At 44.3% G+C, this 72,089-nt stretch overlaps 1 protein-coding gene and 1 long non-coding RNA gene across 5 annotated transcripts; one reads left to right on the top strand and one right to left on the bottom strand.

Moving 5' to 3' along the window:
* Positions 1-31,956: 31,956 nt before the first annotated feature.
* On the bottom strand, positions 31,957-50,468 carry LOC130257712 (uncharacterized). 4 transcript variants are annotated; one of them, XR_008841368.1, is made up of 7 exons: positions 50,246-50,468; positions 49,630-49,685; positions 49,038-49,161; positions 45,338-45,442; positions 44,474-44,638; positions 44,116-44,247; positions 35,227-36,928 (listed from the first exon to the last, which is right to left on the bottom strand). It is a non-coding gene; the product is annotated as an uncharacterized LOC130257712 (long non-coding RNA). The 4 variants fall into 4 exon arrangements; XR_008841370.1 differs by lacking the exon at positions 50,246-50,468 and adding an exon at positions 49,918-50,215; XR_008841369.1 differs by lacking the exon at positions 45,338-45,442 and having other exon boundaries at positions 31,957-36,928.
* A 1,599-nt stretch (positions 50,469-52,067) lies between these two features.
* Positions 52,068-55,838, top strand: IRX5 (iroquois homeobox 5). The gene is made up of 3 exons (XM_056500509.1): positions 52,068-52,509; positions 53,735-54,140; positions 54,366-55,838. The coding sequence occupies exons 1-3, from the start codon at positions 52,261-52,263 to the stop codon at positions 55,109-55,111; spliced, it is 1,401 nt and encodes a 466-aa protein (XP_056356484.1). The 5' UTR covers positions 52,068-52,260; the 3' UTR covers positions 55,112-55,838.
* The last annotated feature ends 16,251 nt before the right edge of the window (positions 55,839-72,089 follow it).

The following is a 72,089-nucleotide window of genomic DNA, read 5'->3' as shown; positions in this document are numbered from 1 at the left end:
TCATATTAGCCCTGGGTATCTTTTTCCCTAAGATTTACACATTTGTATGCTTGCATGAGTTGAAGTGCTTTTTGCATGATATCAGTACTTTTGTAATTTAAATCTATAAAAGGCAATTTCTTTTAAATATACTTCCTAACAGTGGGTGAAAGAAGCACTAAACTTATTTGAGAGCTGTACACATCAGTAAACATGTGCACTGAACTCCAGGCAATGTGCTGTGAGAGAATTAATCTTATACTGTATTAGCTAAACAGAAAGATTCTGGGACTCCAAGTAACAAGCATGGAAAATGTCCAAACGTTTTCCTCCTATTACCTAGAAAATGTATATTTTTTAGGATTATGATTTTAAAAATCCAGCCTTTTTTCAGTGAGTGGTTAATTTGATATTTCCTCACCTAAATTTCAAAATTTACAATAAAGGTAGCTCATAATGAATTTTACAGATCTCTAATTTTGAGTACCTTCCTCTCATCTATCACCTTAATTCTGACCAACAGCACAGGACTACCATTTTATTTAAAAGCCTATCATCTCCTTGCACTTCTTACAAATACATAAACGCCAGAGTCAAGAATATTCTTCTCATTGAAATTATCAGGAATTAGAGGGATTTTTTTTTTCTAAGAGAGATAAAAATCAAGCAATTTGTATGAGAAAGTCTTCAGATACCTGTGAGTAGGACACTACTGCAGTAGCAGGACTTGAAACAGCTAATTCCTTTTTGACTATTTCTTTCATTTTATAATTCAGTACAAAACAACAAAATTCAACCATGGAGGAAGAGACCAATTTTGAAAACCCTTTCTAAAAAGGTCAGTAAAATGAATTTTCAGCCCCTGTTGACATGGCCCCAGAGGCTGGTGAACAATAATTTCTGTCTTCTTTTCTCTAGGTTGAGTCCATCTACTGCCCTCAGTCTCCTTTTTTCTCTTACTCCTTCCTTTCCTCTTCCCAGACCCCAAGCTCTTCTGCCCAAGCACCAGTGTACATTACCCACTTTTCTGTATTTACAGGGAATTCCTGGCATGCCCTCTCTTTCCTCTGACTTTTGGAGCCTCCCTTACATGCCTCTTTCTGCCTTGCCCGTCTTGCTTGTCAGTGCCATTTGGTAACAATGCCTTAAGAACTGTTACTGTGATTATTCATGCATAGAAAGATGTTGGGAACATGTTGAAGACAAGTATTCTCAGATTCCTTGTGCCCTTTCTAAAATAAACAGCCATTTGCAAAAGAAAAGAGGAAGTTGTGAGGATTTATTGCTCCTCTAGCTCTAAATTTTGCCAGCACAACCAGCACTCAAGACAAGCCAGGATATATTTCTCTGACATAATCTGTTGCCACTCACAGATGTGTGTTTGCTTCTATTTCTGTACACTTAAAAAAAAGATCATGCTGCCTAGAAGAGTACAGATGATAAAATTTTAATAAATGAGTGAGTAGTCTAAAAGTAGATGTGATTTTCACATGATATCTCATTATTTTCAAAAGAAAGGACACATACACCATCAGTAGTGGCAAGGACATGGCAAGCAGCTGCAAGTTTTAAAAACTGCATTTAATGCCAGCAGCACTGCATGTCCTCTTTTGCCTCACCCCTAAAGGAGTCAAGATCATGATTTTCAAAAGCAAATCATGCATTAAGGAGGGCTCTTGCAGGTGGAGTGGTCTCTCCCATATGCCACATCCAGAGCTGGTTTAATGTGACTTCCCTCCTACCCACCCTTTAGCAAAGAGCTCTGCAGAGCAGCTCTTTTATTTCAGCCCTGGCATTTCAGACTTGAAAACTGGATGCAAATACTGTTCCAGCGATTCCCCATCCACCCAACAGGATCAACCAGAATTGATCTCTGCTCTTTGAAATTAGCAGGTCTTACACAACCTTCCTTCTGTGTCAGACCTTTTCTTTTTATTTTTTTCTTTTTTTGTTCCTCTTTTTTTGGGTAGGGAGGGAGGTGAAGAGGAGGAGTGATGAAGGGCAAACTGGCAAACAATGGGCAGCAATGGAAAGGACCTGTATTGCTAGTTTTAAGCATCTGGGTTAGCTCCAGCCTGTTTCAAGCACTGATATGGATATGGAGTCAGTGGCAAACTAACATCCTCAACTTTAGTTAAAAGAACTATAAATCTGAAATGAATGTATAAATAATATGCAACTGTCTAGACAGTATAGGTCACTTGCAAAGAGACTGGGTCAGGAAAAGATTGTCCATCAGTCAGACAACCATAACTGATTCTGATGCTAAATAATGGTTTAGATATTCAGTATTCTATATATGCGAAAGGCTTCACTGAGCATTGGATCTTCCCAACTAAAGTAGCCTTCTACTTATACATATCTTTATGCAGCTGTAAGAAAATGCACTTGCTATTTAAACATTAAAATTAATGCCCAAAGAAAAAGCTATTTAGCAAGGGACTGGAACCAGCCTATGTAATTGGCTTTTGGTAAAGCAAAAATAACCATCATACCCTGCCCCTGATAAACAACATGATCTAATCGTAGATGGAATCTTAAAAAGGGAAACAATTAAAACTTCAAGCTGGCAAAGAAACTTATTTCCACTCACAGTCAGTTCACAGATACATTCAGGGAATTGTGTGTTGTATAGCCCTACCTTGCTCTCTGCATTTCAGAGCACTGCCACTTTCAGGTATCACAGATACAACCATGCTGACTACATGTGCTTTTGAAATTATTCTGTGCTTTGTAATGCATTTTTTTGCCATTATTTTAGCAAAATAACTAGGTGGCCTTCAAGGTAACAATGCTGCCATCCTAATGTTTTTGCAGGATTGGAGATGATAGCAGAGACCTATGCAAAATATTTCATTTATTGGCAACTTATAAAGCACATTTTTATATATTTGCTAGAAAGGAAAAGGAAAATACATGGGTAATAAATCTGGCACATGCAGGAGCTGGCACAGCTGAAAAGCAGGTGTTACAGCTGCAAGACACAACTAAGGGCTGGGTGTGATTCCCAATCCAAGGATCGTTTCATCCCAGCATCAGACACTGAGGCAGGGGATGCAGCAGGCACTAACTCCTGCCCGAGGTGGTGTGGTTCCAAGGAGGCTCCACATGGCTGCATCACTGAATGCCTGTGCAACACAGGGCCAAGCACACCTCAGAGCATCTTTGGGAGCTCAGGAACAGCCTTCCATCAACCCAAACTGCACCATCAGTGGTGTAATAGCTCATTACACCAGCAGTATCCCAGTGTGCCTCCTGAACCCTACTGCTGTTTATTCTGACTGGAAACACACAGGTTATCCTGATCATTCTGAAACCTACTAGAATGTAGTGATTATATTTTTCGATGGATGTGGCTTGATTTCCTACATAAAAAGAAATAAAAATCAAACATCTTCCTACTTGTCTATCTATAAATGCTATCAAAAGCTCCTGCACAGAGGCTGCAGATTTGGAGGTTGTTATTTTAAATGCTGCATGCAAAGAGAAAGAACAAAAATCATGGCAATTAAACCCTGAGTTCCATCCTGCAGGGCTGTGGCAGTGGTGGGAGCACTGCCCTGCAGAGGGATTGCATCCAGCAGTGATGACAACAACCAGCCTCACATACCAGGCTCTTGCAGCTGACACCAAGGGGAAGCAACTCAGCACTTCCAAAAATCACACCCACAAGGTCAGGAAGCCCCTCACACACACACTGCACTTTGCAGAGAGAGCAGAAACCCAACCTGCAAATCCAAAGCAGATTCCCCATGTTTGAGGATTCATATGCTGGCAGAAAATACAAAGGCAAGGAGATGGCCAAGTTTCTTCCAGGCCTTCACTGCAAAATCTCTGCCCAGTTCTATCAGTGGAGCACCGTTAGCCCTTTCTCTGTCTTAACTAGACTCCCATAGTTTTTTTACTCTAAATCCAAAGATGCTTAAAAGTCAATATTGCATGCAAGCCTTGAAAATGAAAGATTTGTTTTTAATCAAGGCTAACAAAATGATGAGCACATTGAAGTTATCATTTAAGCCGTCTGGGCTAATCCTGTTCTTAATTAAAAAGACTTTCCATTTGAAGGGGAAAAAAATCAAGATATACACAGTTAAATTAAAGTGTTACATTTTGGGAAGTTTTTTTGCAGGTTTTGGAAGGAAGAGATTTTGTGAGAGATCCTATTAGCTGATACTATTCTTTGTTTCTCCATTAGCAGCCTACAGGCAGAGATTTCAGGCTCGGATACAAACAGATTATGCCAAAATAGCTGTTTCTGAATAACTTCACGTGTGGACACTTTTATTCTGGAATAAAAATACAGTTATTCAGAAATACCTAGCCCTACTTTAAATTCAGACCCTGCATTAATCCAAATTAGCTTTCAAACACAGCCATCCCTTAGGCTATTAGAAGCTTGATTGTGCCTGGTATTACAAACTTGTGTAAGAGCCCTCTCCAGCCATTCCACCTCTAATCAAATTTATTCTGAGTTGCACTGTGGGGAAAGCAAACTGAGGCTTACATTATAAATGATTTTCAGGCTTTGAATCCATGTTTTTCTTGTAGCTTTTTTATAATGATCTCTGTCAGCTGTTCAAAGTGCCTCTGTCACTACCATCAGGTATCCCTACTTCATCTGATTGATTTCATAAAGCAGGGTTCAAACATGCACTGCTGGATCGGAATTAAATGTATTTATTTTGAGTCTGTAAGGCTCTATAAACTCAGAGAATGTTTGGGGGGCAGTAGAGAGTCTTCAGTGCTGCAGTGCTAATGGAAAGGCTTTTCATTTTGAATGTGTCACTATCATTTCACTGTTTTTAAAGTATTGTCCAGCCAGGCACAAACATGGGAGAATTTTTTGTAAAAGTCAAAGTAGAAAAAATATGCAGTTAGGCTGCTTTGGAAAACATTGCCTGTCTCCAAGTGGGTTATTTTCCTCCAGATGCCATAGATACTTTATAAACAGAGTTTAGCAAGCAGCTCCAAGGGCTTGTCTACACTTGAAAATTAATTTGGATCAAGACAGAAATGAGAATTTATAGTACAATATGTCTTTATAAAGTTGTTCTCTTCACATTAAGCCCTCTGGTGCTTTTTCATAAACAGATGATTTTTAAGGTCCTGTCCAACTGAAGCCAGTCTATGATTCTCTGATATTCCTAAATGAAAACTACCTTGTATTACATACGCAGTGCATAAAACAGGGAAGCAGGAAATTTTTACATCTTTTTGCTAAACAAAGAAAACTACTGGAACCAAAGTTACACTTGGGAAAACAAAAAGAAAAAAGAAAAGAGTCTGTGTTAAATAAGTTTTAAGTATGGTCCAACCCTCAAAATACACTGCCCAGCTTCACCAGAACAAGGATCCCTGAGAAGCTCTGGCACAGAAAGCTCAGAGGTGCCCAGCTTCAGGAGACAGATCAGGGCTCTGGACTCAGAAAGGCTTACAAAATGGAGTAAGAATCCTCTTCAGGATTTTGCACCATCAAGGCAGGGGAACATATTTTGCCTGTTTGTGCATTGCCAATTCCTCCCATGCATGCAGGGATGGCCCCAAGCAGATGTGAGCACTGCAGGGGCATCAGTCCTTGTGCTGAAAGGAAGCCTAAGAGGATGCTGTTACTTCTAATAAAGCCATTTTTGGTACCTCCTGACCACATGGCCCAGAGTTCAGTGCACTCTGTGTGTGTCAAGCAGCATTGCAGACCTTCACACAGAATGCCAAACCCTACAGGCATTGATTCACATATTTTATCTGTCCTTCACTCACTCCTGTATGTTAGCACATAACAGCAGCATTGAAATAGTACTCTAGCATAGAATAACAGCAAATACTGTGATGTTATGAGCAGCTGGAGAGCTATTCCCAGTCTGGCTTCAGTTTGCCATCAGCTCAGAGCTGGCTGCACCCTGGAGGCAGGGACAGGAATGGGTGGCTGGGAGCAGGGGACACTGGAAGGCTGGGGCTGTTCTGACACCAGATGCAGTGGTTGCATCACTGCAGCTCTGGCTCCAGGGGGCAGGAGCAGCTTCCCTCTTCATTTGCAGTTCTTTGTGGCTCCATTTCCTCACACGAGGCACTGCTGGTGCCAGAGCCACTCCTGCTGCTGTTGTGTCACCCCAGAAGATTCAGAAAGAGAGCCAGAGCACACAGGGATAAAAACTGAATCCCTAGCAATGCTAATGTCCATTCACATCGCTGGAAACAGCTCTGCTCCCCCAGGAGTGTCAGGGCAGTCACAGATGTGTTTGTATCTGTTCTCTCACTTTGAACAAGGATGGTTATCCCAAGGGAACCTGGAGACGGAGTTTATGGCATGGCTGCTCTCTACTTCCTTTCTGAATGACATCTGATTACTAAACTGTTATGACTTTAGCATAGAAATTTGACAATTGAGAAGCTGGTTTTTGAAAGAAAACATTAATTTAAACAACACTTAGAGTGAGACCAAAGATACAAGGAAGTTGCCTCTGCCAACACAGTTTGGTAGAGTTTGTAGGGTTTTTCCAGATATACTGATGTTTGATATATCTGGGGATCAATCTACCTTTATGATCCAGAATTAGAGTATCCTTAGAGTTACTCTTATCTATGAAAAAGCAGCAAAGCAACTTAAAAAGTGACACTCTTCAATGCTTAGTTAATATTCTACTTTTCTTTCTAACCAGTGAGGAAAAGTACCTTCAGCTTTAATATTTCTTTCTGTATATTTTCTTCCTCCACATTCCTAATATTTGAGGCACATTCTACAATCCTGGGAGACAGTTGCTGATTTTAGCCAAAAAAGGATAACATCTGTTACAAACTGAGTTATGGAGAAGGAGGTGCCAACTTTCCTGCAGGTAAAAAATAAAGGCAGTGACCACAGAAAAAGAGAAGGATTTGAAAGTGACAGAGATCCACAGAACCAGAGGCCTGAGAGGAAACTCTCTGGCAAAGCTGCTTTGAGTTTAGTGAAATATGGAGCATCATGTTGTATGGTCATTCAGACCATGATCTCCAAGGGCTGAGGGTATTTTATGCAGAGTGCCATTGAAAGTCAATGCACAGTATGTAAAATTAAACAAGAATAATCCTTTGCAGAACTGGGGCCATGTTTAGTTAACCTTTTGCAGAAAAAAAGTAAAAATCTTAAGGTTATTTTCTAAGATTCTATTAAGTCCTGCTGTATTTTAATAGAAATGAGATTTTGTTTCATTTTTGCTGCTCAATATTTACATGGTTGAAAGGAAAACAAAATATTAATCCAGTCTAATCTTTTTAGGATCAGAATCCCAAACAACATGTGTGAGAAGTGCTGAGGAACAGATAAGCAAAAGGGAAGGTTTTTTATATACATCCTTGCATAGAGTCAAATCCATTTTAAGAGTCTAATGGGAGCTTTAGAGATTAAAAAAAAAAAAGACAAAAGTATATTTTTTGCATGTAGAACACTTTGAAGAACAAGTTGCCTTCAAATTTCTGTCACTGTCGACAAGTCAAGGATAACATTAGGGAATCATGATCATGGAGATGCCAGAAAAATTAGTCAGAAGGGATCATGCTGCCAGATCGATCTGCTTCCCCAAACCAAGGACGTGGTCTGGACAGTAGAGAAAAGGAGAAATACAAACCACATTTTTAGGGCAAGGAGCCAGGAAAAAAGAAGGTTGTTTTTATTGAGAAAAAAAAATAAGGAAAAAAAAATAATGCTAGCCTAGAAATAAATATCAAAGTTTAAGAAAAGAAATGAGAAATGTGAATTTCACCTCAACTGGCTGTACTGGACCCTTGGAGCAACGACCTCTGTCTACAGCACCTCTGCTTTGGCCACAAAACACAAATCTGATTCCCATCATCTGAGGACATTACTGCTGCTGTTGCCTAAGAAATCAGTCCTTTCAGGATGCAGAGTCCATTTACTCTTCATATTCAATGAACTTCTGAAAATAAAGAAGTTGGTCAACAAATTATCCAGCCCTAAAGCTATAACTATTTTATTTTTCAACTTTTATTCAACTACAAACAATGATGAAAAATACAACAGAAGTGGAATGACAAAGACAGTAGCTTTCCAACCATCTATGGAAATCCCTGACAGACCAACATGAGCTGAAGGAGTCCAATGAGGTCTCTAGGGAGAAAACTAATGGTGTGTAGGTGAAGGGAGACTAAGAGAAAAAACCACCCTTTTCCATTTTTACCTCCATTGTGTTAGTTCAGTAAATGATGCTCAGGGTGAAAACATATCTAGGAAGATCACTGTGCATTAATATTTTTCAAAGTACAGAGAAAGAAACATTACCAGGAAGTCATGAAGAGTGATATCAAGCAGAAGGAATATGTAAAAGTTGATCACTGAAAGGAAATATTAATTAAGGTAGTTTAGACAACAGAATGGAAATGTCCTGAACCCCCATGTTCACACAAAGGAACTGCAAATGATCAAGACAGCAAGAGAATCCTGTCCAGGACAGCCACAGCTGAAGCAGTTCTGTCTCAGCCTGTCCCTGCAGCAGCAATGATTCCACTCTTCACACCAAGGCTTTTGGGGTGACAGATGAGGCCAAATTCATCCCCACCCTTGTCTGTCTCTAAGCCAAAGCAGCTAAAGCAGGTTCAGCCCAAATCTCACTTGTCACATGGGAAAGGATGCACAATTTTAAGTCAGGCATCCCAAGGAAGTGGCAGGAAAATGGATAGGCGCCTTTGTCCCTGCTACCACACTCCCTGTCAGACACTCTTCCTGAAAAGAAGCTTTCAGCAGCTTTCTGACAACGGGTTCTGAAAAGAAATGTGTGATCTAAAGCAAACCAAATGGGGTGCTGTTCTTGGCAGAAAGGGATCAAATCCCATGTCAGTCAGAGCACAGCAAACTCTCTTCCACTCTGTCAGCTACGATTTGCCCATTTCCTTCCAGCCAACTGTCCTCAAAAAATAAACATCACTACACAAAAAGCAATTCAAGCTGCATCACCAAGTCAGATTTAGCTTATTCCCAAATCACCTCTCCCAGATTCACTGGACTAGATCACTGCATGCAGGATAATATAGTGGAAGAGAGCACACACAAATATCACACAGAAGATAATTGCACCCACACAGCCTATTGCAATCAACAAAATTATATATGGCAAGTTTTTAACTCAAGAAATTAGTTGTCTTTATCTTCTGACACAATGAGTTTGACACTGTCTCTGAATTTTCTTCTAAAATAATTAACTTTGCAAATTACATTTCTCAAGTTATCCAAACATGGCTAATTATGTCTATTTCAGAAACACACACTCATAGAATGGCCTCGTAGATTATATGACATTGGTTTTCTAAAACTTCCCTCTTGATTGGAAGATACAAAAGGAAAAGTCATGGGAGCTACTGAAAGCTCTCAGCAAGAAGGAACCAAGATGTGACAAAGGCACAAAGATGTGTTCAGGGCTGTTAAACCTTCTCTTGGACAAGAGTGGGCACACCCAATTCCTGAGACATTCCTTGGACAATTAAGTGGAATTTATACTTTAACTCCTTATTACCTCTATGACAGCACAGTGAGTGTGTGCAGACACAGTTCTGGTTGCAAGGTGTGACATTTCCCCCTGTTCATTTAACTGCAGCCTCGCAGGCAGCAAGGCAGGAGCCTGCAGACTCTGACCCTTCTGTGTCACACAGCATCCCCACAGAGCCCAGCACGGACTGCCCAGGGCAGAGGAGTGCAGGCAGTGCCTGCAGCCCTGGGAACAGAGTTCTCACATGTTCACAAGCACAGCCAAAGCAGAAGCATTCTTAACTTCAGGAGAAAATCCAAGGGGATGTTCATTTATTTGTGCAGAACTCATCCCAGCATCCTGAATTGCTTTTGTTTTCTCATTTTTACCTGCAACACCCCAGCTCTAATCAATGCCACAGAAACATGTACAAATCATGGCTAGCCTATGGTAAATTGCCATGATGAGAACCCACATCAGAGACCACCAAGCTGCTTCTGTGCATCACAAACCAGGAGGTTCCAGTTCCTGTAACATCCCAACACTCACAGAACTGCAAAGCTCAGGCACTGCTTTATTGGCAAACAGAAGCAGCTCCATCCACCCAATATGGTCTTCTCAGAAATCATGGGGTTTATCCAAAGAGAGTTACTTTAGTTTATTAAAACAACAGTAAAAAATCCTCTCTAGGAAAATCCCTGAACAATTCTGGTAGTTTATGATGGGGAAAATGTTATTTATTTGTCATGAGTCAGGACATGTATAATTAACACACTCACACACGTGCCTCAAACAACACAAATGATTAAAATGCTGATTCTTATCAGCAAAATTATCATCCAAGTTTTTTATCTATCACTTTACATGCAAATTGACTCATGGTCAGTAAGAATATATTGCCTGAGAAACAGAACATGGTCCACTTTGACCTCTCCAAAAAATGAGCACTGTCAGTCTATTTTAGATGACCATGTTAATGCTTCTATATAGAAATATATAACAACACAGTGCCAGAGCCTAAGGAGCACTGTTTAATCACATCCTGTAATTCACAGTCCTATTTCATGCATCACTTTTACAATTCAACTAGAAATACATCTTTATGCAACATAAATACATGTATGGTTATTATCTGGATAATATTAGATACTGAGATGCTGAACAGTTCTTTTGTGGAATCTCCACTATGCCCAGGAACTTTGTCCATTCTCTGTAAATAAATGGGCATGAATCTGAGGAGACACCTGTCTTCTTCCACCTGTCCATTTAGCTGGAAAGGTTCACAAAGTCTGCAATCAATCCCTGCATTCAAATTACCACCAACATCAACAAGATGCTGAAAATTTATTTGGAGTGACCAACCTAACTGCTCTATTTTACTTTTTCACTCTCAAATCCCCACTCAAATGACTCACTATTATGCCATGACTCCCATTTGGCAATGTTATGATGGGTACTCAATGGGAGTACACTAATTTTTTTGAAATGTGCACTTGTTATAGGCTGGTAATGTCTCATAGGTATTTGAATAAATATTCTTTTCCCAGATACCAAATATACTCAGCTGTCTTTGAGCAAAGATAATAAGATATCTGAGTAGATCAGCTTTTTACTTTTCCCTGCTACATTAAGGAAAAAAAAAAAAAAATAAAAAGCAACTACAACATATTAAACACTAAAGCAGACTGCAAGGAGTAAGTTCAAAAGTGAAATGTTCCCAAAATCCAGTAGGTATCTGTAACAGCAGGTTTCACTTAAAGTGGCTATCACTTTACTGGTTTTAACAAACTTCAAAGTAAGTGTCCTAATGCTACTCATTTTGTGTGTCTGTTTTACATCAGTCACAATTCTGGATCATGGTTTCACTTCTGCCTGATGCTTATAATGAATTTTTGTAACTGGAAAGCACATTTAGTGTATGGATTAAATTAAGAATGGTTTTACAAAGCAGCATGATAGCAGACATTTATATTATTAACTCACTTTTTTACATATCTGCTGATATGTTGTTGGGGCATGTTAAAATATGGTATGGTAATCCATACCACATCCATCAGCAAGATAAATATACTTAACTGAATTAAAATCAGAGAATCAGAAATCAGCTTCATGGGGCTCCATTTCAAGTCACTGAAATAGAGGAACATTTTTACAATAGAACTATTAATTTTTCATTCATTATACCGCTTCAATTCAATGCAAAATGGCTAATTTTAATAAACCAAAGTGTCAGTGCTGATGGTGAAATCTTATACACATGGAAAGCTATTCTCCTAGGAATGCAGCCTGGGAGCAATATCTTGAATACCAAAAAGGTGTTCCCCAACATGAAATGTTTATGCTAATTGCCAGCACATGGAGTGTGCAGCAGGATTCCACAGCCCTTGGTCTTTCCCACTCTGAGGAGCAGGACCATGAGCTGTGGCAGCACCTGCAGGGCAGTTTAGGGGGTTAAAGTCAGTGAACCCAGGAGCACTGGGCACCACAGCTCCTTCATTCCAGGGGCAGTAGCCAATCCCAAAAGAAATGCTGTGGGTCTACTTTCTGTAAGTAAAACAGCAAATGAGGAAGGAGCTCCTGATTCTCAGTTACAACTCACCATGCCTCAGCCTCCTTCCAAAACCAATGCTGTTGTGTGCCTGCAGTGACCCTGCTGCTTTGGGAGAGGGAATGGCCAGCACAAGTGCAAACTGGAGTTAAGCAGCTCATCAGAGATGAGTGAGTTGGCACATCTGGCCCACAAGGCACTTGGAGCTCAGCCACAGCCCTGGAGGAGTGATAACAGTGAGCAAGGGGAAAAGAAATCCATATGCCCTGCTAAAGGGACAAAAAGTCATCCTATTTTTTCTGTCATGTTCCTTCAGGGGCTAGTGTCCCTCAGTGCACAGATATCCAGTGGCAAGGAGAACTGTGGAGGCACATTTTGCTCCATTTCCTATGCCTTAAACTCAGTCTGGATAGGATATTCATATTGCTGTCATTAAAAAGTTTCTCATTTCACCCCAAAACATGTTTTTTCCAAGGCTAAGGAACATGTCACTCTAAGCAGTTATTCATAAAACTTTTAACCTGGAGGCTTTTTTTCCCAATCACCTCCCAAAATATAGACTCATTAAGAGATGGTGTAATTAAATCTATTTTTAAACCTTCCATTTTACTAGAAATACTGGATTTTGCCTGGGCCAGTTACCCTGTTTCTGACTCCTCTAGGACATGCACACAGTGTACACAGAGCTGCTGGTCACCAAAGATCAGCAGCAGTCATTTGCTGAAGGGAAGGTAAAAACCTTCTTACATATCCCAGGAGCAAATGGCCATATCAGATGCATTCCTAAGGCAAAATTAAACTATTCCTTAAAGCTGTAACAAAAAAAAAACAAAAAAAAACAGCCATTGGAGCTTCTTTTAGAAGCATTTCATTGATCCAAAAGTATGAAAAAGAAAGGCTGAACTCCATTAGCAGGAAGAATTTTATCAGGCACACATGTATTTATGCTGCAGGACTGAAACTTGTATTCCCCTCTCCTCTTCTCCCTCACTACACAGGTCTTGTCCCTGGAAGCAGAGAGAAGTCTTTGAAAGGCTGAGTCCTCTGTCCAAACACACAGATATTTGCCTGCCTTTTATCATAGCAGTTAGGTCTCTAAAGACTTGTGTGGACTTATTTTCTTTAAGGACTTATAATGACTGACAGAATGCACCAAGGCAGCAGAAGTTGACCCCAGGCCAGTCTTCCTCCCTCCTTTGTGCCCAAATGGATGGTGCTGGTGGTGGAAATAAAAAAATATACTTAATCTTTGCAGTCCAAGTGGAACAAGGGGCTTTCACCTTTGATTGCAAAGCTAACAGAATCTTCCAGGCAGCTGTGGCTGCTGTTTGCCTGCACCCAGCCCTCAGCTGAGGCTGCTGCTCCAGCACCAGGAACACAGGTGGCCATGGTGTGAATATGCAGAATGCACAATAGCAGGAATTGTAAATATTTTCCTGTGCCCTCCCCCAGGTACGGGCAAGTATGGTATTCTCTCAGACATCAGCAGTTAGGCATATCCAGATGTCATAGCTGCCACTATCCAGGAGGAATTATGATTTATTGTAATTTTGAGATAACAACAGTTATTTAGTCATTTTAGAGTACAAACAACTACTTTAATAAGCTTACAGATAAGTTATTAGTGTGGTGGAGAACTCCTTTGAAACAGTAATTTAATTACTCCCTCCCTTGGAGGATCTACAACATCTAGCACACATAAAAGGAGGCATCTCATGTACTAACTTGTCCAACAGTTATAAAGATGTAGGAAGGCATGAAAAGAAGATGCTGAAATATGTATAACCACAGAGTTCAACAATAATAGGAGTCAAAATGATAAGATATCAAGAATCTTTGCAGTCTTTAAATACTGCTAGAGGCCACATAAAAAAAACCACCAAAATTATTTCAACTGTCTGTATCAGTACTTGACATTTAATCAGTGTTTTTTGGGGCCAGAATCCTCTGTCTCAGATGCACATGGCTCCACACCCTGATCCTAACCTGCAGCTCTCAGCACACACAAAGAGCAAAGGCAGTACTAGATGAGGAATTTAGCAACCCCCACAAGGTACAGAGAGCTGGTCAATAACAGCAAAGCTACCCAAACATAAAATTACAGAGAAAAGAAAGGAAAGCTATCCCAAGGCACGTATAGCAAATATTTTCATAGCATTTTATATTTCAAGTTTATGGGGATGAAATTGAGACCTTATGCAATTCATTTGGGTTTTGGGCCTTGATTGTCCTAGAGACAAGAGCTCCATTTAGCAGTACCTTGCAAGATTGGGTACTTGCAAAATTATTTCAAAGAAATTCTTGACAAATGTTTTGTCAACATTTCTGAATACAATATTCAGAACCTTCTGTAAAAACTATATACAAACAAAGAAACCTGGTAGGAGGAGGAAACTCATTTTAACACTTAAAAAATAATTAAATGAAGCCATAAATCTTGGCTCTTTTTCAAACAACCAACCATGTTGCAAATATTTTATACTCCAGATGAATTTTACTAGAATTTTTACGAATTTACAGTTTTCAAAAGCCTGCAAAAATGAAAGACTAGTGAAAGCTGAGCATTTGATACATATTTAAGTTCCTCTTTTTTTTTTTTAAACTCAAGTAGGATAGCTCACTGACTGTGTAATAGTTCCTCCCAAGGTAATTTGCTATGATGCTAAAAATGTTCCCATAACATTAGAGCCAAGATTTTGTTTTATGATAAAACTAAAAAGCGTATAAATTATGGGTTGCAAAATAACCAAGGATAACACTAATTTATGTAAATATGTACTGTACAATACAAAGAAATATTCATTTTTGAGCAGCATATAATAAGATTAAAAAATCCTGCTGATTAAACAAATAGCCTTTTTAATGCATTTCGGGTTAGATGGAGAATGTTTCCAACGTGAAATAGAATTTTGCTAAATTCAAAATACAAATAAAAGAAAATTAAAGAATTAATTAGAAACAACAAGCAGTATTTCTGATCACAGCCAAGAATACAAACCAGGTAAGACAAAAGAGAATTTCATAGGAAGTATTGTCTATCACCCACCTCATCTGCCTGTGTGATCACAACCTCTGGGATGCTGTTGTTGGCTTTTCATCTTCATGCCAAGCTTCTTCTGCTCCTCCATGAACTAAGAGATCCAAAAATCCAGTCTAGCACTTCCCCAACACTCTCCTCATCTTCTGGAAGTCAGTGCTGGCTGAAGCCTCAGTGCCCTCTGCAGAGGCTGCCAGGGCCCTTTGCTGGCACCGTGCACACTGGAGAGGTTACCTGAGCTCACCATCACAAACTGTTCCCTGCTGAACAAAGAAAAGACAAGACATGAAGGCCCTTTCAATAGGACACTGACTTCTTTAGCTTTGCCATGAGCTGTATTTGATGCAGAAGGGATCCTAAGCATGTGTGATGCCCCAGACTGTAACATTTTAAAGCCTGTGTAGTAATCTTAGAGAAGGATTCTGCAAAACAAAAATTATCACAGCAACATTCTTCAGCTTCACAGAGAAATCCTTCATGCACACAAAAAGACACCTGCACACATCCTGCATCAAATAAACAAGCAAGTCTCAGCAAGAGGAAGAGTTTTTTTGAATGCACTCACTGCTACCACAACACTCAGACTAGTCTCCCAAGTCAGAGCACTGTGAGGTTTTCTCCCTCTCCCAAACACCTGGTGCAGGCTCCAGCAGCCCACAGAGCTCTGCAGCTCTGGAACCCACCAGGGAGCTGAGCACAGCTCTCCAGGAGGGATGCCAGACTGGTGTTGGCACTTCAGTTAAACTCCTCTTATTAGCAATGTGTTTATATACCAAATACAACACCTTACACAGCCAAGTTATTTAAGCCCAGGGCAGTGTTGTTGAACTCCTTCCTTTCCCACATATGTGATATTCCATCTCCCACTAAATTCCAAGTTTCAGCACTGGGAGGATTCTCATCTAGAGCACACAGCACACATCTCTTCAGCCTGCAAGCATCTGTGGCTGATGTGAGAATACAGAACCCCTCCTTTTAAAAGCTATACACAAGTATGCTATGCAGAATAGCACTATAAAGACAAATTATTTAATTTACAATTATTATTCTAATTGCCTTTACTTTAGTCTCTGAATAAACATAACGTGACAATTATTTCTCCCCCACCAAAAAAAAAAAAAATTGGCAGCGTATCACTTTCCAAATGACACATGACATAATTTACTACAAAAGGGAAATGTTCTGTGACTAAAATGACATAATGTTGATTTCCATGCAAAGCATGGTCTCAAGGATTTACAGATAAGACAAGAATGACCACATATAAGTCTAGAGTTTCACTTAATAAATCTGTGTAGCAGATTTACACCAGCCATTTACACCCCAGTGAAGCCATGATGATCCCTGCTCACTCAGACACCAAAATTGATGTCTACATTTGGGGAAAGTTCAGGTCTTTGGAAACCACAGTATCAAATGCACACAAAACTCATCCTGAAGGAGCACCACCACAATACAAATAACCTTTCATAAGAGCAAACTCACAAGGTATATATGTTCACTCTTTTACTTGTGCAGCCCAGCATTGAGGTTACTGGGCAGAAAGCAGCTGTGTTGATTAAAATCTGAACACTGGGTACCACTGAGTTCCTATTACATATTTTCATGGTAAAACTTGCAATTACATCATATCCTGACCCACAAATGGACCAGGAACTCAGATACTCCATTCAGTATTTTTTGGGAATGCTGCAGATGCCCAAACACTCCAACAGTTTCAAAAAACCAACAGACAAATTGCAGGACCAGCTCAACTTCTCAGAAACAGGTCCAGCACAGTTCCTGCCCTTACATCTCCACGAACAATCCCATTTGCTGTCAGTTGTGTTAAATGGGCAACTTTCTTACTAGTCAAGCAGAAAAGACGGGGTGGGGAGGGGGAATCCTGCACACCCAGTGTGACACGGCACCGGAGGAGCGAGCATTAAATTAGAGTGAGAGGTTATAAGTCTGACAGAAATCTGATCTGTATTCCCTAATTATGGAGGCTCACTTCCACAAAACTGACACAAATGTTAAGCCAAATTAAATGTTGTCTAATTAACTATCATATACAAGCCTTCAGAGCGGGATGTCTACATGTTATTTAGCGAAGTAACCGGAACACGAGGACTCGTGGATTATCAGTCAAGGCAGAGCTGCCACCCCAGCTAACTGTTACAAGGGGAAGCCATTCCATTGCCACACATCCCTTCCAGGAGTGCTGCTGGTAATATTTACAGGAAAAGGCACATCAGTAAACAGAGCTGCCGGGGAGGCAGGGGAGCTGCGGGCGCGCTCAGCGGCACCGATCGCCCAGCGAGGTGCCAGGAGCTGTTATGAAAGGCCCAGCTGATGGGCTGAGGGCAGATAAAGAGAAAAAAACCCACCAGTGCTGGTAATTCATGAAAAACTACACACTGCCATGACAGCTACAAGTGCCAAGTGACAGCTGTCAAGGTAAATGGAGTTTGGGAAGTCTTTCTTAAAGGATCATCTGCATGTACATGTTATTTTGGGGGGAGGGAAGAATTAAGTGTGAAGATTTTCATACCTTGGGACCTGGGTGAAAAAACTAATTCTGGTTTTTGACTGGAAAAGATAGAAAAGCATTTTCTTCCTTCATTTCAGATTTTGTGCCGAGCCCTTCACCAGCACCAGGAGTCTGGAGCACAGGTGGGGCTGTAGGGAAGGTGCCTTGGGTGTGGGGAGGGAGAGAGGTGAATGCTGTGATGAGGTTTGGGAGAGTAGCAAGAGATGCCCTTCACATGGGCTGCATTATCTGCAAGAGACACCCTCCAGATCAGTCTCAGCGCTGCTGGGCAGGGCTAACCCTGCTCTGAGCTGGGAGGAGTGAGCAAGGCAAAGCAGCACCTCAGTGGGTCGGGCTGCCTTGGCTCGGCTCAGCCCCTGTGCGAGGGGAGCAGGGCTCAGCCAGCACGGATCCGATCGATTTGAAGGGGTTTTGTTCCTGCCACCGAGGGAAACAGCTGCAGCAGCCCGAGCAAATCAGCCACCATTTCCCATACAAATCACTTCTTATCCTGTCTTAGCTTCCTGAAAACATCATTTTGTTTGTTTAGGAGCAGCCACGTTAAAATGCAATAGCCAAAGCACTGGAAAATTGATTTGTGAAAATTTCAGAAGGTCTACATCCAGCCATGGTTTAATGGATAACACTGACCATGCACAAGACAAACACACAGAGCCCTACTGTTTACTGCTCTTAGAGCATGGTAGGAAAGGCACATCACAAAAAAACATGAAAATTGGGCAAGGAAAGTGTGAACAAAGCCTGCTATTAACATAATTCTCCCTAATTGTTTTACAACTGTTAAATTGACAGCATAAAAGGCTCTACTATTATTACCAGCTGTAGTCTATCTCTCTCTATCCACCCTAAGCTTCCAAACACTCCAGTTACTCAAAAACAAATGGAGCCAAACATTCAAGCTGAAGTAGAACAAAAAGGAGGATCTTGGAAGTTTAACACCCACTCACACCCAAGAACAAATAAAACCTTGCAAGGATCTATTTCTTCCTGCTATCTCCAGTAACAAATCCATCTAAGCTGATTAAATTTTAAATTGAGCGTCTTCTTGAACTCCCATTCATACCATTCCCAGGGCCTCACCCACAACAGATTGCTGCCAGTGTTTCCATATCACTGTTTCCAGGAGGCTGTGTGCTGGGAGCTCATTCTCATTCCTGACTAACCATCCTGTAGCCTGACCAGAAACAGTGTCACACAGCAGCTCGCTTTAAAACCGAGCACCCTGCCCTGCACAGATCCCACCTGCAGCTGCTGTGCTTCCCCAGCCAGGGGGCAGATCTCACACTTGCCCCAGGACAGGGCCAGGTGTCCAAGTTCCACTGCTGCCACATGACTGCTTCACAGAAAAACAATGGCATTCTATAAAAGCATTAATGTTGAAGGAAAAGTTCTTAAACTAGCAAAAACTGTGAATAGAAGGGAGTCCAACAACTAATTACAGCATCACAGCAGGAAGGGACCCCAAGGATCATTGAGTCCAACTCCTGGCCCTGCACTGGACCATCCCCAAGAGTCACCATGTGCCTGAGAGCATTGTACAAACTTTTCTTGAATTCTATCAGGCTGGTGCTGTGACCATTCCCCTGGGGAGCCTGTTCCAGTGCTGACTGGCCTCTGGGAAAAGAACCTTTTTCTATAAATCAACCTAATTACAAAAGATGAAGCCTGTCTCCCTTTGCAATCCAAATGACTAAGGAGCTCTGTCTGAATGGGATGCTGCTGACAGCACATGGGTGAGACTGTGGCCTGGGGAGCAGCTAAAGAGGTTTTCATTCTCTTATACCTCCCAAAATAGTTATTTCCCTATTATTGGTAATATCAGAATAAAGAAGAAGTGGTGCAGATCTGGACATTTCTATTTGTGCTTTCTATCACTCAACAAATCATGCTTACCAAAAATAAATAAATTATAACTAATTTTGCTTTTAAATAGATATTCTAAACCTCAGTGTCTGAATGTGCACAGTGGAAGGAGACAGGAATAAGGAGAAGACATTTGGGCAAGGGAAAAAACAGTGGAGAAACAGGGTAAAAATGAAAACAGGATTCCATTTTTCCAGCCAAGATACAGTTTGCCTCCACTCTTACAGGTCTGATCCTTCCAAGATCAACACAAGCATGCCAGCTTCTTACACCTGAGTATCAGCACACATGACCTGACTTGTCAAAGACAAGAAACATGTAAAAAAATAAAAGTATTTTCTCAAGGGAATCCAACACGCCCTGCTTCCCCCTTCACCGCAGCCCTGTGTTGAAGTTCAGAGCCTTGCCACAGGCACCTCTCCTGCTCTCTCCACCTCCTGTCCCGCCCAGGTGAGCTCTGCCCCTCCCCAGTGTCCCACAGCCGAGCCCGGACACACCCCACACCCCTGTCCTGACAGAAGAGACCTCAGCACCTTCCTCTGCTGTGGTTTGACCGTGCCCATCACTCAAACCCTGTTGGAGCAGGGAGCAGACAGACTCTCCCATTGCCCTCCTCCCCATGCCTGAGATCCTGCATCTACATTGGATTGAACTTGCTCAGGACAATGACAAATGATGCACAACTAAAGGCATAACCCAATACCCAAAGTGCTCTGGAAGGCAGACCACTGGCAACTCAAAAAATCCTTCTAAAGCCATCCAATACCTTTCATGTTGTGACTGGAAACACCATTTGCAGCTCAGTGAGCAGCTTCCTGACATGTGGGGTTCTCTGGATTCTCATCCAGGCAGAGTTTCTGTGCTTTCTAGTTTTCTCCAGAGTCCCCAGATATCCAGAATCCTGGTCTGGACCCAACCAGATGCAGATCAACCCTCCCATATCCCCACAGTGCCTAGAGCACTCTGGAAACACAGTGTTCACTGCTAATTTTCTTGACTAAACAAATAGGTGTTTTTCTGCCTGGCACATTGCAAACAAATGTGGTTGATTTGCAGGTTGTTGTTGGGAATGATGAGAATAATGTTCTTTTAATGAGAGTCCCAGAAAAGGTCCTATCCCCATTCATAGGTAATATCTTCTGAATTATATCCGAGTTTAAAATTATGCTTTATATTTGGATTAGACCATCAAGGCAAAATTAGTAACAAAGTATTTGGAAGATATTGCAAATTATTTGAATTGTGGTATAAGAAACTATGAGAGAAGTAAAGAATGTATTCTGATAATTAAAAAAAAAAAAAAAAAAAAGGTGGTTTTAAACAAAAAGAAACACATAACTGTGAGTTTCTTTACCAATGAGTATCACATAGGAGAAGGTGAACTATTCCCATATTTTTGGCTATTTATAGAGACACAACAACCTGCTGAAATGTTGAGAAAACTTTACCAACTTACAGTTTGCATGGACACATGCTCGTGAAAATCTAGCAAAGGTACAACAGCACATACAACAAAAGTCTGATAACATCTATTGTTTTCAGGGGGAAAAAAGGATATTTCAAAGCTTTCCTGCAGTGACAAACTGCTAGATCATCAGCCAGCAGCATTCACCCTGCAGGAGATGGAGGGGAACCCGCTGCAGCCAGGCAGCACCAGCAGTCCCTGTGTGCTAACCAGAGGCTGAAATATTCCCTCTTGAAGCAAGCAGCAAATAAACTGTATGTCCCTTTTATCTACTGGTTCATAGCATCATTGTCTTAGATTTTATGTTCAAGACAGCAGCACTGCTGTGATATTTCCATATCCATGGGACTGCATTGCAATGGGAGCCCAAGGCCAAGTTTGAGGAAGGCTGTGCAGACACCTCCTGTGAAAACATCCTTCCCAGCTTCAGCAGCTGTGCCAGCAAAATTTGCACCCTGAGAACATATTTTCCTAGTGGCCATGTAATCACCTTCCTTTGACCCCTTCCTTCTCTCCCTCCTCCACCTTTCCCTTTCTACCCAATCTAAGGTTTCTCAGTGCTGCTCTGTGTAATTTTTCTTTGTCTGAATGCTGCAAACAGAGTAGTCCTAAACAATCATATTTTTCAAGACAGATTTTTTTATTTTAAAGAATCATACCTTAATGTTTAGAAATTACTGTTTTCAAGGTATAAGTGACATTTATTTCTACAGTTCTCTGTAGCTCAAGTTTTGAATTTCTATAGAGAATAATCTGTGTATTTCAGCCTTGCACAAGTAATGTGCCTCTTCTTTTCCACCCCAAAAGAAACGAAATAGCAATCTCAGCTATCCAAAGAAGTTTGTAACACTTCTATTACAAACTTATTTCAACCTACAATTACCATATTACCTAATTATCATAATTAGATATGAAGCTTTACTGTAAATTAAGATTAAACTGGGTTGTTGAAATAAATGCTAATATATTTAATTGGGTAATTATTTTGGCTTCATTGCTATTCCTCAACAGCAAGTCTTCCAAGTAAGTATGACTGAATGATGTCTTTACATGGAGTTACCCAAGCTCACCATGCAGCCAACAGCAGCAATTCAGTGTCTGAAGCTGAGAGACTTTTCCCTGTGTACCTTGACTTCTAGTGAGCAGATATTGATTTCCACAGGAAGCTAACAGCTCTTCATTTTTACTTTCAAGCTTTCAAATTAATCTGATAATGATTGAAACCCATTCTCTTCCAAGGCATTACTGGTAGACATGAGAAGTTCCTCCTAGAAACGTGGACTGAAGCCAAGGGATTGGAAGTGAGCAGGTCTGCCATACTTTGTGTGGCTCGAGAGAAGTCACAGCCCTGACAAAGCAAAAGGCAGCAAGGGACTGTTATCAAATGCATTTCTACCTCTGCCCTGTCTTGTCCACATCTGCATCAGACTGCCTGTTCCAGCACTTATCTTTGAACTGAAGCACAATTCTAATTGTAGATAATAAAGGGTATTGCAAAGCACACAGGAGGAGGTAACACACTGCCTGTCCCTCATAACCTGTAGCAGCATTTGAGGCCAGATCTTTGCTGCTGCAGCCACAGTGTGTATTAGCCAGATCTATGCTGTTACCTTGTTTAGTATATACTAAAGGTAGGTACAGTAAATTTGATTTGCAGCTCGTCTCCTCTCATGTACATGATGAAGCCAGTGCAATAAAACACTTGTGACATATCACACTGGCCTATGACATGATGCCAATGGAAAATGGCATGTCCCACCATGCTGAATATGATAACATTTATCTGGATATCTATGATGCTTTTTTTAAATCTCTGGACAATTCTAAATTTAGCCAGAAAACATAAGAAGATAAAGCATGGATTGAAAAAAATATTTCTTTTCTTAGCATTTCATTCTACTCTTCAAAATCAGCACATGGCTCAGCAGATGGGGTCAAGACACTTTCAAAAGTAATTGGGAAGCCTTTAGAGATATTTTTAAGCATACAAAATTCATCATAAAATAGAAACATTTCAGTATTTATTTTCAATATTCTTCGTGAATTTCTTTTATGCAAGTCCTGAAATAGCACAGAGAAAAATGAACTCATCAGCCACAACCTTTATCCCAGCACTGGGGAGCCAAGGCCCAGACCTCAGAATCTGCACATGAATCAACATTAAGCCTTCATGGACATGCAGCATTTTCCTCTAAAAGACCTGAGACCGCTTTATAAGCACTAATGAATTAAGTGTCCAGCACTTGTGTGAGATAGGGAAACACCATCCTTCTTGTAGGGACTGTGGGCACAAGGAGGTTAAGTGATTTGTGCAGGGTCACCAAATAAATCTGTGTAAGGCACAGCAAAACCCGTGTGTGCTTTGGTGTGAGACCATCCCTCACCCCCCTGGGTCACACCAGGCTGCTGGAGCCACCAGGTGCTCGAGGCAGACTCACACACACATTTCCCATCTCCCCCAGTCACTCATATTTTAGAACTATTCACATTTGTACATGCTTTCTTCCATGACAAAGCCTTACTAGGCTCAGAAAGGTCAAAGTAATCACATGTAAATGTGATTATATATATTATATACAGAAACCAGTCAGGACTCTTGAAGGCCAATCTGGTGAGGAGTCTGTAGGGAGCTAGAAGAAGGTCCATCAGAACCTTTACAACCTGGCTGGCACCTGCAGACAATTCCCTTGGAGACTGACAGGGTTTCAGGCTGCTGAGAGATTCTGAGAAACCAGCAAACCCCTGTTCTGAAAAATATTTTGTTTTTCTCGCCAGCTTCAGTAATGAGATTAAATTAAAGAAAATTTTAAATTGAATACCCAGGGCAAGGAACCAACTTCCTGGTACTCTGATGTATTAAGCAAGGTAATCTCCCAGAGGAAGCATCAGAGCCCAGATTGCTCAGAGTGCTCAGAGCCAGACAGAGCCAAACAATCAGTTCCCTTGTCCTGAGACAGACAATTTCTCACCTGCAAATGGGCATTTTTCCAGCAGACAAGCTCAGCCTTTAACAAGATAGGATTTTTTTCCTTTTGTACACTTACAAAGATGAAAAGGCACAGCCAGTGGAAGGGAGACAGAGCAGCCAAGAAGGATCCTATGAGCTTTCCCAGCACACCCACCCCAGCCCTTACAAGAAGCAGGTGGGCTCACACATGGGGCAGGTGGGACAAATTGGGCAGTAACAGAATTGAATGAAGAAGTACAGGAAATCCACATAACCTTAAGTGGAAAGGATCATCTGTTAACTGCCTCTGTGACTGCATGCACACAGCCAAGTGAGATTATTTTACACAACTTTTATTTACCATTCCTGCCATATTTAATTAAAAAAGGTTTCATTCATCCAGTTTCATTAAACTATCCATTACCTCAGAAAGGCCAGTTTAGACTTACATTTCAGTTTGAAAGTTCAGAAATCTACTTGTGATCTGCTACAACAAGTAAACCAGCAGAAAAAGTTCCAAAATCAGAAGGGTAAAACCCCCAGTGCTGCTTATTCTCACTCCTGGCAAACCCAATATATTTAAAACACATGCAGAAATTCAGAACTACTCACAAAGTGGGTTTGAGCTGATGCTGGTGAATATCAAATGAATGGTTTTGCAATATGTAAAAGACACACTGGGAGACTGGTACAATCTGCCAAAACCAGCCTTAGTAAACTGATCTCAAGAATCTCAGGGACCCAGCTGCAGCACTAAACCCCACCAGGCACTGTGGGTCCTGTTACACTCAGCTGAAAGGTTGGGGCTTCAGATCTTTGGTCTTGTACAAGGTTTTAGAAACCTGAAAGAATTTCTCAGATGCTTTTTGCAACAAAAGTTTTCACTGGAAAGGAAAGGAAGGGAAAGCAATCATTTACATGATGCTACTTGGTTGTTTGTTGTTGTCTCTGTGTATTATTTTGTCACACCCCTTACTCCCACGCCACAGGGACCCTTGCAGCAAAGGAAGCCTTTGCTGGAGAGGCATGGATTGTCTGGACTCCCCCTTGCAAGCTCCTGCAGAGGTAAGTCTTGTTTGGGGACTGTATAGAGAGGAAACATTGCAGTAAGATCAACTGTGAAACTTAGAATAATTTTCTACCATGTTGTTCTTGGTCATATTCCACAGGTTACCTATTCAATCATTGTTTTACCTAAAAAAAAAAAAAAAAATTAAAACCACAGCTAAATGGCAGAGAAGTTCAGAAACTAAAGCTAAGAATTGTAGAGCACCCTGTGCTGTTGGTGACCAGCCCAACTGGCAGGTCCTCCCAGAAAACATCACCTTTTCTTCTGGCTAAATAACATTGACTACATAAAGCCAAATAAAAGGTGGGACCAGAACCTGTGACTACAAATTACTCCAGTCAATCTGGGAAGGGCAACCTTCACTTTGGCACACAGTCTGTAAGTATGTCTTTCACACACAGGCTGTCTAAAACTGGCAGGTTGTAGCAGCACACTTAGTGGCACTGGAGACACCTAAGAGCAGCAAATTCTCAAGGGAAGTGATTCTCCCCCTCTCCATGCTCTCAGGAGACCCCACCTGAAGCACTGTGTCCAGCTTTGGGACCCACAGCATAAGAAGGACATGGACTTGTTGGAGTGAGTCCAGATGAGGGTCATGAAGATGATCAGAGGGCTGGAGCACACCTGTGAGAGAGCTGTGGCCTCTCAAATCTCTCAGATCTGGGGAAACCTTATAGCACCTTCCAGCACCTAAAGGAGCTCCAAGAGAGCTGGAGAGGAGTTTAGGCAAGGGCATGGAGTGATGGGACAAGAAGGAAAGGCTTCAAACTGACAGAGGGCAGGGTTAAATTAGGTATGAGGAAGAATGTACATAAACATGTTTAAGTTAGATATTAGGAAAAGTTACCCTGAGGGTGGTGAGGACCTGACACAGGTTGCCCAGAGAAGCTGTGGCTGCCTCATCCCTGGAAGTCTTCCAGGCCAGCTTGGGTCTCTGAGCATCCTGGTCTAGTAGAAAGTGTCCCTGCCCACTAGATGGTCTTTGAGGTCTCTTCCAACCCAAACCATTCTGGGATTACTCATGAGCTGCCCAAAGCTGAACACTTAGCTGGATGATCAGCCCAAATGGTCATATTGTCTCCTTTCCCCCACAGGCCCTAAACCACTGCCAAATCCAGCAGACAGGCCTCTGAAATTCCTTCCCATTCTTTTTCACCTCCCTGCCAACAGGCTGCACCCATGGTGTCTGCACAAAGACCTGGGGCAAGGAGGAGCAGCTCCTCTTGTAGCACTGTCCTGCCTCAGCTATTCCCCCATGGTGGCACCTGCACCACCCCAGTGTGGGGCAGATCTGTCCATGGGCTGCCCCTGAGCACAGGGTCCTGCAGCATCAGGGTCATAAATGCAGCCCAGCTGAAGGTATCTCATCATAATTCAGACTTTCCTCCTCCAGACAGCTCAGCACGTGTACCCAGCTGCTCCAGCTTCTCTTTGCCATGAGCACACTGCAGGGTTTATATCTGTCCAACAAGCCACAGGTTAATAAAACCCCACAGGTCCTTCCTTTCCCCCCACCCCAAAACAAACCAACATCACAAAGTGATTCTGCGTGGCTTCAGCAGGTAACCCAGAACCAAAAATCCAGCCAAAACCTTGCAGTTTGACAGGACTCCATATATTTAATTGCCTGAACCCAGGTTGGTTACATGATTTCAGCTTTTTCAATGTTCAGCAACAAATGTGTAATGTTTCTGTCTATCAAGAATGCTAAGTTCCTTTGCTGTATTGTGTCTGATGGGTCAAACCCCTACTAAATCAAGCTCATCGTAAAGCAATACTACCACACATAAATTTAAGTCTTTTAGTGCAGGCCTTTCATCAAGTCATAATGCTGTCCATGCAGCAACATCTAGACACTTCAGGAAGCCTAATTGTAAGTTCAGGCTATGAAATGCTCATTTTTCTCTTTAAACCTCTTTTTATCACCACTTCTTGTTGCCCTATGGTGTATATTGATTATATATATTGTACAGCAAGAGATAATTGTGTGAAAAGAGCTGTGTGTCATTTGAGAAAAAGGGAAATAAATAAGTCTATTTGGCAAGACTGAGACACACTGGGTGAGTACATGTCACTCTTCCTATAAAACCACACAGTGATTGCAGGCTCTGCTGTAACCTAAATTGTAACAATTACAAAAGTAATTGTTAAATTACAAAAAGACATCAAACTCGCAGACCTCCCGGGGACCCTGTGCATTCGGCCATCCTCAGCAGTAAAACGAAAGGTGGGTGTCCCCTTTGTCACTATATCATGAAAACCAGACCAGGTGGCTAATCCTCCTCAGGGAACTTGAACCTTGGCAAAGCATCTACCAGAGGCTGAACAGATGCTTAGGCACTCATTAACCAATTCATTTCATCGTCACGCACACAAATGGGAGTGTAACACTGAGAGCTCAGAACTGCCCCCACCCCCACCACTGAGACCCACACCCTGCCCTTGCTCATTTAACATGGCCCAGGTCAGTCACACGAGTTTAACTGTTCCAGCCATCTGGGAACACGTAGGGCAGCCACACAACACAGGGGAACCCAGTTTCAGAGCTTTGGGAGCAGTTGGATGTAAGTTTTGAATTATTTTGGGGACTACTTCTGTATTTATAACAAAGCAGTAGCAAAGCCCTCGGGTGCCAGCCTGCTAGCACTGCTAGATGGGCTGGAAGGGTCATTGCTGCCAGCAGGACACCTGGCACTGGCAGCCTCAAGGGTTTTAGCTGCAAACCCAGCAGCAGCCTCAGAACTGAGTCCTAAAGATTGCAGAGAGCTTGATGATGACTCAAAGCATCACATTACAGTGGTGGCTATAATACCACTAGCAACTACCTGAGGATGGGATTATTAAAAAGAAAAGCAACAATAGAAAAAAACAATCAAGAAAAAAGCCCAAACAATGAAACAAGAAATTTCCCCACCCCAAAACAAAAAATTTAAAAAGCAAACAACAAAAGACACACAATGAATGCCTTAGGAGATAATCAGAGATCTAAAATACTGCAGGGGTGTGTGCATAAAATATAATTTTGATAATACAAATACAACAGGGTGTATGAGCAACAAGTCCCAAAAAGCAAAGCAAACTTTTTCAGAGAGTAGTTTTAGAAGTTATAGCCATTAAATAAGAGGCAGTATGTAAAAGGGACATAGAAAAGAAGTTAACATTGCCTCAACATATGGTTAGAAACATAGAAAAACTCTCTTGTCCAGCTTCTTGCTCTTCATGCCAGACAATGACTGAAAGAAGAGCATCAGTATCAGCAGAAGCTACAGTATAAGTAGAAAAAATGAGCAGGACTCCTGTACACAGCTATGCTTTACTTTCAGCTCGTTTGCTTTCTCTTAGCATGGCATCAACAGAGAACTGCTCTATTTCCTTGGTAAAATCAACAAGCCTTTGGAGAGTCATTCAGCCTGGGCTGCAGGAAAACTTGCAGCAGAGCCCAGATATTTTTGCCAGTAAACATGATTTTTCACACTAGGTTCACTTGTTTAAACAACAGAAACATCCATCAGTACAATGCTGTTTGCTCAGGTAGGAGTCTTCAAAAAACTTGGTTATGACAATACCACACTTACCAAAACTATTGGGACTTACAGCTGCTTTAAAGAGGGTGTTAGTCTGAGTTCATATTAAAAACTATACTTTGAACATTTTTATTCCCTGAAAAAACTATTTAGTTGGTGAAATGTAATGAAATGTACTAAAATTTAACTCTGCCTTAGGCATCAGGGGCTGTCAAAATGACCAAGACTGGACTGGAGGAAGAGCCCAAGGAAAACTTCTGCTTCATCTCTAATGATAACTTTGCCTGTCTATTTTCTTCCTGCCTGCCAGAGAGATCAGAGCATATTGTTGTACCCACCAGGCAGCAGCCAAGGCTATGGAGAGCCTTAGAAGTAACTTTAGTGGCCTTGGGCAGGACAAACCTTCTCTAAAGTTTGTATTTTTAGTCTATTTTCTAAGGTAGAAGTTGGTGATGGAGTATCTTGTAACATGCCTCTGAAGAGGCAATGCTGGTGGATTTTGGAGCCAAAAAGGGAATTTTATCCTCAAAGGATGAGAAATCAGCAGAAGTCTGAGGCTGTCATTGTGTGCTTTACAGCACTGGGCACAGGGGGTGCAGAGACTGGAAGAAGAGAAGCCAAAGACCAAAGCTAAAGCAGAAGGGAGACACGCCTTTCCAGCTGCCAATCTCCAGGCAACCAAAGCCCAGAGCCCCCCTCCTTCCCCATCCTCAGGGAGAGAGACCAACTGCTGCAGGACTTACAGGAACTGATCCTGGCAATGACAGACACGACCCAAGCCTCAAAAGCCTTAGAAAGAACAGCTCTGTAGACACACACACTTTAAATAAATAAATAAATAAATATCTCATCCCAGGCCAGAACAGAGACTTCTTAGACCCCAGATCCCTGACAAGACAGCCAGCAGTGGTGCTACTGTCATGTCAGTGCAGCTGTTGGCTCATCCACAGGAGAGGCTCAGCACAGCTTTCAGATGCCAGGACAGAAAGCTCAGTCCAGGTGCAGCTCGTCCTGCTGTGATCAGGGCTGCTGGCAAGACCCAGATCTATTCCCAGGCTTTCTAATTGCATCAAAGGCAAGGAGAGTGGGAAAATGCCACCATTTTATTTCTGAAAGTAAGAGCTGATGAGGATTATTTACACACAGCAGTAATTCACAATTACATCAAACCCTTGGGTACCTTAATTCTGTGCATCACACACACAAATTACAGAGCACAAAGGGTTTCTAATTGCAAGTCTCTGGTAGCCAGGAAAAAGCTCAGGGAGCTGGATCAAAGTAGGCAGAATGCAAGCACCCAGGGAAGCTCAGAGATACCCCAGGTTTCAGTACTCAAAAAATGCTCCTTCTACACTCTGAGCCCAAAATTCATAAACTTGCTAGAGAAAAGCTGGTTTTCTCAGAATTTTTCACTTGCTTGGGAAACAAACGAAACTGAAGTTCCTTATTCTCTACAGAGTGACCTGCAGCAGAAAAAAGTGGTTGCAGAGCAGGAGAGCAGCAGGTGGGGCACTGCTGCTGGTGCTGGATGTGGCCCTGTGCAGTCCCTGCTCACTTCTCCCGAGAAACAGGCTGTCCTGGGCCAGTGCCATCCAGACAGCACGTCCTTGCTACGTGGTAGCTCCAGCACCAGCTCTGTCCTGCAAGCAGGTGCCAACTGGAACAAAAGCATCTCCAAAAACAAGTATTCCATCCCTCTGCCTGATTGTCCTGTTTCTGGGAAACAAATCAGTGCTTTAAGAAGGCCAAAGCATGCCGTGCCCAAATGCAGCTTTTTTTCTATTCAGTAGATACTCAAGTGTGTTCAAGCTTTCCTCTTTCCCCTGCCATTCCCGGGGAAAAACACCCAGCAAACCAGAAGAGAAATGAAGTCAAATATGCTTTATTAGTTATTAGTTGGTAACACAATACTTATGACAAGCTGAACAATTGTAGCAGGCAGCAGTGGAAGTCACTGCACTGTTTAGAGGGAAAGCAGGAATGAGAGACAGCTCTGAAAGGGAGGCTTTAAGCACAGCTCAGCCATCCTACCGTGCCCAAACCAAGTACTGTTATCCACTTAATTTAGTGAATGAATCCCTCAGGGTCTCCAGCCATCTACCACTCCAGCTCATTAGAGCCCAATATCCGACTTCTCACGTTGTATCACTGAAAGCGTTTATGCTTAAAGTGTAATTAAACTTAAACCAAGCAAGGGCTGGCTCCCCCCGGGCTGCCCGGGCGTGCCCAGCCCTGCCCGCCCGGCCAAGGGCACCCACCTCTGCCGTGTTCGTGGGGAGAACGCCGGCTCCTCCCCACCCACAGCTGACATTTGCCCGCCGTTCATCCTGAGAGCAATTAGAAATCTAAATACTGGGTGTAATGCCTGGCTGTTGGGATTTAGACTCTTACAAACGAGTAATGCAGTAAGACTTGCTGTCCAAAGACGTGTCTTATTGAAATATCCCAGGCTGGTTTGCTTGTCACAGCTGTCGTTTCAGCCATTTGCACTTACACTGTATTGCTTTCATTACAAAAATAGAAATTTGTGTCCTAAGTGCTGTTACATTACTAATGCTAAATATTTAATTCCCCGGGGTTCTAATTATGGTTGAGCACTGGCAACACTGATTCTACTTTTTAATAACAACTGTAAAAGCAATTTGAGCATTTTTCAATTAATTAAATACATAGTGTACGAGTAACCTCTTGTCATTTTGCCCTCCAGGACCTGAGCTAATTTGCGTGGAATAAAATGTTTTGAAAATTAACTGATATACTGGTCTGATCATTGTTGTTCTATTAAATTATAGTCTGCCAAGTGAGTGGTGTATAATAGTTACATACTGTACTGTTCCCTTGTTTATGATGGTGTGGTGGTATTTTGAAAGAAACTTCTCCAGCACATTTCTAGAGAGCACACTGGAGAGGCCTAATTAGCAGGCAGGAGATGGTCTGTGCACCACGGGCATCACAGACTTACAGTGCAGGGAGACTTCAGCAATGAAAAGCAAAGCCTCTCTCCATTCTCCAGCCCTCATTTGCACCTTCTCTCATAGCTGAAATTAAAAGTGTTAATTAAATGACTTTCTGCTGCATAAACTCCTATGGATTAGTTATTAGTTTACACTTTAGCACAATGGGAATTGACTCACAATATTAAAGCACACGAGTAGTTTAGGAAAGTTTTTGTTTTCAACTTGCAGAACCCAATATGAAAAGATTTGTCCATAAAATGAGTTTGTTGGACTACAAACACACTTAAAAATACCCAGCCTGCTCATGCAAACAACCAGGCATAAAACTAATTTCTACTGCACACCTAACACAATGCTAAAATTATGAAGGGTATTTTCCATTTACACAGTCCTAGAAGATTAGAACACCGACACACAACAGCACCTTAAGCATGCTGGTAAGGGAAACTAACCTCTTTTCCAAGTCCCATATTAAAGGTAATACAAAATCAACTGGGAAATATTTAGCAAAAACCCTGAAATTTTGAAAATAGCTTTTCCACATGTTTATTCATAGCTGATGAAGAATGTTCTTTCAGCATGTATTTTAATATTGTATTTTATTTTACAGTGTGCAACAATGATAAGTCAAACTTCCTGCTTGAAAAGTGCTTAAGGTCTAAACTTTACAAAATATACAGGTGAAAGTTTGCTAGTTTTAGCCAAGTAATTTAACAGCAATGACAACATTCTGTTCTGAAATTATACAAAATAGGGATGATAGGTAAACAAGTCTATTTTTTCAGAACTTGCAAAAGTATCACACATGTGGAACATTGCACTCATCACACTAGTTAAACTGAAACCCAGCCTCAGTTTATGCTGAGTAAGATTCCTTGCTTGCTACCATGACACTCACACCATAAGAGCTGTAATTCAAACTAAGCAGGGCTGTATTTCAGTTTAAATAAAAAAAAAACAAATTTTAAACCCCCACACTATACTGCAGATTACTTTTGGTACCAAGCAAATTGATATTCTCAGTCAGCATTAGAACACTATTTTTTTCCCAAATAAATACTAAATAGAATATAAAATCACTGTCAAATAAAAGTGCTCAGGTCAAGCATTTGTGTGTAGGTGTACAAGTACATACATAAAACATACACACAGACAAAATATGGAGAACATGAGCAATGTATTGCAATAACAGCTCTCTTCTTAAAGACAGATTTATATAACAGCATAAAACTTGCAAGTTATCTTTACTACTATTAAAAGCTCCCCAGTATCTCTAGACGTCTGCCATCAATAAATCCTGGAAACATTCTGCTCACATACTGAGTTTTAAGGAATGTGCAGCATATGTCAGATTCAATAAAAGCAGTACAGTTCTTTAATTACTACATTCACCCAGCAGCTGCTTTGACAAAGTATTTTTCCGAACATGTAAAAATGTAAAATACCCAAAAACCAGTCATTTATGTGCAATGACCACTCAGCATCTAACAATAATGGATATACTGAAGGACAGAAAAGTGAGTTGTGCCAAGTCCATATTTCTCAGTGACTGACTGTAAAGCACTTAGAGTCAGCATTAAGCTTCTAAAACTCTAACCCTAATCAATCGTAAACAAAGAAATAAAGATCTCACAGTTATTTTTAAAATCTTAAACAGTAGTACATAACTTTAAACAATTTTTCTGCTTTTTCTGATTTGCACAGCATTCTTCCCAAGTAAAATATTTACTTCTGTATGAAAACAGGCTTGCATATACAAGCTTAAAAATAACAACACTTATTTAAACATATGAGCTAATTATACCTGGCATTTTGGACTTTGGTGGTAATGTATTGATTGCCATAGAGCAGAACACACCCCTGTTGGCCAAAATCAAAGGTGCACATGATTCAGAAATCTGCATGGAGACAACCCCTCCCCTTCTCCAAACACTTCTGCCCACAAGTCTTTTCATGGTACAGGACAGCAAGCACCATCTCCCCAGGCTGTAGGATACTTGGAAAAGTATGATTTGCACGCATTTGGCAACAGCATGGCAACAAAAGCCCCTTAAAAATAAAAAAGGCAGATAACTGGATACAATCAGCTTGCAATCATTTTCTTGTAATGTGTTAGTGAATGGGTGCCAGTTAACTAATCTTAGTAGAGAACAAACCTAATTTATCCACAGCAGGATGTTGTCAGATTATTTTCAACCTAATAATTATCTCTAGCAGAAGGGCAATATTACACTTTGTAGAAGTCGACACTTTGTAGAAGACATTTGCTCTGGAAAAAGATGCTCATGTGCTGTTTAATTCATGTGGATGGAGGGAGGGAGGATGGATGAACCAGAGAAACCCACCTAAGCCACCTTGCTCTACAGGAGCAAGTGCTCAGGTGAAAGAGGATCTTTGAAAAAGGCATGGCACTAGGCAACAGGAACATGCCCAAATCCCCTCCCAATCCTTTTTTGAAGATAAGCTTAATTAACTTTGAGTAACTTTTCAGTGGAAGCTGCTATTCTACAGATATTTGCTACACTGAGATTTCTCACTCCCAAGGATGTCTACAGTGACCCAGTCTGACCCCAGGAGTTGCAAAAGCCACAGAAGACTGTGAGGAATTCTTCTACCACACCCAGCCATTTGTTCTAGCATATACCTCTATAAAAATATTTCATCCTCATTCAAATGATAGAAAATCTAACATTCCCTTTCTAATAATTTCTACTGATTCATCAGTCTTATTAAAAGTTTGCTCCTTAGTTTGTCATAAACTGATTTTTATCTCTGTGTATTGTCAACACATATTGCTTCAAAAATGCTGTGCTATGTCTGCAGTATGCAAACAGTCATATGAAGTCAAGTGTCACCTTACAGATGTAAAGATTATTTTCAGGAATGCACCTTTTATTCAGTCAAGTCAGAACTGAAATTAAAGGAGTTAGAAAATAACCATATAGTGCTAGTTAAGAAGTTAAACTCTGTTTTGTCTGACATATTTGTGGAGAACATATATAGAAATCATGTGTTTATAATAATAAACACACCATTATGATTGGGATTCCTGAGAGATTCAGACTGAATGCAGCAATCACCAAAGAGCCAGGAAGTCTACTTGAAACCAGCCTATTATTTGGAATATTTATAAGAGGAAAACCTGCCTTCCCTGGAGTTTTATTTTGTTGTCTTTTTAGCACTTGGATGCAAAATTTTACTCATCAGCTTAACATCCATGACAGTGCTCTATGTAAGATGTTATTTTGCAGTTCTGGTTTTACTGTGTACTACCACTTAGGCAGGTAGATAGATTCCTAGGTAATCACAAGTATTTTATTAAACATCTCATTCTCGGTACTACAATAGTCCATTTGAAGATAAAAAGAGTTGTATGAATTATGGGCTGTCTCAGAGAGCTGTGGAGGCTCATTTGCACTTAGTTCATGGTCAGGGGAGACAAGTGAGTCGTTTGAGGGAGGCACATCAATCCTGAACCCAGCACTGAGAGCTCAGCCATGGCTCAACCCTGGCTGCTGGAATGGGGCACAGCTCCCACAGCTGGAGCCACACCTGCCCCTTCCTTACAGACATGGCACATTATTTTCCTCCCTTCCATATGTACAGTATGGCCACTGCATATTCCTCATCCTTTACCTTAAGGACAAATAGAAGATAATGGATGACACAACCTGAGCTGGAGGCTCAGTCCTTTCTGTGACTGTGCTCTTCACCTGGCAGTGCCCCCAGAGGAGATGCAAGCAGTGCTGCTGCTCTCAGGTTTCAGACAGATCAGAAAGCCTCTTGTTCTTTGTATGCCCAAGCCAGCTCCAGGAAGGCACCTACAGTGTTGAAGGAGTTGCTCATTTGCTTTTTCTCAGTATGTCTTTGAGTACTAAAGACTAGCCATACCATTCTAACTTTGGCACAGGGAATATCAAGAGCTTGGATGCCTCACTAGACTCCAGCATGTACTGATTCAACACTGTAGAGAAGCAACAGCAGCCACTCCTGCTAGAGCTGCTCCCCCTTCTCCACTCAAGGTAGCTCTCATGTGTCAAAAGCAGTTCTCCTGAGGCATGTGGTGGCTGAGGCAGCCTCTTTGGTGAGTAAAGTAAAAAGTGTGTTCTCTAGATAATGGAAACACTTGTACCATTCCCACATTGTGACTAGATACATTTTCCTGAAATAGGTGTCTGCCATGTACACACACACCAGTTCTCTCCCCTCACACTGGCACACACAAGGAGTAAGTCAAAGAGCACAGGTTTATTTTGCAATTTCCAGGATGTCCCTGGAATGTGAATATTACGCATGACAGATCCGCACAGCTTTCTAACACATCCAATTTCTACCACATCCCAGAGATGTAACTGCACCTGCTGAAACTGCAACACACCAGGGCCAGTCCTCAGCAACACTCTTGTCAACACACCACCCTTCCCAGACATGACATCTGCAAAGCTGGTCTGTGCATGCCCTGTCCTTTCACCAACGTGACCCAGGGTGCTGGATAACTAGTATTTGATAACACCATTAACTCTGGCTGAAGCAAGTCTGGGTGTGCTCAGGGAAACAGCTCAGTTTGCTTCCCCAGCAGGGAGAGAACGAGCAAGCAAGAGTGCATGAAGCCTCCTTCTCTACCCAGCACAGCTGCTGACAAAGGAGCCTGTATCTCTCGCCTTCTCTGAAGTTAATCCCAGCAGTTTAAAGCAGACTTGTGAAAAAACCATGAATCTGAAGTTACTCTGAAATGCTACTCCAAGGACACATTAGTTCCACTAGAGTCAAAGTATATGCCAGACGCAATAGGTCGAGTTCTAGTCGAAGAGATTGCACAGAAACTAAGAGCTAATAATTCTTAATTTGGCATAACATGACATTCCCAACAGCTTCTCTCTCTCCTTCCAGTAACTGTATCTTGGCAATGTACATATTAAAAAATCATTGAACAAAAGACATGTGCTGTTGGGAAAAAACCCCCAAAAACCAAAACACCTTTCTTTGTGTTGTGTCATTCCAAAAACTGAAGACACTTTCACTTAAAGACAAATTATGCTGGTCAAAACACAAAGGGGACAAAACCTCATTCATTTCTTATTTGTTTAAGAATTACTAAAAAGAAACATTTTTGCAGGAGGCTAGGGCAACAGTAATTTAGACAATAATAAATTGAGCATTGTTACAATAACTACTCCATTGAATAAAAGAACTCTAGGAAGAAACTTTTCAAATGGCATTCAACAGACATTCAAATAAATTAACAAAATATGCAAATCAAATTACTTAAAAAATAAAGAATTTCCAGCAGTTTGCCATAATGACAACATTCTATAGAAAGACATAATAGCTCTTTGTAGCCTAAAAATTGTCAGTTTTATTTTACAAAAATTACTTCCAAAAGCATCTTGTCATGACAATCGAGTTTTGAGGAAAAAACAACCTGTCATTTGATAAATAGATGAAATTAACTGTCATTAAAGCCACTTAAGAACTCTTCCTTCCTGTTATCCTCCTCATCTTGGCAGTAACTGATAAGAAGATTTCAGGGAAGCTCAGTCATTGATGGCAGGATCTAGAAAAGAAACAATTTTGCATAGTTATTCACAGCTTCTAGTTACTGTACTTCACTAGCCTGCACTTATTTGGCTTCCTTCTGCCCCTGGCATGAGCACACCTTACACCATGAAAATATCGAGGTGGTTGCAATCCTATGGTGTTAATATTACACACAAAGGTAACACAACAAAGTCCTGTTATCCACCAACTGTGAATTGCTAATACCAACCAGTGCTTTAGCCACAGGACCAGACATTACTCATTATCATACAGTTCATTACTTATGGGACATGGCTGAGCTCGAGCCTGTAACTTCTGGAAAACGTACCACTCGTCCACAGGAACATACCAACGAAATAAATGAAGGACCAGATGCAATGGGTACAGCAGAATTTGTTAAGAGGCAAACTACAACTGCCTATTTCCTCCCTCTGTTCCCCCCCAAAAAACATTACCCAAGATTTTGCCTGACTAAGCAGGCAGTTTCAAGAGGAAAGGAGGACATGGATTGGGCAAAGCAAAAGCTCTGAACCTTGCATATCCAGACTAAGTCCTGTGCAACCCCAGGAGGTTGTGTTCATGGCAACCCCACTTCCAACATACAGAGTAATTAATTGTATTCCCACATTAAAGCTACCATGGCACACCTCCACCTTGGCAGATTTCTAGCTGGCTTTAATCCTTTCCACCTTCCACATGCCAGGTTCCTCACACCAACTGGCCCTCAGTGACAGCTGAGTTTTCAATGCCATACAGTACCTTGATGCAAATGGGTTTTGCCCTTTTTTCCACCTTTTGCTAGGCTACACTGCCACTTAGTCACTGCATTGACATAACAACTCCACCTTCTCTACTGCAGTGCAGCTGTACATCCACTGATGTGACAATGGAAGTGAGGGGCTTCATCCCTACAGGAACAGAGCTGCCTTTCAGTTCACTACTTGCATCATTTTCATGCTGAGGACAGAGCATATGGTCCTTCGAAGGGACATCAAAATAAATATGACAGGTCAGTGCAATCATCATACTGAATGAATTCAAATGATGCCATATCTAAAATGAAACGTGTGCACATAATAAAGATTCAAATGACAAAAAAATTCCCTACCCTTTATCCCTCTCTGAATTATTTATAACTTCTGCAACTCCAGCTGTTGCCACCAGCCCAAGGACACTACTTCATTTTGGGAATGACACATCATATTAAAATATAAGTTAACAAAAGAAAAAAAAAAAAAAAAAGAAAAAGAAAAATAATAAAAAAGGACACTACAGAAAAGCACAATGCATCTTTTCCCAGCTTTTACAAAGGAAAATAATCAACAATCAATTCTGTTCATGTTTCTCAACTTGTTTCCATAATTCCAGACACAGATTTCAACACTCATGCATTAAGTCAGCCATGCCTTTTTAACCATTGCAGTTAAGCAAGAGTCTCACAGCATCTTGGATCCCTCACATATTTTTATAGGGTTATCTCAGTCTTACAGTTCATCATATGCCAATACACCAAAGGCTGCAATACTATCAGCACTGCTGACAGCTTTTAGTACACAAAATGGTCATTACGAAAGAATAGAATATTTGCATATATGGAATTGCTTTTGGAAAAGCAATAATTTGTCCACAAATTTAAACAAAAAGAAACAACACCTTCAAAGTGTACTTCAGGGCACAAAGAATCGGTTTCAAGTAATCACAACATTTAGATGAGCAAATTCTACATTGTACTGCCTGCCCACTTGAATACTGTTCTGATTTGGGTTCCATCACATATTAGTTCTTAGATTCCAAATAAGTAATTTGACAGTGGGAAGGAGGCAGCATGGAGAAGGCTTAGCCAGTAAGCACAGTTTCCATCACCTACATCAACATGCTCTCTCACTTTAAACTAAACTTGTTTTAGTTGGCTGGTCTGTGGAGCAGATAGATAACACAGAGGCTGAGTAAATAGAAAAAAATACTTTAAAATCCACCACTGGTTTTGGTTGCTACTTTATTCAACAAGGAATCAAGATGTGAATTGTTACACAAAATCACCCACTACAAGAATATACTGTTGCACTGTGTTCACTGTGAAATTAACTGAAATGGGCCAAAACTTACAAGTTGCCAAGTGCTGAGGAACATACAGCCCCTAAATATTGGACATTCATGACTGACCAATAGCCTCATCTCTATCACAAATTATATTATTCTGTTCTCTACCTATGATCTTAATTTCACAGTGTTTTCTATTTTTACTTTTACCTAACTGAACAGCAATTGGGTTTATGTTCTGCTCCTGGGAGATCCCAAATGCCACAACAACTTTTAACTAATTAATTATTTAGGATTTTTTTTTTTTGTCTGAGGTTTTTATTTTCTCCTCCACAATCCACCTGAAAGTGGACTAACAATTGTCACAGTTCTAACACAGAGAGATGTATGAATAAACTGTAGAGCTTCCAAGGCACCATCATCAGACATCTCTAGTATCATCCACAAATGAAAATAAAAAGCCAAGAATGCACCATTTGCCTTTAGTGCCAATCACATGGCTCAGGCCTAAGCTGGAATGGCAGATATTCAGCAAACAAACTGATCTTTGGGAAAGGCAGCAAGGCCAGAGTTGTTGCCTATCTTGTAAGTGAAAAACGCCAATGGCTTGCAAGCAGAGCCCACTTTGGTTTCACTGCCAGCAGTACCTCCAGCAGTATCTGCTGTTACTCAGTTTGGTACCATGAGCTCATGCAGTGTTATTCAGGAAAAGGAGATGTTGTTAAAACAAACATTTATTTGCCCTTCAGTCTCCACCAGAGCTGGCACCCAGCCCTGAACAGTCTCACTCTTCCTCGCTACTGTGGGAAAACTATGGAACAAGAACCCTTCCCTTCATCTCCTGCTGTTGGCCAAAGAAACAAAAAGGTACAGAAACAAAGAACAGGCAGAGAACTTGAGGTGTGAAGAATGCCACTGAGCAGGAAGTTCAACATAGTAACATTTGTAGACCTCTTGTAACATTTAAAAAGAGTCCCAAATTCTTCTGTTGTCACAGTTATGTATTTCATTTTATTACTGCCTCACCATTAATAATTCTCCAATATTTTGGAAATCTCAGGTGCTATGCACAAACCCTCAAAACTACAATTATTTACATTTATAACCCATTCAAACATACATCACACTTTTTTTCTGAAAACTAACAAATTAAAAACAGGAAGATATCTCACATTCCAGAGTTGCCATTTAACTCTCAATGCCACAGGTTCTCAAGTGCCTCCTGAAATAGTTTCTAGCTGTGCTAAAGGAATGACATTTGGAAAAAAATCACCTGTGTGCTGAAAGGAAAACATCCTTCTGAAGATTTTCACGAGCTAGTTGGATGCAATTGAACTTAGTCCTCAGAAAATAAGGAAAGTCGTCTTCCTGCCCAAACACACTCACTAAATGCTTCTGGCTATGACATTTTTTCATAATTGACACATTATACACAAACACTCCAAGAAAATATCTTTTTGTCTACGTCTGGATTACACAGCTATTTATACCCAGTGCTTCTGCAGAGCCTTCCCAATGCTGCACGATGCTCTTGAATACAAATGACCAATTGATCCTTTCACATGACAGGGTGGGGTTTGTTTTTTTAGCGTTCAATACTCCTAATGTTAAAAAAAATTGTACCTCAACGTGATCTTTAATCTAATCCTTACCCTGAACAATTGAAGTACATTCGTATTAATCTATTAGATGCTTTTCCACACAGCACCTATGGCACTGCATAAATTACTGTAATTTAAATGAATTACTGCTTGAGAATTCTCATTTGGTAAGAAACATGCAGTGCTATATGTTATGGAAAGAAAAATGTTCATTATGGTAACTAAGTTTTATACCACAGTATATCTAGGTGCTCATAAACCAGCCACTCTAAACTGTTGAAGGACAAGAATATTAGACTGATCACACAGAACACACATCAGTATGTCAAGAAGTCAGTAACATGAAATTTAATCTACAGTTTATTTAGATATATTTCCATGCCCATATTCAGAATCCACATTAAAAATGCCACTAGTCTAGCTGAAGAATATTACTGCAAAAAACATTTACACCAATAGTAATTCTATCTCTGCCCTGGAGAACTTGCATTTTCCTCTTTAAGCGTTTGATCTAGTGAAATATATTGAAAAAAAAAGAACTTGGAGGAAAAAAAAAAAGAAAAAAGAAACAGAAAAAAACCCTGAAGTTCTTTTGTTATGTTACTTCACATATTACCAATGTTTAAGGATGACTTGTTTAAGACTGCACATTTCAACTACCTAATAGTAAAGAATGAAAAGCTTCTTGCTACAAGCTAAAAAGAAAGTCTTTACCATGCTCCTTGAAGAGCTCATTTTCACATTACTCAGGCTTCATTATGCTGAATCAATATTCGTTTAGTCACTGGGTTATTGACATATTTTAAAATAAAAGTATACCCTTCAGCTACTGCACTCATTACGGGTAATTTGTCTTGTCAGGGAGCAGGGAATATTATCCCAGTCTTTCAGGGGCTGACAGCCCATGGAAATACCTCCCCTTGGTTACAACTGTAAATAATTTTAAGGTAAAATATTGAAAAATCAATGACTGTTTCCTGCAATCTGTCACAAACAAATCAATCATAATCTGCACAGCCAGAGAGTATGATTTGAAGGAGATGAGAGCAGATGTAATTCTTGGCTGGAATCTCTCATTTCGAAATCACTTCACATAATGGTGTCATCATTTAAACACTTAGCAGTCACTGCAACTGCCACTCATAACATCTAGTTGGACAAAACCACAAGGAAGAGGAGGAGAAATGCCACTGCTGTTACGTAAACAAACACTTTATTTCAATGGTTGCAACATTAGCAAATTTCACAGATATAACAATAAGGCTCGCCTCTCCACAAACATCCAAGGTGCTTTTCCTTCTCAGTGGAAGACTGCCTATAAATTAGCCTCTCAAAATGCAAAGCATTTTAAATTTTAAAACCAAGCTACGCTTCATAAAAGGTGAGAAATAATATCTGGTACTAATACCACTTCTAAAAATATTTTTATTCACTCCAAATTGCTCATAACAGAATTATGCATCAAATTCTTAAGAGATTAAGAAAGGAGAATTATCTGAGGTACCTTTGTCTTTTTAAGAGCAATAAGGCTTTCAATGCTTCTTTGTCCTCTACATATTACATTTCACATCTAATTTTCATTAAGCACACACTGACTCAACTTTAGGGTAGGAACCACTGCAGAGTACACGGGGAAAAAAGTCATAACCTACATAAATTAATTGCTAATATATTTTCAACTTGCATTCAAAGATTAAATGCTGTATATGGAATTATATCTATATAAAGGATCAATTTATACATAAAGAATGAACTACTGCACTCAGAATGCTACAAACTGACCTTTATAAATGTGAATAAATTGTGTTAAACCAATCTATTTCTATAGAGTAACACTAATGCTTAGTCCAAAATTATTTCCTCATTTGTCCCCCCACCATTTTCACCCCAACACTACGATGTTTAAAAGAATTCTCTGCAGATACATCAGAATAAAACTGCAACTTCAACCTTAGGCCTAAGCCTGCATTTCTTGCACAAACAAAATTTACAAATGCTCATGGAGTGTTTCCCTCTGGAGTCTATAATTTGAGCTCTTAATCTTTAATGTGCAGAGCCTGTTATCACATACTCATTTTAATCACATTAACCTTAGCAACTCCTAATTCTGAATATTTATCTTACAACTGTGAGACTACGAAAAAATGCAACCAAAAAGATGAAATTATTTTCTCTTTTCTTGAAAAAAATCCCTTAATACTGCTTTTAAAAATGAAAGAATAGGGCATATTGTACATCTAAGTAAACCTCTCCAAGGTTTGCCTTCCTTTAAAGCAGGCTTTAAGTCTCTTTATCTTCTACATGGAAAACATACATCTCTAACTCTTTACTGATATACATCAAAACCACTATTGTTTGTAACAGCTGGACAGATTCCCTTTCTTAGCAAAATAAATTATTAAAAAAAAAGAAAGAAATTGAAGTCTTAGACCAGAAGAAGCAGTTAGTGCCTTAGAGGCTAACTAAGTGTAAATATCAGCCATGAAGAGAATCAGCTTATTGTGGGAAAGGCCACTCCACAGCGAAAGGAAGCGGGAAGAGGCAGTGGGTGAGGAATTGCTAAAAACCAGAGTAGCTCCTAGAAATGAGCTGCAGTTCCCCACTTTTTCCCTGGATGAGATCTATAATGAAGCTATCCAATAGACAGCCTCAGGCTCCTCAGGCCTTTTAAATCTGCCCCCTGGCCCAGCACACTGACAGAGGGAAGCCCTGCTCACCAGGCTAAGCCGTTGTGCGAGGGAGAAGCGCGGCGCGTACGGAACGTGTCGGCAGCTTCCCCAGCGCTGCTCCCCTGAGCCAGCTCCTCATTTCTTCTGACAATCACCTAATTAGGTGGGTCAAGAATTGCAGAAGATAGAAGAGATTCATTCTTCCTCACATGCCAGTTCTCCTATTTATAAAAATGGCTCTTCCACTCCATTGTAAGGCACTTAATAAATGTTAATAATAATTAAGTCAGTCACATCTCCCAGACAACAGTGTCAGATCTTTTTCTGCAGTATTTCAGAACTATTTGGTTCAGGAGGGAGCTCCCACAAGCTCCAGACAGAAAAGGACTCATGAATTCCATCCTTCAATGCAAGAGGTCACAGAGGGCTGTGCCACAGCAGACACTTCACAAGCCCTGAGGAGCAAGAGCAGCACATGCTGCTGCACCACACATCTTACTGGGTCAGCACCATGAGTGCAATTTCCTGCTGGACAAAGCATTAAGATGCTCTAACAGCTAGTAGAACTGTGAGGTCTTTCTAGTTAAGAAGTTAAACTAGATTCAATTTCTTAAACAAGAAGATATTTTTCTTTATTCCATCTTGATCAAGAAAGAAAAGAACTACTGGTTATGGAAACAGCTGAAAAAAGAAAGACCCTGGCTTAAAAAAGGCTACTAACATTTCCTCTAGTACCCTCCTTCTCCACTTACTGCTCTCACTCACAATGTTCATTTAAGTCAATGGCATATGTTCATCTATTTAATGCAGCTCCACATGATCACCAAACAATACAGCAATGCCATATTATATCATGCAATATTACTGATATGACACTATTAGCAATACTCTACCTAATGAAGTTTATAAAGTCTTCATGTTTGGGCATTACAGAAAGATGAAGAATCCTGCTTTGAAATAGCTCCTGCCTTCCAATTTTATCCTTCCCTTCTTCAGCATTGCTGAGACCATCTCACTGAGCTCATCTGGAGAGGACAAAAATAGAAAGAAAAGAAGTACATACTTATTACAGTTCTTGTCACCTGCACTGCATGATTTTCTCAACAGAAATGGGAAGGGAATCAAGTTGATGTGTCTGGAAACATTAATTCTGTATTTTGTAAGTGACTGAAACCAGGACCACAAAGGAAAATGCACCTGCTGTAATGCTTTGCTTAATGAATCATATCAAACCCATAGCAGATTACTTACCATTAACTGTGAACAGGACTTAATATGGTTAAAAAGACTGTAAGCCCAGCTGCACTCTGGCTTTGTACTAGGTCTCTTCCCATATTCTGGTAGGTACAGGACAGGATGGACTGCCGGGCTCATTTTCCCCACTGTGGATTTCACTACTTCTCTCTTGGGTGCAATCTATAAAGATAAAAAAGGGACATACAGAGAATGGGGGATGGAACAAATATATAGTATTTGTCACTAATTCAGACAGCGTGTTTCTCTGACAAACAAGGATTTACAGACTGAGCAATGCAAGGGTTTCTTCACCCACTGATCCAGTGTATTTGTTAAATCCCACAGACACTCTGTTAATGCCACATCCCACTGCATGGTGTTCAATCCTACATGTTGTGAGAGGTGCACAGATCAAAGATCTGAGGAACAGGAAAGTTTAATGGCATTTTGCTAAAGAACCAGTAACAGCATTAACTAACCACTTGCCCCTGCTCAAAAGCACAACAATTATATGAGCATGGACACCATTTATACCTGGACATTTCTGAGACAAGCAGAGTTCCTCTTAAGTAAACTGAGTCTGGGGTTACATGAACAAATCTAGGTCATAGGATGTGCCAGAAATGCAAGGAGAAAACAAACTCAGGTCTAGTTCCTTGCCTGCTACCAAGTTTTTCCATCCCTTCCCATCCAATCTAAAAGCCTCTCCACCCTTCTGCAGCCTTCACTCAAAGAACTACCTGGATGACCTCAGCTTAAGTTTTACTTAGGGACACAGTAGCACAGTGTATACTACTGGGAATATCAGGTGAATTTTAACTGAAGCAATAAATTAAATACTGAAATAAACCTAAGAAAAAGCAAAAGGAAAGAAAATACCTTTAAAATTACTTTGGAAACTTAGGCTCTACAGAGCTGCCCTCTTCCCAAGAGACATTCATGAAACCTAATGCCCACAGGAGCTGGGAGACAGCAAGGTCCTTCCTAGATAAAAGCCAGAAAGCACAAACAAAGTAATTCTCGCACTGCCAATACCATAAAGAAGTCGTGGGCACCTTTTTATAATGACAGAGTATTCTTAATAAAAGCTTCAAGCAGGTTTTACAGCTGCATATTATCCAATGAAACCAGTAATAAACAGCACTGTAGAATTATTTAGTGCAACTCCAATACGCCGAGAGTCTCAACCTGGGTTTTATTTATCACACAGGCTAAAATGTTTGTTCTTGGCTTTACAGTAGCAGCCAAGCCTGTAGCTATCTTTTATCCTAGCACACTGCCATCTGGATATTGATACTTTGCTATGGGATATGAAAGAAGAGCATAGTTACCTAATACAGCTTAATTGAAAACACAGGACCTACATATTATACCATGCATTATTCTACACAAAATTAAATCTGAAGGGCATGAATATTTCTGTAGATGTCAGCAGAGAATATTTCAGAGGTAAATGCTGTGTTCTTGATCTGCACTAGAAATGCTAAGAAATACTGTGAAAAATATGTGCTTATGATAAGAAAAAGCTCAGTTTTGCTCTGTTGGGAAAAAGAAATTGCTCAGGAAGGTGCATCTCCTTCAGGAAGAGCAAGGAAGTCACACATTTATCAGTAAACTCTGTTATGGTGATACATATTCACCTTGAAAGGTCCAATTGGTTTGTTTTCCTCCTCAAGCAATGATTTATATAATTTAAAAAAAAAAACAAAAAAAGAAAAAAAAATATGCTGGTTCTACAAATAGATTCACTTGAATCTGCAAAAAGCAGCTTCAAAATCTGTTACATCTGCGCTATCCACATTAAGGAATAAAGACTAAAAAGCTCTAATGTTAATAAAATCCCAGAAATTATGAACTGTTAAAAAGAATTCCTTGGGTGTAAGGCCAGAAGGGCTACCTGGCTTTATGTTTCTCCTCAGAGAGGTATTGCTGAGCTCTTCCAAATCAGTCATAAGGACTGCAAATATATGTTAGCAAAGTAGATAAAGCACAAAATCTTTGGAACACAATACTGTTACTAAGTCACTCACTTCTAGCACCCACACTGGAGGTCAGATTCCAGCTACAGGAGCTCCCACCATGCTGCAGCACCTGCAGGCAAAAGGGAATTTGCTACCTACATCCCATAAAACAGCACAGGGAGCCACAGCCACACTTCCCACTGAGCTGATCCTCATTCACTATAAGAGCCAACTAACAGGCTTGCTTCAAGTGAAAAACTTGTTTTAGACATGAAAGAAAGCAGTTTTTCATTTTTCACTCAGAGTCTACTTTCTGCATATGTCCATGGAACTGTCAGTAAAATAAACCCAAAAGACATTCTTAACTCAGTCCATACTATGCCAACAAATTCAAGCAAATAATGCCATTTAAGTTAATTACAGGAAACTTCAAGGAAACTGAAATACAGTTTCAGGTTCTCCCATGATACTGTCAAGATCTTTGGAGTTACATGCTCAGTACAATAACTGGGTGCTTGAAAGGCTTGTCAGCTGCACTTCTGTATTTTATTCCACACACTAAAAAGGCTGCCGAAGCAGCTAAAAAAAAAAAAAAAAAAAAAAAAAAAAAGACTGGAACTGATAATCAGGTTTCTCTTAGCAGACAAGAAGTGATTTAAAGTAGAAAGGCTTGGAGAGGAAAAGAAAACTCTAAGCTACCTAAAACCCAAATGCTAGGCACAGAAGAGTCATTCTAGGTGTTCACGAGTTTACACCTCGCTCTCAGACCACAAACACAGAGTGTGAACAAGGAGCATCTCGGGCAAAGGAAGAGCAGGCAGAAGAAACAGCTGAGCTGAGGGGCTTGCCCAGAGAGCTCCTCCCAGGACCCCTACCCAGAGAGAGCCACAAAACACGGGCACTTCAGTGCCCTGCCTGACCCTGGAGCTCCAGCACTGCACCTGAGGGAAGCAGCAGCAGGGTCTGCAGGAAAGGGTCCCGAAGTTTTGCAGCCAATAGTTTACATGCATTTTTTTAGCTCTTGCCCAGTTAATAATGGATTGATTTAACATAGAAAGACACAGGCCCCTCCCTCCTCTTTGCATGCTAATTAGTTTTACTTCTATGGTAGTGCAAAGATGAGAAAGAAAATTTTCTTTTCTCTTCATGCCTAATTAAAAAATGAATATTCACATGTGTTTATTTTTCTCTGTTAAGAGCTGTTAATACTTTTAAATATACTGCATAAAACATTTCTTATCAGATGTTTCCAGCAGCATTTTCCACTACCATCTGAGTCTCACAGGGTTTGTTTTTTTTTTAATAGGACAGCTTTAAATGAAACAGGGCATCTTGTAGGGGAAATAATTTTTAATTTTTTTTTTTTTTTTTTTAAGAGGATTAGCATCACATACAGATCTCTTGGTAATATTGTCACAAACTGAACTAGAAAAACAAATTCAGTGTCTAAGGTCAGGTATTCTGATAAAGAAATATCAAAAAAGGTTTAGATAAAACAGCCTCCTTCTCATCTACCCCTGTAAAAAGAAAAAAAAAAGTTGAAATGATCTCCTAATGCATCTCCCTTCATAATTCATGCCGAAAGATGACATTTTCTCAGGATCTTAATTAAGATAATGATGAACACCTGTGTCGGCATTCTTTGGCAAGACAGCATTATCCATCATAATCTTTTAAGTACTCTCAAAAAAACCCAACAAAATCGTATGACGGAACCAATCTGTTGTCTCTCCTTGCACTAAGTTTTACATCTCAGACACACAGAAGAACGATTAGATCTTTAAAGACTGCAATAAAAACAGGATCGTTAGATTTTAAAGTTTCAACAGAAAGTAGCTATTAAATTAATTAAATTAAGGTGTATGATATCCAAGATAGCAAAGTTTAACTCTATTCACTACAAGCCACCTGGAACCAAAGCACTTACAGTTAGAGCCCACCAACAACTGTATTTTTAAAACATAGTTTGCTGTTAGTTTCAGGATCATTCTGCCTCTTTTCACATTTGTTTCTCTCAGAAAGAAAATATTCTCATCTGATCCCTACTGTACATTCATGCACTAATTTATTAAGCCATTTTATGCTCTACCACGTTTGCACAATCTAAATGAAATTATGCAAAAGAAACCAGCGTAGAAAAGACAAATATGCAAATTCAAATGTTGCTGTATTTTGGGTCACATTTTGTGAAGTCATCTCAAATCCAAGCTTCTCTCATACCAAAAACCCTACTGGAGTCCAATTACTAAACTAACCGAAGACCCTTCTAACAGCTTTGCAGGACCAGCCCATCAGACTGAAGGCTATAAAAATAGGGATTTTAATTATATAATATATATATAATTATATCAGCTTATAGAAGCTGAATCTAAATTCACATGCCTAAATTTAAATAAAGTTAAGAGTGCACAGCCAGCCTGCAATCCAAGCCATTGTTAAATAAGATTTTTAGGGTTTTTTTCTATTTTATTAACAATTTATCTTCCAAAAAATTATGAGAAAAATATACAAAGTCCAGAATTTTAATATCGACTTGCACTGTTATGATTTCACTGGCAGCTGCAAAATACACACAATCCTGATACCAAGAACTCATCCATACCTTCAAATGCACGTACCTTCAGCAAAAATGCAAAGAAGCAGCAAATGCATCAAGCGCCACGTTTGTTAACAGAACTGATGAGTGACATAAGAGTCTTGAAACAAACCTCTTATTTCCCTTCCATCAAGTGGCTGAAAGTCCTGCAAAACAGATTAGTCTTAGGCTTTCACATTTTAATATGCTGCTATCAGAGGAAAAAGTTGCTGTGACTAGTCATTCAGTAGAGCTATCAATGTGCAAATAAAGCAGAAAATAGAGACATCCTTAAGAAATGAGTCTCAAATTTGATATAAAGTGAAGGTGACAACCACAGCAATAGAACTATAAACTAAATGTTTCAATATCTTGAATAATTATCTACAGTTCTTTTAAAACTGCAAAGAATATAATAGTGGCATAATGTAGTGAGAATGTCAGTTTGATAGGCACTTACAGTCCTGACGGCATAAGAGTTCTATCACTACCGTTTATTAATCAGCTCTGGTATTATGTTTGCAAGGCATGAAAGTATGCATGAACTCACCACTTTCCAAAATGTATGCCTACAGAAGAAAGATTAGTGGAACATCAGAAATAAAGAGGGTAATTTTACATGACGTTAACCTTACCTCCTCTTCAAAAAAGTCAGATGCCATGGGAAGATGGTTAAAACTTCTACTTCTTCCTACAAAGAAAGGAGCAGTTAGTTATTCTACTCACATATAAAATGAATGTTAAATGTATAAAACTTGACCAGATGATATCTCACTCCCCGAACAAGAGGGATTGTCAGAGGATTATGACAGAAGAGCTTTCGAGTGCAGAAAGAAATGCAGTGCTCCAGAGCGATCGCTACAATGAAGACGGGGACAAATACCGGTGACACCGTGCAGTCGAAAACTGATGAAAGTGCACACCTGTGTGGATTGAGCATGTAAGGGAGCGTGCGAGACGGGGATGGACCCGTCCCGTTCACCGGGGCAGAACCACATGGAGTTTAAAGAGGCGAAATTCCGCACACCGCACATTAAAAAATTAAATTTAAAAAAAAAAATAATATCAAAAAAAAACAAAACGGGGGGCGAGGAAGTGCGAGAGGGCAGAAGAGGGAAGGGCCAGCGGCGGAGGAGCCGAGCCCGGCGCGGCCCCGCGCCCGCCCGGCGCTGCCGGCACAGCGGGGCCGGGCCGACCCGCGCCGCCCGTCAGGGGGCGCCCCGCGCCGGGGCAGCGCCGCCCGCTCCTCACCTCGGGCCGGGCCGGGCTCGGCGAAGCCGGGCTCAGCGAAGCCGGGCTCAGCGAAGCCGGGCTCGGCACGGCCGGGCCGCCGCGGCCCGCAGCGCCTCCGCGCGCCGTCCCGTCAGCGCCGCCTCCGGGCTCCGCCGCAAGCGCGCCCGTGCTGCCGCCGCCCCTCCGCAGCCGCGCTGAGGGACAGCTCCGCGGGCCCGCGCAAGGCGCGGAGCGCCCGCCGCCGGCGGGGAACAGCCAGTCATGCGCCGGGACGGCCGGGGGCGGGACCGGCGGGGCCGCGGCCTGATGGGTACTGTAGTGCAGGGCAGGGCAGGTTCGGGGTGACCGTGCGGCGCCCGCCCCGCCGGCCGCGACCCCCGAAGGCAGCGGGGACAGCGCGCCCTGCCCGCGCAGCCCCGGCCCTGCAGCGCGGCCGCTCGGCCGGGCCCGCCTGCGCCCAGCGGGGGCAGTGGATGCGGGACGGAGCCCCGCACGGGGAGGGACGGGCGGAGGGAGCGGGGCGGCGTCGGTGTCGCCTCCACGGCGACACGGGGAGCTCCTGCCCCGGCCTGCCCGTTTTTAAACACACCCTGCTCCTCGCGTCTCCGCGTACGTCCCGCGGGGGAGCGCGGCGAGAGCATTACGGTCGGGAAATGCAAAAGCGACAAAATAAAATAAATTCTAAATATGCAAATCTTATGATATCGCCCCCCTCCCTCGACAGAGAAAGGCACTGCGGATCCCGACGGCCGGGGGTCCGCGGCCGCTGGAGCAGCTCCTTTCCTCAACTGCAAGGGAAAACAAAATGCATGAAGGGAATAAATCGGGATATGTTTCTATTGGGAAATATATCTGGTGGAATCACAGGAGATTACATCTTCTGATCGGCAGGGATTTATCCCGGTTCATATGGTTTTAATCTGCTTTTGCCTGGACCCTTCAATGAGCCGAGGGCGGGGGGAGGATACCCGGTGTGCTCCTCAGATCCGTGCAAACCCTCGCTCTGAGCGGTGTCTGCGGACCCGTCTCAGCCCCCTCCGGATCGCCCTTCTCCCGCCACCGCCGCCGGGAAAGGCTAAATCCGACCGCTCCTCGCGGCTGATCCCCGCTCCTGGCCGGACCCCCGCCGCTCCGCCCGCACAGCCGCCGCAACAGGTCCGGTGGCGGGGCGGCCCCTGCCCGCGGGAGCGACCGGCCGAGCAGCGCAGGGACAGGACTGCGGTTCTTCCCCGACGAAAACCTCCTTTTTTGTTAAGAAAATCAAAACTAACAGCACCACCAGTCCGCCGTATATCCCACCTCCAATGATTTAGCAGAGGGAGGGGCAGGGGCAGAGAGCACGAGGAGGGGTGGGTGTGCAGAGGGGGAGCCGGGCGGCTAATAAATCTTATTAAAGATCTATTTTTTTAATATATATATACTGATTGGTTTGCATTCCGGCGCAACGCGGCTCCGCACGGTATTTAGCACATGCAGAAAGTTGGAGCTGATCTTAAATGGCTCGGAGGTGACTGCAATCCAGGAGCCGGCGCACTTGAGCCTCTGAGCGCTGGGGAGGGCCAGGGAAGCGCGGAGCCCTCCCGCTGGTTGGGCCCGGCCGCGGCAGCCCAGCGGGGTCCTGCCAGTCCTTCCACTGACAACACCCCGCGAAGGAGGAGCCTCGCCGGGCCGTGCTGAAGGCGTCAGGAGCTGCAATTTCCAACTTAGCATCTTGGCAGGACCCTTCGGAAAGCGAGAGCGAGGAGGAAGGGGAAAAAAAAAAGCCCCCCAGTACAAGGGGGAGAGAGAGAGAGAAAGAGAGGAGGGGGGGAGGGAAAGAGGGGAAAGCAAGGGGGGGAGAAAAAGGAGGAAGCGGTGCCCGGCTGCAGGCGAAAGCGGAGCAGCAGCCCCGGCGCAGAGCAAGGTGCCGCCGCTGCCCAGCTGGCGAGGGCGGAGAGGCGCCCGCGAAGCCCCGGCCGCAGCCGCCCCAGCCCGGCAGCGCGGCGGCTCCCTCCCGGCGCCTTGGGCTCCCGGGTGTATGTGTGCGCCTGGCCATGTCGTATCCTCAGGGTTACTTGTACCAGCCGTCAGCGTCCTTGGCTCTCTATTCCTGCCCGGCGTACAGCACCAGCGTGATCTCCGGACCCAGGACCGATGAACTTGGGAGATCTTCTTCGGGCTCCGCTTTTTCCCCTTATGCCGGATCTACCGCCTTTACCGCCCCTTCTCCGGGTTACAACTCCCACCTCCAGTACGGCACCGACCCGGCCGCCGCCGCCGCCGCTGCCTTCACTTCCTACGTGGTAAGAGCAGCCGCGGGCAGCCGGCACCGCGCCGGGCACGACGGCATCCCGCGGGCGCCCGCCCCCCCCTCCCGGGCCTGCTTTTTGTTCCCATTTTATTTTTGAGATCGCGGGGACAAAAGGGAGCGCGGCTCCCCGCCACGCCGCCCAACTTTCCCGCATCGCCGCCGTGCCCTGCCTCACACTGTTGCTGGCGGCAGCGGCGGGCAGGGCCGGGCGCGGGGGGAGTCGCCGGCACGGCCCGGGCGAGCAGGACCAGGGCAGGCAGGGACCGGTTTCATTCCCTTTAAAAAAAAATTAAAATTAAATGTATAAAAACCACCAGTCATAGTTCTGCAACAATTAGCTTGTTGTGATTGAAAAGGGAATGAACTCAGGACCGATCGGCGATGGGAGAAATCCAGGAGATAAATCCAGGCAACTTTCCCCTGCACGGCGATAATTAGGCTTAAATATTGCAGAGCTCTAATCCCGTGGCCGCGAGCTGCTCCGCGGGGCTGCGCGGGGAAGGGAAGGGGAAGGGGAAGGCAGGGCACTGCGCCGCCGTGCGCGCCCGCGGGGCACCGCGGGGCCAGTCCGAGTGCGGGACATCCACACCGCGGAGCTGCGGCCACAGCCAACGCCCCGCAGCTCCCCCCAAAAACCGGCGACTTTGGCTCAGCTTCTCCTCTGTGTTTAGGGCAGAGTTTCACTGTTCCCTCTTTCCTTTTTCTGAATCCTCTTCTTATCTTTTGCCTTTTTATTTTTGCCCATCTTCTCGCTCTTTTTTTTGTTTCTCTTTTATCTTCTTTTCTCCGCTTTATTTTTTCCTCCTGCCGTCCCTGGGCAGGGAGGAGCGGCCCAGCCCGCCCTGCCGCCTGGGCCCGGCAGGTTGTCTGCCGCGATCGCAGGGCGGGGGGGAAGGCTCCGGTCCCCCTGCCGCTGTCCGCCCCCACGCCGCGCTGCCCACTTGCTTTTCCGCTCCTGCATTTGGGGGGTAACCGCTGGATTGCTGCCGGCAGCCAGTGGTGTCCTGGGGTCGGAGACTACGGGCTCCGGAGAGCCCCCAGGCCCTTCCTCCTGGGAAAGAGCCGGGGGAGAAGGCAGGCAGGGCCCGGCGCCGGGGGAGAGGCGGCGGGGCGCGGGCAGGGGCCGCGGGCAGGCCCTGGCGTTGCCTTTGCCCTGTCATTGCCGCCCCGCGGCCGCTGACCTCGCCCCGCCGGGCCGCTCTCCCCTCTCTCCCCAGGGCTCGCCCTACGACCACACGCCGGGCATGGCCGGTTCCCTGGGGTACCACCCGTACGCGGCGCCGCTCGGCTCCTACCCCTACGGGGACCCCGCGTACCGCAAGAACGCGACGCGGGACGCCACGGCCACCCTCAAGGCCTGGCTCAACGAGCACCGTAAAAACCCCTACCCCACCAAGGGCGAGAAGATCATGCTGGCCATCATCACCAAAATGACCCTCACCCAGGTCTCCACCTGGTTCGCCAACGCGCGGCGGCGGCTCAAGAAGGAGAACAAAATGACCTGGACCCCAAGAAACCGCAGCGAGGACGAGGAGGAAGAGGAGAACATCGACCTGGAGAAAAACGACGAGGACGAGCCCCAGAAACTAGAGGAGAAGGGAGACCCCGGGACGCCGGACACAGGTAGGACAGCGGGCTCGGCCGGGTCACGGCGGCCGCGCCCTCGGGGCTGCCCCCGGCCCGGTGCGGGCGGCCTGTTCCCCGGGGCGGGGGGAGCCGGCGGGCAGCGCTGCGGGCCTGACCGTGGCGGGGACCGAGGGGTGGGGGGCCAAGTGGGTGGGCGGGTTTGGGGGCGCAGGGCGAGCCCGAGAGCTGCCCCCCCACCCCTGTCCTCTCTCCCCCTACCAGGAACGGCGGATCCCAAGGCAGCGCCGGGCTGCGAGCGCCTCCAGGAGTCCCCCGGCCCCCGGGAGGCCGAGAGCGGCCTCAGCGACTCGGATTGCAAAGAGCTAGCGGAGGAGCGGCTCGACGGGCCGCCCGTCCCCCACAAGGCGCCCGGCGCTTCCCCGCTGGGACCGTGCCCGGCGGGCCGCGAGGAGCCCCCGCCGTACCGCCCGCCCTCCGCCGCCGCCGGGCCGCCGCACGCCGCCGACCTGCACCCGCTGCTGCCCGCCGCCACCGGCGCCTCCGTCATCCACTCGCCGCAGCAGGCGGCCCTCGCCAAGCCCAAGCTCTGGTCGCTGGCCGAGATCGCCACCTCGGCGGACAAGGCTAAGGAGGCCGGCGGCGAGGCGGCACCCCCCGGGCCCGCCGTGCTGGGCGGCGGGGGCCCGTCCCGCTCGCCGCCGCGGCCGCGCTCGCCGGCCGCGCAGTGCCCCTTCCCCAACGGGGCGGTCCTGCCCCGGCCGCTCTACTACACGGCTCCCTTCTACCCCGGCTACACGAACTACGGCTCCTTCGGGGCCCTGCACGGGCACCCCGCCGGCGGCGCCGCCGCCGCCGCCCCCGGCGCCCACTTCAATGGATTAAACCAGACTGTCCTCAGCAGAGCCGAGAGCTTGGCTAAAGACACTAAAATGATCAGGAGCCAGTCCCAAGTAGACCTTTGCAAAGACTCACCTTACGAACTGAAGAAAGGTATGTCCAACATTTAATATCGGCTTCTCCCTAATCCCTCCTGGGACTGTGGTTTTGTTCCCTTTTTTTTTTTTTTCTTTTTCTTTTTTTAATTTATTTGAGAGAATAATAAATTGCTTTGGCAGTTATTTTTCCAGTACCAAAAGAAAAACAAAACAAACAGAAAAAGACCAGCTCCCCCCTCCCTCCCAGCACCCTCTTCAAAAGTTTATAGAGTCTATTTGAAATGGCTGGGTGGAAACCGCCCAGAAATGTCTTAAGCAAGTGAAAAGCAAACGAGTGACACGCTCTCTCTCACACACACACAAAGAAGAAAGATTTGTATTAAATCTTATTCTGTATATTTAATGTAGCTTTTTTGTATTTAAATTGATAATACAGTATCTTTGAAGTAAATTATGAAATCAAGACAACTGTACAGGCATTAATGTTGTTTTCGTAATATAAATATATACATTTCTGTGTCTTTTTCCGAATTGTTTCATAGTTTTAAAATATATATATACAAGTTTAATTTAATTTTTTATGCCTATTGGTTTTTTTTCCTTGGGTGTGAGTTAAACTATGATACAAAAACGAGACAAAAAAAAGGAAATAGGTTATAAGTATTAGATTAAAAAAAAAAAAAAACAAACCTGCAGCCGCCTTTGTAAAATGCAAATATTTAATTAAAAAAGATTTTTAACAGAATCAAAAACACTCTCTTTTTGCAACGGGCAGATATGTGCTGAAGAAAAATAAAAGCACGTCTTAAATGAGACGCGGGGCTCCATTTAGGACCTCACAGTAGTACCTTGAAGCCTTTTTGGAAGGGGCAAGAAATTTTTAAAAGGTCGGGGGGCTCCGGAGGCGAGAGCCGCCCGCGGGGCCGGGAGAGGCGAGCGGCGGCGGCAGCGGGACGGGGCCGGGTGCGGGAGGAACGCAGTTCCCAGAGGTGGAGGCTTAAATCAGGCCACGCACAAAAGCACTTGTTAGAAACACCAAATCGAAGCACAGTCCCATCTTTTAACCTAATTACTTCCAATCAGTGTCGTGTTTTATGCAAAGCAATCAGCTGGTGAACTTTGCTAATGAGTTCGATTTTCTGCCAGATTTAGCCCGCGTCGCTGCAGCAGCGGTGCTGCGGCGGCAGCCGGGGCCGCCGGCTGCCCGGGCAGAGGGGCTCGGTGCGGCGGGGGCCGCAGCGCCCGCTCCCTTCCCCCGCTGCCCGGCCCCGTGCCCCGGCCCGCGGCTCGGGGCGGGCCCGGCGGGGCCCGCGGGCGCGCAGCCCCGCGCAGGGCCGGCCGCGGGCGCGGTGCTGCCGGCGCTGGCAGGTAGGTGTCACACTCGGCCCGGCTTTGGCTGCCGCCGCCCGCTCGGCCGTGCGGGAGTCCCGCGGGGCCGCGCTGAGCCCGCGGAGCCGCGGCTGACGGAAGGACAGGGGCCGCGCCGCCGGGGCAGTCCCAGCCACCAGACCCTTTCCCCTTGGGTGCGGGGACAGAGAGCGCCCTGAGCCCGCTCCGCAGCCCAAGGCAGGGGGAAGCGGGTCCCCGAGCGGATTAGGGGTTCCCCAGCGCCGAGCCTCCAAAGCCAGTTCTCGCTCGTGCGGCTGCCCCAGCAGCCCAGGTGCCCCGCACAGAGATAACGGCGAGGACTGTTCCAGCGCCCGGCTTCGGGGACCGGTGTCTCCTCGTTCAGTGTGGATTTTGGGGTGTCATCTGTATGCTGCCATCGACACTGCTGATGTGATGGGAGTATGACTGGGACCACTGGGGCTGCTGCCGAGACACCCCTCTGTTTGCTTGGATTTTTTTTTCTTTACGCAACAGATAATTATTTTGTAATCTCTTCAACTTTGTCAGAGCCATTTATTAGCTGTAACAGGTTTATTCATGCATATTTACATTTTACGGGAATTTAAATAGTAGTTTGTATTTTGAGTTTTAAATATGCAGTCTATGTTCGCTAGCTTATAAGATTTTTTTTTTTTTGTAGATAACCTAGTTTAAAATCGAAATTGTTTCAACTGAATGTGCAAAGAATCAAATATTCCTGGGATAATAGTATGTTATTTTGTCATTTTAATAATGATAAATGATTTTTTAAAAAACGCTCGAATTCCTTCGTTGGATATTTCATTTCCAGTCCGTGAGACCCGCAGGAAGGCGTATTTTTCGTGCAGCAGTGAGCTTTACTGGACTCACCTGCCTTGTTTAAAACGGGATAAAGTTCTCGCAGCGAGGGGCACGGTAGAGCTGGCCCGGGGAGAAGCAGCCCCGATGTGCGGGGCTGGAGGCAAAGCGCCGCGGGCCCCTCCCGCACCGTCCCCCCGGCGGAGATCGCCTCCGGCTGAACTCGGGGAAACTCCCCAGCGCTCTGTGCTAGAGGGAGCGACAAAGCCCCTCAGGACCGCGCTCCCGAGACAACAGGTTCCGCGGAGAACCGACTAACCTCAAAATAAATAGGTTTCAATTATTCATCTAGCTATGGATTTTTTTTTTAATTGTCGTGCTACCTTTCCACAGCTGATCTTCCGATCTCTGAGAAAGCTATTTTCCAAAGCAGCTTAGGAGCTTCGCTCGTTCAAAAGCCCTATTCCTTATACTCAGGGCTATTCTGAATAGGTCTATTAGCGATCTCAATACGGTTTTCGTTTGATGTATAAATTCCTAAGGGAATTAACCGTTTCCTTTAGGTTGCAGCCTGTCGCCTATTTTAAACCATAACTATTATTGTAGCCCAAACGATTTCATACAACAATTTTATTCATCACCCTTTTCCCCTGCCACAGGAGATATATACTGTATAGCCATTCTTTAACATGAGCACAAATTTACCAGTTTATTTTCCGCAACAGCAGAGGGGGAGGGGGCAGCGTTCGTCTTTTTTGCCTCTGGCATGTTAATTTGTTGTTGAAAAAAAAAAATAGAAAAAAAAAAGAAGTGAGGATATCTTAAAATAAAAATAATGCCTGTTGCCAGTCAGAGCTGCCGTAGCTACTCAGGAGCAGCCTTCGGAGTGGCCGGGAGCGACTCTCCCTCGGGGAGCGGAGCGCTCCCGGGGCGCGGGCAGGGCTGCGGGCAGCCCGCGGAGTTTTGGGGCGGGAGGGCTCCGCTGCCGCTGCGAAGCACTTTTTGGGCAGGTGAGGGGAAAAGCGGGGCTGGCGGTGGGGTGCTCCAGACTGGCTTTCATCAGCTCTCTTGGCAGCAGGTGCCTGCCCAGGGGCGCAGGTGGGAACGGCCCAGCCTCCGCGGTGCGCAGCTCCGCTCCCGGAAGAAACCGCTCGCCCCTTCCCGTGCCCACTGCCTCCCCTTTCCGTCCCGGACCCCACGGCACGGCCCTTGATGGGGAGGGGGACACCCGACCCCCACGCCGCCCGCCTCGACGGCGCGGGTGGAGCGGTGCAGGTGGCAGCGGGGTGCAGCGGGGGGTGCAGCACCCTGTCCCGTAGGTGACAGTCCAACAGCCCCCCAAAACCCGACAGGCGCGTTGGCCTGGCTGGCCCGGCAGGGGCCACGCGTGGGGCCACAGGAACAGCTCAGTCTCCAGGTCGACACGTCCGAGGATCCGGGACCCCAGAGGAGACAAGCGGGGGCTCCCGGCAGAAAGCGGCTGCTCGCCGGGCAGGGAGCGCAGCTCGCCTCGGGGAGCCGGGGCGACGTCCCTGCCCGTCCGAGAGAGGTGCCCTGTCCTATGGCAAGGATGCGGCTTCCCCGGAGAAACCCGGGCAAGTGTCCCGAGGTCAGCCGGGCCCGTTCCCCGGGCCTACCGACACCCCAGCGCGCCCGGGATGACAGGACCCCAGGCGGGCTGCGAGCCCAGGGCTGCAGCCATTGGTCGCGTCCATCCCGTCCACGGCAAAATTCTCCGTCCTGGAAGCAAAGAGACAGAGCTGGGGGTGCGATCCGCAGCCAGCACAGCCCCCAGCTCCGGCTGGGAGCCCCCTGTACCTCTAGCCCAGATTCTGAATTGCAGGGACGGAGAGCGAGAGAGGTGGGGAGCCTGGCGCAGCCCTGCTGCTTCCTCTTTCACGCTTAAAAACAAAACAAATCCTAATTTAGACCCTCAACACCCCGGACCGTGTTTACATCCCCCCCGCTGCTCTCCCCGCGAGTGTTGCCTTTCCAATTGTCACGATTAACCTACGGGGCTCCCGCTCGGCGCGGAGCCTCCGCGGCGGCCGGGACGGCGCGGTCGCGTCTAATTGGCTTATTGGAGCTCCCCCCGCACACCTTCCCCGCCCCGGCAAGGGGTTCTGAACAGCATCTCCTCTTGTCATGCCGAGGAACTACGTGAAAGCCCCTCCGCCAAGAAAACACGGGAAATCACACGGTCAGCAAGTTTAAAGAAGGAGAATGAAAAATATCACAGGGGTTTGCAGTAGGGAAAAGTACAGGAACTTCAACCCTAAACTGAGACTAGTTTAGCAGAGAAAAAAAAATCCCCTCGAAAGAAAACAAAGGAAAACTCGTCCCCATGGCCCGGTCCGGCCGGCGCCCAGCGGCGGAGCGCAGCCGGGGGCATTCCCGAGACGGCGGTGCGGTGCGGTGCGCCCGGCCCCGCAGTGTTCCCCCGGCCCAGCAGCAGCAGCCAGGCTCGGGGCAGCCTTGGAGCGGCACGGGAGTGCCGGGGAGCCCGCCCGCCCCCCCAGCCATCCCCCTCCCGCTCCCCTCTTTCTGTGACCTGCCACGATTATTAGTAAGGACATCTGTGGCTGGCAAGGGAACAAGTGTTACCAAAACCAGAACCGGCTGTTTTTCCAAATGAGCAATATGTTAATTCCTCATCCCCCCTCTGGTTTCTTTAAAACCTGGCACAAATACATCAATGGCGGAGAATAAGGAGCCTTTGCAGAGAACAAGTGGCAGTTTTGAATTTACCTTTTGTGTGCGCCTCAGATGCAATCTTGAGGCATTTTTTCCCTTCTCTCCCACAGAAAAAGAGTGTTAATCTGCTCTATCTTGGGACCCAAAAGGATTGGAGTGGAGTAGATATTCACTGGAATCACATAGGGGAATAAGGGTCTTGCTTTATTGAATCATCAAATCCCAGGAATGAAGCTCTTAATTAATTATGGGTGCTAAAAATTCAGGCCAGCTGTTTCTTTTTACTTGGCTCTGACAGAGAAAGACAAAGTCTACATCGAGATCTTCTAAGGCGCATTCAGCATAAATCAGCGCCCTCGGCGGCGCTCCCGGCCGCGGCGCGACCCGGCGGTGACAGATGGCGCATTGTCCCCGCATTCCTCCACCGCGCCTCCGCGGGTGCGGAAGCGGTCGCCCGGCGGCGCGGCCCGACTCAGACCGGGGACGTTTCTGTGCCGCGGGCAGGGCTGGCCCGGCACCGGCGAGGGACGAACGGGCCGCGCCCGGCCGAGCCGCCGGCCCTGCCCGACGGGGCGGCCGCGGGAGAGGCTCCTGCGCAGGCTCTGCCTTTTCTTGCCCGAGAGCGCTCCGAGGCGCCTCCTCCGCCCCCGTCAGCCCCAAAGCGCCGTTCCCAGTCCCTTCCCCTGCGCCGAGGCTGCGGCTGGAGCCCCGGCACCTAAGTCCTTCTCGGCTTCCCTCGCTGCACCCAGCACCCTCGGTGATACCTCCACGGGACCACCTAACGCTGGCACTTGGGACACGGGGGCCCCCAACACGGGCGCTTCTGCTTTCCTCCCGAAGGCAGAAGCGTTTCCCTGCCGGCTGCAGTCCCCCGGGAGGGGCAGCAGGAGCGGGGGTCGCAAAGGCGCCGAGAACCGCGCAGGCGGTGCGGCTCCAGGGCAGGGCCCGCCGGGTCACCTCCATCCCGCTCCCGCCACCGTCCCCTCTTCTGGGGCGGCTGTGCTCCCTAAAAACCCGGTTCTCAAGGCAAGCAACCCGCGCTATTTTCACGGACAGTTTGCAGACTGCAGTTTGCTGCCCGAGCCCCTCTGGCCTCCTCCTGCACTTTTCTGTCAGGGCAATCTCTGCCGGTTCACCCCGGCGGGGCCGAACACTGCGAGAGCTTGGTGAGGCTGGTGCGGGGGTCCTACCCCGCCGGGCGCTTCCAGCCTCCTCAGCCGAGGATCTCTTCACCTCCAACTACCAGAAAATAAATGTCCTCCGCACGGCGTTACTCATCTGTTATAATTAGAGCATGTGCGAACTCGCAGCTTGCCGGGAGCCCGGCTCGGGTTGATGCAGGCACTTGTGCAATAAGCACCTCTTTTGCCGTGGCCGTGCTGCGCGGGCAGCCCGGCGAGGCCCGGCTGGAGCCGCATCCTGCCCCCGCCACGGGAAGGGAGCGGCTTCGTCCTGATACCTCTTTTCCCCCGAAATTGGCTCTTATTTGCCTAAAGCTAACCACAGACCTCTCCACGCTCATGGCTGATGGATGCAAATGTAAATGTGCACTTATTTAATTGGATCAGGTCCCAAGATAAAAGAGATAAACGGCTCCCAGTTTGCCAAGTTATTTTCAGAGGCATGCAGTGATGTGTGGAGGGAAAGTTAATGAAGAGGAGAAGAGACACACTGTACTTAAAATACCTCAGGTCTAGACTCGGGGAGAGGGAAGCATCGAACTCCGCCGCGGAGGATCGGCGGGGGGCTCGGCTCGGCTCTGCTCGGCTCGGCTAGGCGGGGCCGCAGGTGCCGCACGGAGCTCCTCTCCCGAGCCGCGGGGGGGAGGCTGCGCCCTCCGTGGCAATTAATGCTCTTCCCCTCTTCCCTCCACCAAAATTGGTCTCCGTTACTGCCGTCTCCCCTTGTTCCTCTCCGTGTTCTACATCCGTATGCATGAGACATTAACAGACGGTTATTGATACAAACATAGTTTTTGTTGCTAAAGGCCTTCCAAAACAAATTCTCCGGCTGAATGCCAATGTATGCATGTTGGCTGGTGACAGCTGATTAGTGAAATGATTTACGGCCAAGTTAAAAAAAACGATACTGTCAAAGGCAGCAATTTGAAAAAAAGATAAGACAGTACAGCCTCAAGGCTTCCCACTGTAAAGCCACCCAACAAATCTAAACCTACACTACAAATACCTGAAACACTCAAGGAATCAATTGGTCGCAGATTAAATAGAGTCTGTATTCTGACTAGCCCTGGTAATCTGTAGCTCTCCACAGGAGCAGCCCCTCGATCTGTGCCTCCAGTCTCACCTGCGGCAGGGCCGGCTCCTGCCCGAGCTGCCCTGCCGGCCTCCCAGCATCCCTGCAATCGGAGACTTAGGCCTCCTTTTTGTTTCAAGACTTTTTCTCTCATTAATTGATTAAAAAAATCCCCCTTCCCTCATTTCTCTGTAGCTCTTCTTCATAAAGAAAGCTTTTGCTCTGCAATAAAGTAAGAGACTTTGATCCCAGATCATCCTCTTAGGCCTTCCAGCTGAAATCAGCGGAGAAACTATGTGGAGTTATTGTTCGCACTTGCTGCACTTCTGATTCAGAAAGGGCTGATTTATTAGCTTGTCAAGGGAAGCATTGTTCAGGAAGGCAATCAAAAAGCACTTACCTAGCTAAACTAAAATTACTGCCTTTTCAGTGGCTAATTTGTATAACTCCCATGGAGGAACTTGGGTAGTGTTTGATGAGGCATAAAATGATGATTAATGAATTTATTGGCCTGCTGCTCATCAAATAGGAGTAGTATATCTTTCCTCTATTGGGCGTTGGGTCTAATGCTACATGTCTGTGTAAAGCAAGTCCAATATGATCTCCTTTTTAGCCCCCTTTTAACCCCCATGACCTGAAGAATATCACCGTGTAACAGAGGCAACATCAGGGGACTGCAAAGACAAAGAGCCCGTTTGATAAAACGGCAAATGAGAAACGCGAGGAAAGTTGCTGCAGGGACAGATCTGCTCAGTTTTCGGCTTTCAATCACTTTGACTACTGAAGTGGGAAGAATGTAGAAACTAGATAAGGTGCGAGAAACAAAAAGAAAATGACAAACCAATTTTAACTTTCATAAAGGATCCAGCCAAACAACTTCATTGCTACTTGAAAGAACGAGTGAGCGCGGGAAGTGCTGGGATTCCTGAGCAATCAGGCATGCTGCAGCACCTCACCCCAGCAGTGCTGGGAGACACGGGGCATACACCCCCAAACTGGCCATATCCAGGGCCAGCAAGCAACCTGGTTGGTACCCTGATCAGATTTGGTGCAATCATTTTGAGCCCATATGTTTTATGTCCTTTTCCCTCCACAGAAACAGCTTTCTCCTTCTGTTCAGTGTTCAATGCTTGAATCACTCTTTTGGGGCTAGGGGCTTTTGAGAGAAATTACATACTTTCTCTCTTTTAAAAGCCCATACTAAAATACTTGTGATTCAGTGCCCACCTGGATACACACATGACCTACAGGGTATCTTATGCTCTACACGTTACTGCTTTGAACAGATTAAGAACCCCAGAAAATTAGAAATGTTGCTGACATTCTCAAAAAATTGTTTCAATAAGTTTGCCTGAGATCTGGCATCAGAGATCTTCCCAGGATTGAATCAATTTAGCTCTCAGCTTCCATGCACAGTTCCTTCTTCCTGTAGTTCTGAAGCTTGTTGAGAGACCTGCTGCTTGCACATCTCCCAGTGAAGATGCACATGCCTTATCTGGAGCCTGTTGCCAAAAAGGCAGCATGTTTCATTACCTTTTGAGGTTTCACAGAAGTACCCTCAGGCCTGTAAGTCAGCAGCCCACCATGCTGAAGACTGAGAAAGTGCAAGAATATTTTGCAGAACTACTGATGTGATCAACACTTGCTAGATGATGTGATGCTTCAGGCTCCAATAAGGCTCAGAGGAGCAGCAAATGGTAACAGGGAGGTGCCTGGCAATCCCAGCAGCCTGGCTCCCCTCTCTGCACCTTGCCTTTGTGCCTCTGCATGCAGAGCCAGAGCACAGCCTGCTCTGCACTGCTCCAGAGGGGAGGCAAGAAGTGAAAGCAGGCTGGAGATATAGTGTAAAACTCCTTTTGCTCTCTCATGTTACAATGCAGTCTCTTCTGTAATTTTTTCTTTCCATCACCTGTTCTCTTCTGGGCTGTATTAGATGATGTTTCTGGAAAGATGCTTGGGAATTGACTGAGGCAAGTCTAGATCTCAGCCCAGGAAAGCAGAAGAATTGCTCTCCTTAATTTTAAGGGATGTAAGCTCATACTTTCTGAGAAATTCTTAAATCTGGCTGTTTCGTTTTAGATAATAATTGTGATTTCAAACATTCTTGTTTGCAAAATACAAGGTATATAACATACTAAGAATGTTCATTTTCCAGATCTGTTTAGAAATAGTTTCTGGAATGGTAAAAGGAGTATACTCCTTACCAATCTTTCAGTTCATCAAAACAAAACTTTCCTGAGACAACACACTGACTTCCTTGGCAAAAGAAAAAAGGCACTCACCTTAATGTTTACAACACCAGAAAACATTTATTTCAATTCTACCAATTGGTATTTGTCTGAGACACTTTTAGCTGAAATGATCCTCTGGAAAATAATGTTTATAAACATCCTTGAACAAATAGCACTCTCCTGACACAACCTACCATCAATGTACCTCTCAACAAGTTTTATCTACAAGTCCTTGACCTGTGACTGCTTTTACAAAGGCTCTCTGTTCATTAGCAATTTAAGGTCACTTTAAGTACTTGTGTCATGAACACATAGCACAGCCATAAAATATATGTATTAAATACCAGCTGCATTAATATGGGGGCTTATTTTCCTCCACTTGGCTCCCCAAAGCAAAGTGATCTTACACATTGATGAAAAAAGACATAGTTATATTTGCATAATTACAGCAATATTGTAAGTCTTTAGTGCAATAGACCTAAGAGGCTGATTTATGATTAAATATGTATGGCTAAAAGTTACCATGCTGGGTAGTGTGCATAGCATTAGACAATGACAGTTTTGGGACATAATTGCTTTAATGTGGGCAATTAAGACTAAGTGCATGTGATTTTAGTGTCTGCCCTACATTCCTCTGAATGATTACAATGATCAATACACATGATTTGTAAGTTGCTTCCTATTGATCCAATGGTAAAATGTTTGACCTTCCTTTGAGGAAGTAATTTGCTAAATTATGACACCACATAAAGTCTTTCTTGGTTCAGAGGTGAGGGGTAATGGTGTTCAGAATTAGAAAAAAATAAAATCAGTTTTCCTCCTTTTCCTGAAAGTCAGTCTCTGTAATGTCTCCACCAATTTGCTGACTTCACCTGTGGAGGGAGGAGTCTGGCACATTCATCTTTGAAACAAGGTTAAAAAAGGGAAAAAATTGAATTGCAAACTCAGCCCATCTTTGCAAGAAATCTTCTTCATAAACTTTATCTGTTTACTCTATGCCAAATCATGAGGAAGTTTTTGACCACAAGACACTTGTTGTTTGCAAGAAGCTGGAGAAAAATGTGCAGCAGCAAAGTTGGGGAAAGGGACTCACACCACACCGTGAGCGCCGTGAGCAGCTGGGAGACGTGGCAGGGCTTCCTGGGCTGCCTGCCAGGCTTAATTTAGCTTTGCATGCACAGTACCAAATAGCCTTCACTGTATCACATTAGCAGGTACGAAAAGCAAACCAACAGTGTTCATGAAAACACATTAGCTGATGAACAGTAATGTAGTTACAGCCGAGGACCTTCCTTCCATGCTGCCATTGCCATCCTAAATGTACACAGCTGCAAATCAGATCAAAATTGGAAGATACCAGTGCACTGAGATGTGTCCTGTTCCAGGGGCTCACAGAACCACAGAACCAACTAGGTTGGAACAGACCTTTGAGATCATGGAGTCCAACCTATAAGCAACCTTGTCACAATCCTTGTCAACCAGACCATGGCACTGAGTGCCACATCCAGTCTTTTATTAAACACCTCCAGGCAGAGTGACTCCACCACCTACCTGGGCAGCTCATTCCAATGCACAATTACTCTCTCAGTGAAGGACTTCTTCCTAATGTCCAGCCTAAACCTCCCCTGGAGCAGCTTAAGGCTGTGTCTGTCCTCTTGTCCTGTTGCTGGTTCCTGGGAGAAGAGGCTGCCCCTCCCCTGGCTGCACCCTCCTGTCAGGGAGTTGCAGAGAGTGATGAGATCTCTCCTGAGCCTCCTCTTCTCCAGGACAAACAATCCCAGCTGCCTCAGCTGCTCCTCACAGGACGTGTGTTCTAGACCCTTCACCAGCCTTGCTGCCCTTCTCTGCATGTGTTTGAGCACCTCAATGTCCTTCCTAAACAGAGGGACCCAGAACTGGACACAGCACTCAAGGGACAGCCTACTCAGTGCCAATCACTGCCCTAATCCTGCTGGCCACACTATTCCTGATACAGGCCAGGATGCCATTGGCCTTTTTGGCCATGTGGGCACCCTGCTGGCTCACGTGCTGTCTAGCACTCCATCTCAGAGACAAGCACTCTTCCTGCACTAGCACTCCAGCATTAACATGCTGCCCTCACCACAGCCAGAACACTCCAGCCACCTGTGAAAAGTTGCAGTTCCCTGTGCAGATCAGGCTTCAAACTTCAGTTCTTCTCCAACTTACCAAGAACTGGGGCATCCCCAACCTCCCGTCCGTGCTCAGCCTCCCCTTTCCCTCAGCTCCTGCCTTTCCAGTGCCCTGCACCCCAGCCAGAGTGAGGAGAGTAGCTGGAACTCAGCAGATCCTTGGGTACAACATGGTCACTTCCACACTGCTGGCGAAGGCAGTATAATGGGCTAGAAGGACAGAGACACCTAAAAATGATGATATGGAAGATAGAAGATGAAACATACCACAAATCATGTAGCTAGCAAGAAACATCCTATTTACTGGTTGTTGTGCCAAGCACTCACACTGTTACACAATATTCCACTATTAAATCCTTTTTGTAAGGAGAGGAGAGCATCAAAGAGTTCATAAATTTCCCAAAACAGCAGTACTGAACAATGAACTAAACTACAAAGCAGCTGGAATTCCTGGTTAGAAAAAAGTTCAGTCAGACAAAGGGCTGACTTGTTGGAAAACTGAAGGTAAATCTGCTTGCCAGACCTAAAGGACAGCCCCTCCTGGAGCTCACCAGCCACTGCTGAAGCATCCTTGGGTGAAATTCCTTTTCTTTCTAGCCAGAGGATGCTTGGACACCAGTTACAGACAGACTTTCTGAACAGGACTGCCCTGAAAGCCAGCCCTTCCCCACCCCTAGCTCTACTCCAGTCCCAGGCCAGGAGTGAAGTGCATCACTCCAAACCATAATCATCTTGTACCTAGGTTTTGAACATTCCTTTTGGGTTTCTTCCAGGGTCTTAATGACCCTCACAGAGGTTAAGGCTCCCCAGGTGTTTAATTTTTAAGAAATCTTACAGACCAAAGCTATTAAGGCTACACAGTATGCTATTGTCACTTAGCTGCAATTAAAAAACCCAAACAAAAGACACAGCCATGGATAAATACTAAATAAAATATTTACACTCAAATTTCTATTTTCTTATTCATGGTATCATTCCCTTGGCAGTAATCAATTCTCAACAGCTTCCCATGCAACTAGTGCACTAGCCTTTGGTCCCATTTCTGGATGACCCAGGTTGAGTCAGCTGGGGATTATCACTGGATAAGAGGACAAGAGGATGGAAAACTGGTAGTGGCAGTACTAATCAACTGTTAAACATGAGCACTTGGTGCTGAGAAAGCTGTTTATGCTCCATTTTGGAAATTTTCCTGGCACAATGTACTCAGGTAAATGTACTTCCATTACTTTTCATTTAAACTAATTATTCTTTGGTTACATCTTTTTTTTTTTTTTTTTAATCAGATGAGTGGATTTACCCTGCATTTGAATTACATGTTACTATTCTTATTCTAAAAATATGCAGAGACTGAGATACCCATCATCTCATTAGAGGGTCCTTGAGGAATCAACACCAGAAGGTGAAAGCTGCAGACCAAGGCATAGGAACTGTGTCAGTAAGCATCCCACCTCAACACATCCAGATAAATCTGTTGGAGGAGGAGGAGGTGGAGAGGGACAGAAGTACATCTCCAACAAGCACAAACTGCAGCTGAGCTGTAGGTTGGCATGGGGCTGCAGAAGGCACAAGGATGGTGCTGAAGCTGGACAGAGCCCAGCAGCCTGGGACCACCACTGGGCATGAACATCAGTGGCCAGAGAGACTCAGGGGGACTCCTGCCATGGGCACGGGGCCAGCACAAGGCTGGCAGCCCCCAGCACTGGCCAGGGCTGGGTTGAAGAGGAACCACAACTCACAAACAGCTCACAGCACCACTGTGTACTGGATATATCTGTGGATAACAACACACAGGGCACCAACCTGCTGCTGCTGGCACAGCTGTGCACACCAGCAGCAGAGAGCCCAGGGGCTCACTGGGGGGCTCACTCTCTGCCACTGAGCCCCACCAGCAGAGCAGCCAGGAAAACTCCCCAGAGCAGCATTGAACCCAACAGGACAGCAAGACACGTTTGTGTTGTGGTGTCACCCAGGATGGGGAGATAGGAGGTGAAAACTGGCTAATTAGTCTCATTCTGCCTGGGCAAAATTGGGACTCATACACCTCAGTAACATAGTTCTCTCCAATTTTTATCTTAACATTTTTAAACTCTGTACCATGGAAATCCTGAACTTCAACTGAGAATCAAGCCATTGGACATTCTTTGCTCAAACTCTTCAGCTACTGAGCTCAGAGGTCAAGATTCGCAGTTCAAAACACAAGAACTGCTGCCATAGTTTTCACTGAATCTTTTTTCCTGGGGAATATGTTCACAGGTTTTGTTTGGCCTAAACCTCCAGGCATTGAATATGCTACATTTTTGCATGGATTCCAACCTGGAGGTAGCACCTGCATCTGTGATGGCATCTGGCAGGGATTAATTCACCTAAAAAGAGGCCTCTGTGGCATCTTAGATTCCTCTGGGACATCCAAGCTATGCCCAGGGGACACAGGACCTCTGAGAGGTCTGCAAGGAGGCCAGGGAGATACTGTAGGGCACCTCATATAAAAGAAAAAGGTGTGAGTGCATCTCAGCCCTAAACACTTTCATAGTCCCCAGGAGAAAAGGCACTTTACAACATGATTCATTTCCTCCCCAAATCAATGTCTAAAACAAATCAGAGGACTGACACACTGAAAGTGCTGATCTTGCTCTACTGCCTGTGAGGAGAGCCCAGGGGGACTAAAGCAGGTGCCTGTGCTGTGGACATTTAAAGCCAGGTGAGAGGAATTTCCCCAAAGCTACAGATGTGCCTCTCCCGGCTAGGTACCCGACTTCAGTGATCTGAATCTAACAAAACCCAGATCTAACTCCTGTAAAACTATCCACGATTTCTTCCTGAGTCTAGAAAAAAATGTAAATGAATACTTAAAAAACAATCACTTGTGAAAATCCATAGAGTCCAACTATCTCTAAGACAATATCCAACTATCCAACTATCTCTTAAGTAGCACTACAATACAGAATTAACTTGTACAGTGGTTGCTATAATTAATGAACAAATCCCTTGCTTAAAACTCTTACTTGCATTGCAACTTTACTCATGAATACTTCCCTTGCTTTTCCATTGAAAAATCCATGACCCTCACTCAGGAATGCTCATAATCACAAACTTAGCTTTAAACATAGAGCCACTGAACTTGATGAGACTTCAACACACAATTAAATTGCACAGTTCAGCCTGGACTGGTTTCTCACACACTTTATGTGGGAGAATCAGGTTTAAAAATCTGTTTCTTTAAGGTGTGAAATAACATCAAATATATGATTAATCAAATGACTGCATTAAAATTAGTTTTTGCACAACTAAATTGCTAGTTAAATGAGAAGAGAAAAAGGGAAATATTAAATGTATCAATATAGGAATGAAAAAAGAGAAACGTTAAAAGCAAAACTGGTAGCAGGATTTGTGGTACTCTGCAAGTTCAAAATGTAACTGACACATTCCTTTGTTGCTGTTAATTTTGTTTTGCCTTCATATTAACTGCATCCCTTTGATGAATATTTTTAAAAATAAAATAATGGTTATCACTCAGGCTGCTTTGAAGTACTTCTGAGTTGAATGACTGGTAGCATTTATTGATTTCATAGTGTGACACTAGAAGTTTTGATATGGGATTTTAAAAAACGATATTTGAAGTTAAAAGAAGACATCTTGATTAAAGCCAGAACAAATTGTTTGGCTGAGATTCAAACTCTGGTTCACATGCCTTTCCAAGTTTGTAGATTCACTTGCTTGCTAGGAAAAGCCCATATGCTTTCAATGGAGGAGTTCAAAATTCATGCCATGGAAAGGCAGGAAACTGCTTCAAAGTTGGGAACCAACGGACCAGCTTAAACCATAAGGGAAAAACATATTCATAGACATTAGATATAAGAATGAGGTAGAAAGGTCTTGTGTTTAAGGGGTTCAGTTCTGAGACACAGACAGTGTGACCTTGAACCAAATCCCGTTGTCTTCTGTGCACCCGTTGCCCATATGCAAACTCCTGATAACAGTGTTCTCATCTTCTCCTTTGCAGGAAGCTGTGAGGATGAACAGCACTCTGTGGGGCTGTAAGTCATTGCGCTGGCTGGAGAGATGATCTGTTGGGTTATCACTTTAGGTCTCAGAGAGACTGCAATGAATGCTACTGATCTGGTGGGTGCAATCCCTCTGCCAGCAGCCTGGGTAATTCTGGTTCAAAAGTACCTCAGACTCCACCACACAGGGCACTGAGCCTCTGTGCTGGCCACTTCTACTGAGATGCTTGATGTGCTCCTGGCTCCTCCAGGTGAGGGGGGGACATTTAACCAAGGACTGGCCCATACCTGAGGGCTGCTCAGTACTTCAGGATGAGCAGAGCCCTGCAGCTGTCTCCTCCTGTACAGTCCAGTACATTGGGTATTGTCCCGTGTGGCTTAAAGAACAGGAGTGAAACTAGTTCTTCAGAATGGACCAAAAGCACTAAACCTTTACAGAGATCATCTGCTCAAAAGTCACTTGGGTCCTCATTCTTTAAACAACTGACCTAAAGCACCTGCTCATAAAGCAGTTTCTGCATCCTGGGAGATGATCATCACTTTTTTCTTGACCTTCTTTCATTGATGGTTGCATGAGGGATGAGACTGACTTTTGAAAGAAAAATTTGCTAGTGCCATTTGGGAGAGTCATGAAGAAAAAAAAAAAAGAGTTGTCAGTTTTAGCAATGGAAACTGTAGTAAGTCACCAGCAGGCTACTGACTGAGTTGTTAAACTCAGGGGGAAAAAAAACTGTTAGGTGAGCTGGTTAATATCAAGGCTCACCACTCACTTCTGCATACTACAGACCATGTCAAAAGCTTTCCAGTAATCAGTAGAGCTTAAGAAAAGTCTCTGATTAACTTTTCTTTCATCTTTCTCTTTTCCATCTGGTGTTAAAGATCAAACCTTCAGTTCCTCTACTCCTTTAAGCCTTGCCTGTTTGACAGAAAACTTCTCATCCATCTTAAATCTACTGTGAGCTAGAATGTCTTTCAGCAGTAGCTAGTGGGTAGATATATTATCAGATAGTAAACATATTGCTCCTTCTCCTTTTACTTTAGCTCTGTATTTGTTATTATAGGATATATCTGGGGTTTGTGAGTGTTCAGGATAGTCCTGTGCTGCTAATGCTTTACAAATCACTGCACTATTTATTTCCTGTTTAGGAATGTCCTATCTGTGCTTTGCATAACTTCTTCCAATTTTACCAGCAGCCCAGAATACTTGTCTCCTAGGACTTGCAGCTTCTGTACTCTTGAAGACACTATGATGTTGGAATGGTGGTGACTTTGAGAATGCTGGGGCTGTTTCAAATTGTACTGCTACTGATTGTCTGCTGGGTAAAAGCAGCATCTTCCCCTTCAACTGTAGGAGGGTGGAGATGCTCAGCCACACCTTTGAACTTGGTGGGATATGGGTAATGACTTCTGGAACTGCTGGGATTGACTTATACCTGCCATGGCATCTCCCATGGCACTCTTAGAGGTATTTCTTAGTAGCAGAAGAAAAGCATCTCTAAGTGTTTGCTATGTGATTAACTCAAAACAGAAAAAGAGGTCACACCTCCCCAGTGCA

This window comes from Oenanthe melanoleuca, chromosome 11, assembly GCF_029582105.1.
Source record: "Oenanthe melanoleuca isolate GR-GAL-2019-014 chromosome 11, OMel1.0, whole genome shotgun sequence".
Classification (NCBI taxonomy): domain Eukaryota; kingdom Metazoa; phylum Chordata; class Aves; order Passeriformes; family Muscicapidae; genus Oenanthe; species Oenanthe melanoleuca.
The sequence above is the reverse complement of the archived record's forward strand: the minus strand, read 5'-3'. Positions and strand labels throughout refer to the sequence as shown.

What these genes read in the sequence shown, in the direction of transcription:
- IRX5 (XM_056500509.1), top strand. Translation starts at nt 52,261, where the DNA reads ATGTCGTATCCTCAGGGTTACTTGTACCAGCCGTCAGCGTCCTTGGCT. An exon ending in CTGCCTTCACTTCCTACGTG is followed by an intron (nt 52,510 to 53,734) that starts GTAAGAGCAGCC and finishes CTCTCTCCCCAG; the next exon opens with GGCTCGCCCTACGACCACAC. An exon ending in CCCCGGGACGCCGGACACAG is followed by an intron (nt 54,141 to 54,365) that starts GTAGGACAGCGG and finishes TCCCCCTACCAG; the next exon opens with GAACGGCGGATCCCAAGGCA.